This window comes from Ischnura elegans, chromosome X (genome assembly GCF_921293095.1).
Source record: "Ischnura elegans chromosome X, ioIscEleg1.1, whole genome shotgun sequence".
NCBI lineage: Eukaryota > Metazoa > Arthropoda > Insecta > Odonata > Coenagrionidae > Ischnura > Ischnura elegans.
This window is the reverse complement of record NC_060259.1, coordinates 52,821,504-52,893,592: the sequence shown is the minus strand read 5'-3', so window position 1 is coordinate 52,893,592 and position 72,089 is coordinate 52,821,504. Positions and strand designations below refer to the sequence as shown.

Below are 72,089 nucleotides of genomic sequence, written 5' to 3'. Positions count from 1 at the left end.
GTCCTGAGTGGTTACATTTTAAAAATACGTCAGACTCTTGTATTACTTCAAGTTGAGGTTTAAAGACCAGTGTCATTGGAGCATTTCCATATTTTACGCTCAAACGTTCCACTCCTACAGAAAATTTCCCAGAGTCAAAACGGGGTCTCATTTCATGAACCTTTCAGCAATTCAAGAATCAAATTTATTATATTGACTTACTTGCGTATTGCTTACTTTTCAATTCATGCCGGAATACTGTAGTCGTGAGGAAAAGGAGGGAGGGTGGCGAGAAACCCATCGTCGCACAGCGGAACTGGGGCCAGATGGTTTCGGGAGTGAGGAGGGTGAGTATTCAGAATGGTGTCGGATTAGTTTCAATTCTGAGAAATTTTTAGCTAATTATACAATTATTCTAACATTTCTATGCATCTCGCCTTGAAAAGTATGTTATTAAAAGTCCATCACGTGGAAATAAATTTGATATGAAAGAATATTTTCTATAAAAACCGTGTTCTTTGATACGAGAATCAATCTTCATTCTATTTTTTCATTACAGAAAGGTGTTGTTCTGTCATTCCGTATATGCTCCGTTAATACTGCGCCTGTATAAATGAGGTATCATTTTAAACGCCGAATCATTGGCTTCTAGAAAAAAATACAATATCAATGTCAAATTTCACTTTTTGCCCATTAATTTGACTTAAAAGTTTCGATTTTTCCATTCCAATTACTCGCTCGAGGTATATCAACTCTACACATATTTTTATTCTTAGCTTCAAAAAAAGATCTAAAAACCCGTTAAATCCGTAACTAAACCAAAGAAACGTTACTTGTAAAGGCAAAAATATTTAATACAAAATCTAAGGAGCATGAAAAATGTTAAAGAATATTTTTTCTTCTAATATTGTCGTTAGAGAAGTTTTGTAAATTGCGTGCCATTATTCAGTAACAGACGTCGTGATTGTTACTACTGGTACTGTGCCTGTATTGTATTCATATGTTTAGTTATATTTTTGCAAGAAAACAAGCTTAAATAAAGTACTTTACAATACCCCTTCTTCTCTACTTAAAACCCAATTACACGGTTTCCTTAACATACTTATTCCGTGATAGCGTAAAAGTGCGAAATTATCGCACGGGTTACCTAGTTTTGTCTTAATGAAATTTCGAGTGACCAATGTGCCATCATTAGAGGTATTTAAGAGAGTGCATGTAGCACTGGGAAGATAGGTCATCATCATCTCGTCATTTAGGTGGTCACCTTGCCCCAGGGGTAGTATCAGGAGACTATGATTTTCATGTGAGGACAAATGAAAGTAAGATATAATCGGATGATGATAATGGAAAGCCTAATGTCTTAGTTAATCGCGTTCAGTTAGTTCATTAGGAGCTTATGACTTGTTTACCTTCAAAATCTCATGTAGAAAGTTTCTAAAAATACTACAGGATTAGTAAATGCTATAAAATTAATCTAATAACCATAAAATGGAAGCGATAACTTCTCTAAGCGAGTTGTTACTCATTAGCAGTGTAAATTGCACTAACATGGTGGAGCTGTTTCCTAGCATAAGTTCGAAATTCGTCACCTTGTCCCGGTCGTCAACCTGCCTTGAAAGGAATTTGTGAGAATCTCCCATGTAGGAATTTGTTTTCCCTCCGAAAATTTTAGGGGTTAAATAAATTCGAGATGGGAGGAATTAGTTACAAATCTCGTGCGCGTGTGTGTGCTTTCTGTGCTTTTTAAAAATGCTTTCTTTTTCTAGCAATTCATGTAATCATTTCTTTACTATAGAGATATCTGTAATATTAATAGTTGGTTTCAAATAAATTGCTTAAATAGTTTATAGAGTTTTATGGAGGAACTATTCCGCGTTATCCGTCAGTAATGCAATCATGATGGCAGTAAATATAATATATTACGTAATGGTTTTCCATGGGAGTTGTACAATAAGGCTGCAATGTCTAGTTATCCTAGTTTGATGCAATAGGGATAACACATTCTTAAAGCAAGTGCAGTGTTTCGCTTCCCTTACGATTTACCATTACTTATTTACATTCTCGGGGGAAAATTCTTATTTTTAATTACTTTGCCCTCAAAGTAGCTATAGTTCCCTTCATATTTCATAAAATGTTGTATCCTCCTGCTTTTACCGGGCTCAGGGTGAATAGTAATTTTTAACTGTGTGATACCTTTCTATTGAGGTAAATGAAAGAAAAACTTTGTTAGGCTCACTAATATACTTGAAAAAGCACAACTCGTGTTTCACAACATAGTTCACTAACATAGACATTCAAACCTGACGATGTGGGCATGTTATGAAAACCGGGTCGTTTTTTTTATTTTTTAGTGCACTTAACAAAGTTTTTTCTATAAATGTTCTATAATAGATTGATAATTTTTAAGCTTGTACCGCTTTGCGAAAGTTTCGGATGGCTGAAAATAATCTGAAAACAAATCCTGCGCCTTAAGATGCCGAAAAGATTCCTTTATTGACCCTACGGTATCCTATGGGTGGAGAAATTTTTTCGTCGTCGTTTCGTCTTGAAAATTCTTCCCTGGGGCACAAATCATCTTTTTCCGGCCCGCGACCATCGCGCCGTGGATTTTTCCTCCCTTCCCGTAAATGGGCACCATGGCGATGGGGAGGAGCATGTCAGCGTGGCACGGAAAAGTTCTGCCAACTCTGCAGACGGTTCAAGTTTGATCGGGCGCGAGGATTCCCCGTGGTCTGGGCCCCACGGCCGAGGAATCGATTTAAGTTTCGGCGTTGCAGGCGGTCGCGGATGATCCCCACGGTCTTCACTCCCTACCGACTTTTCTGTGATTGTATTTTAAATATCCTAATCTCTTTTGTTTTTGCTCCGTTTCCATTTAAAAAAATAAACTTGATAAAAATCATTGTCCGACATTTGGTGACGTATTTTTGGAGACCTTAACCACTATGCCAACCATCAATAATAGGAAATAACTGTTTAATCAGCTACGATTATTTAATGAGTACCACGCAATTCGGCTTACAGAGCCATATTAAATAATTGTAGAAAAGTGGAACTACCTTTTATTTCAGTATTTCCAACTTCCACGATATCACGCCTGAATTGGTTGAACTTATTGTTTAATCAGCATTCGATCAGAATGATGAAGATAAAATGGGTCGACCGAGTAAGTATTGCGGAAGTGCTGAGAAGGGTGGGATAAAAAAAGAAGGCTTCTAAATACTTGAAGGAGAAGACGGGACAACTTAGTTGGCCACATTTTGAGGCACGATGGCCTGATGAAGACAATCGTTGAAGGACAGGTGGAAGGGAAGAAGGGCAAAGGACGGCTCCGAATGAGTTACACAGGACAGGTTATAAAGGATGTAAAAGAGAAGAAATAAATCGTTAAGAAAAGACAAGCGGATAGGGGAGAGGAATGGAGAGCTGCGTCAAACCAACTTTAGGATCGTTGACTAATGATGATGAATTGGTTAATAACGGATTATAGTTTTAACTATATTTCATTGCCTCTAAAGATTCAGTATTAGCTTACTAGGTCTTGAATTTCGGAAATAATTTATTAAGGGCGATATTTGCCAAATTTTTTCTACTTCAAGTTAGTGTACTTATTTTTACAAAAATGAAACATGAAAATGGCACGAGTTATCTTATGAAATCATTTGTTGACCATAATTGAACGTTTTTAGCTCCCGTCCTCAAAAAGACTATAAACAAGGCATGGCTAGCAAGGCAAGCTTCTTTTTCGATTTCAGCTCTCTATGTTCGGCGGTTACTTGGACGAAGATAAAGACGGACGACTTCGTCAAGTTCGGAAGCTCTCGACGTAAGGTCCTCTCGAGCAAGGTTAGTACCAAGACCTTACCCTGAAAAAAAATTCGTGGGACGCATTTTTTGGAGTCTAAGTGCATTTGGAGGCGTTCATTTGGCCGGTGATTATTCAATGGGGGAATTGGGTTGGTCCACTCACAATAAGGCATGTACTCGCCATTCATTTCATTAAATTCGTTAGATGGAAGGGCAGGATAAGATAGGTAACCGATTTTCCCCCGCGAATATCTCGGCAAATAGGTACGGATATGAAAGCGGAAAAATATGGGTTTCTTCATTTGTTCAAACTCTATCTTAATCGACAACCGAAAAAAAATGGATGAACAAATCGATTGGGACCTTATCCTCCGAAAGTTTCGGTATTTTAAACTCCATAACCACCTTCGCTTGCTAAGGCCTTCACCGGAACGTCACTAAATCCTTTGCCTTTCATGACTTTTTCGAATATGAGTATTATTTGGTACCCAATGTATGCACTTGGAGGCACTAAGATTGGGAAAGATGGCAAAGAATGGAAGTGGGCCACATTATCTCCTAAATCAACCTCTTATCAATCCTTACCATCATTTCCTCCCTTTCTGTTACGGGGAAGTGCGCGGGAAGTCTGTTGGCAGGGAAATCGTAAATTTATCTTTGTGGCAGAAATCCGAGGGAGTTCGAGGAAGTGTGAGGGATGATAATTGGCTATGAAGGAAGGACACCTTCTTCTTCCACTCGTTTTCATTGAAAATTTAAATTCCACAATGGTATATTTCTATCTACCCACAACATTTGACCAAAATGTTATAATGGACTCATTAAATGAATCGGAGAGAAAGAGCATTTAAATGAAGAACTCGAAATGTGATTCCCAATGAGACCGCTTTCAATAGGTTAACGTTCTTCCTCAGAATCACCTTTAGCCAAATTTGAACTTCATGTCTTAAGAATTTCAATAATTCCGGAATCAAATTCGTAATTACCCCTTACCTTCGTATTTTTTACTGTTCAATGCACACTGTTATGATTTGCGTCATGAGGAAATGATAAAGAAGGATAGGCAGTGAGAAATTAAGCGTCGCATTGTGGGTTTAATAGAAAAAAGGTGGACAATATTTAAAAAAAACGTTTTCCGAGGAGTGAAGTTTAACCCTCTTTGTGCCATCTACTTGGAGTGGCCCTGGCGAGAAATGCGATAGGATTTTTAATTAAATATTATATCTTCGAAAAAAATTCCTTTGCCATTTTCCAGTACATCAACATACTGTTTTTTATTTTACTCTTATTATGTTAATTTTTAACAGTATAATTAACTCTGATTTTTATTCAAGTGTTCAGCTTCTGATATGTTGTTAATTAGAACTATTCGCTACCTCAAAGCCGATATATCGGCCCCCGGCATTGCCACACGGCCATGCGGATTCCTGTTTTGTTGGATAAATCCCCCCCAGAGCTCAGAGAAAATTTTAAGTTACATCCGTTTTACATAATTGAATAAATATTGCTTATTGAATAGTGTAATGATTAATAAAATATCCCTCATAAAGCCGTAAAACTCTCCATTTTGAAACATTTTTCTTAAAATTTATCCGGGGAGGGCCCCGCACCTCCCGCTTACCCTGGCGGGTATTCCATACCCCTCAAGCCAAAACTCACTAGCCTTAATTCCTAGCTGCGTCCGTGCTAAGAGTGCAAAACTTTGTATAGACACACATAAGTGCATAGCAGTCAATAAATGGTACACCAATATCCACCTATATTTGCCGATTTATAGAAACAAGTATGCAAGCACAACCAAAACTCCTAAGAAATGGCGGTTTTCAGTTTTCTTAGATAATCATTCAGCTGGTGACGCTATTGAATTAATTTTACGTGATAAAATTGTATCATCTATTAATATTAAGCTTTTTCTCTATTTACAACTCGGCGTAATAAATTTTTTAACGGAATTTGAATGCCATTACCATATGAAATGTAGGACGTGAATTTCGCGAAATATTTAGCATATACTAAATAGCAACATTTAGCATCATATTAAACTAGCGTTTCGTGCATATATCTGTCGAGACTTCAGTACCTACTATTGCTGAAGAGTTTTCGCGTCGGTGATAGCCTGCCCTCCAAGAAGGAGATTAGGGGACCACGGCTTAGTGTCCTATTAGACAAATTGAGTGTGATAATTAAAAATCTCATCTATTTCTCCTAATGTACTCATAAAAAAGGCAAGAGATGGAATGAAGGCCGAAAACACATGGAATATATTTCTTTAAGTTATATTATTGTATAAAAAACCCGATTGTACCTTTTTTATGTATAAATATTGTGTACCGTTTTAATCTTTGTATTTTATATTGTTCATACTTTTTCTTACATAGCCCTGATGATGATTTAAAAATAAATCGAAACGTTGGCTGAAACTTATTTTTAAAATGACCTAAACTCCAAGAAATATTATATCATAATCTCAAAATAATAATTTCAAAAGAATTCGGTAGATCGAAAAGGGACATACGACCAATAAAATCTTCCATTTCAGCCATTCACTCGTGGGTTGAGAACAAATAAAAATAAAATAGAAATGAGAAAAAACACGCTTTTTCCAAAATCAGTATAAAATGCGCTAACAAATGAAAAATATGCTTTTCATCTCTCGGAAAATAAAGTGTGGGTGCTCATTAGGTTTATTAGAAATACGCCTGATTAAGGATTGGCACGCAATAATAATATGTAAACCTTAGCAGCACACACGCTTCGAGTGATGAAAATCTTATTTTTGGACTTTTTAGTGTATTTTATACTGTTTTTATCATTTCATTTTATACTTTTTACGGGTGAATCATGTAATCGATTAATCCACAGCTGTAAAAAAATCTGCCAAAATATTTATAACTAACGCCATATAAGCCCTTTCATATTGAGAAAATTTAAAACTATTTTTACGCATGGAACTTTATTGAATTAATTAGGGCACAATGGAAAAATTTTCAAGCCTATTGAGCATTGTATTGTCAACAGAAGCAAGCAAGTGTGCAGAATTTCAAGCCAAACCGACAATGGGTTAAGAATCGATTTACTAGATTCCCTCGATGAAGCAAACAAACTGAAGCTGCAAGTTAAATAAATCGCGTGATAATAAAACGATTCACTTCTTACTTACTTCAATCTTACAATCATTTCAACCATTTTTTGTAAGTGGAAAGTTTGCGGGAAATGTGCGAGCAAGCGAATCATTAATTTAACTTTTGGCAAGAATCCGTGGGAGTACGTAAAAGTTGAGAGGAGAGTTGATATTCAGCTATTGATGTGCATCGCTTGAAAAATGTCGAAAAAGAATGGAATAGTGTGATTACTGAGATGAATTAGGACTAGATGAAAGCAGAGTGCAACTTTTGAGAACAATTGTTCTGGGAATTGGAGTTGTGTTTCGAATTAGTGAGGTAAGTTAGGTTTGGTTTCGAATCTTTACACTACTGAATGTAAAAAAATGTGAACTAAGTATGTTTCGTGTTTTCAGAAAAAAAAATATTTTTTAGACACTACACTCGCGCCCAGAGAATATATTTTCGGTAATGATTTCACTTTGATGCAATGTAATCCAAGAGGCAGATAAAAGGCATAAATCGTTATGGCATTACTTTTTCCTCGAAAAAAAAACAGGGATAGTTAACACGCTAAATGGATTGAGAAAATTTACACTTATTCAGGGTCGCAGCGGCGCGATGTAAAGGTGTAACGGTGAGTCCAAAACTCACCCGAACCAGCCAATAGACAATTCAAGTTAAAAGTGGCGCACATGTTTTTGTTGCCAGTGACATTTTTGTGAGCAATAAGAGAAAACACCAACGAAATCAGTTTTGAAAAGGAATTATTTGGATCAAATTGTTATTCTGTTAAATGAAATTACCTTTAGGTACTCACTTTTTTCATTATTATTTCTCTTTTTTAAATTATATTAATAGTATTAATGAATGATGGAATTGTTTTATTAATAGTATTCATAAGAAGAATTTTTTCCCTTCTTTTTGGCTTGAAAATTAAGGATTAACAAACACAAGGGGTATTAGGCTAGAAAGACATAGAAGACTCATAGGGGAGTGATAAACCTAGACAGTAATTGATTTTTATGTCAGTTCCCTGCATTTAGTTTTTTAAATTGAATGTATAGTGTATTTTTACTATAGTTTTTAACCATGTATGCTTAAACTATATCCTTGTGTTGTTATTTTGCTTTTCTAATAACAGAAATTCCCTTCTTAATGCTGTTCTACGAACTGCATGATTGAGCTTATGCCTCCAATTTACTGTATTAGTATGCCGACGTAGAGTTATAAAATATTTGCATTGTCGAAAAGACTAGATTATAAAGGCAATTGCATCCAGAGAGGGTGGGTTCATTCCACGTTAAATGAGCCATTGTACCCCCACAGCATCGATTTTGGACCAAATGTTGGTATGCACTGCACTTGGATAGCTAATTGTCTTCTAAGATTAATTTTTCAAATAGGGCATCCGTTGGTTTATCTTGGTAAATTAAAATATATGATTTTCATGATTAAAAACTTACATCTTATTCTTGATCTCATAGGTGAATATTACCTCAAAACTTATTGGTGATAAAGGCAACGAACGTGCGTATACTAATGTGATAATTAAATGGAAGAAATACACATTTGAACTCTTGGCTTGTCTAATAGCGAGCATTAAACAGTTATTTCTCGGAAAACTTGCTCCCATGATTGTGCTCATTTTCGAAATAAATCGTTTTCAACTATATTACCATTTAGCTGCACTACCAGCTGAAATTTAATTGCTTAGTTTTTCCAAATCCCTTGATGTTCAATCAACTTGATATTAGTATTTCGCGCTTATGAAAATTCTAAAATAATCTGCGCTATTGCATATACTGAGATGAAGATAAATGAAACTGAAATAACCAGGAAAGAGGACTTAAAAGAGTATTTAATGGCATTCCCGTGGGACCAATTTTGAATATCGAAGGCATATTAATTGAGACGGCAGTAACATGCTTCAAGATCAATAATCACTTATGGGAAATAGAGATGGACAAGTATAAGAGCATAGTAAAACGTAAATTTACTTACAGAATTTTATTATTGGAGACGTGCAGTGCTACGATCTAATGGGAGAGTAACAAACGAAATTCAAGAGTAACAAACGAAACCAATCCACCGGTATGGGTTTCGAGCGCTGCACTGCCGAGGGCATGCTGACAGCGCAATTTCATCGGACATTTGAAGAGTACGAATAATTACGGACATCCAAGGGAGATGTGGAGCAAAAGCTACCATGGGAGAGAGGAGGATATAGGAAAGGTTATGAATCAGAAATTAAAGCCTAAACTAAAAAAACTAAACGCCTAGAAAAAACGAATATCTCCATCCCTTTATCCTTGAGGACTCGGGTTAAAAAATTATTGTTAAAGCAATGTTTACATTGTATTTACCCATTCAAAAGCGTGGCTGGACAAATGCTCGAATAGATGCACGAAATTACAAAAGAGGCTATTTCCTGGACTTTGGACCTGCCTTTTGTGCATTTGCGCAATTTTGGATGTTTGCGTGTTGAAAATTTTATGTTGAATGTACTCACGTATCTACTCGCGCGGGTAAATGCATCGTTTAAACACGTCTTCAAGGATTGAAAGGTCAATGAAAGGGTAAAGAGACAGGTATCGGTGGTCATCTGGCTACGACATAAACATCTTAGTGTATAGATAGCTTTTATGGCGACGGTAATTTTCCGCTACAGGGTGGAAACATTTTTTTCATCGGCACGCAAAGTTTCCCGCACAGATCTTTCAGCTCACTGATGAATTCTTGAATTTCTCATTGTTGCTTCGCTCACCAATCAAAAAGTGGCATTCCCCATGTGCACTGTGCAGCATGCCGGGGCTAAAAAATTAATTCCACCCTCCAGCAGAAAATCAACCTCTCAAAATTATCTGTGGCTGAAAATTATATTGTCTCTTACATACGTCTTTTGAAGGCTCTTTTATGTAGAGTGAACATGCTTTTCTTTAAGTTATGCCGAGCATTTTGATTTTTCACCCCCACATCTGCGCATAATTCCACATGAAATCTAATAGGCCTTTTTGAGAAATAATTTAATTCTATTTGCTTTGTGTAATAAAGCAATACCTATATTTTTAGCAAACAATATAAAATTTTATGACAGCTAAAGGAACAGCATTCGATGAAAATAGAATGCATTTCATTATCATTCTTTACGTCCTTATGTGGCTAGTATTGCTGTCGGCTGTATGCTGAAGATATCAGCATCGAGGTTTGAGCTACTTTTAATAGCGTCAAATGAATATTTCGCCTTTAGATGTTAAGCACTTGGGTATCTCCTCTCATCCAATTGTGGAGTACGTAAGGCAATTACTTAAAATGAAGACTACTCAAAAATGTTTGGATGAGATATAATTCTTTACCTCGGGGGTAAGGGACACTATGTCAGTTTTCCTTTTCAGGAGAGCAGTTTTAAGATTTTTTAAAAATTTAACCAGTTATTTGACATTCTAAACTAGAATGTCAAATAACTGGTTAATAAAGCAAACTAGCAATAAAGAAAACTAGAAGGATAGGTCAATATACCAATAACATTGAGATATAAAAATGCTGTAAACTTGTTACCTAACCTTCTAGTTAAATTTAAAAAATCTTAAAACTGAAAAATTAGGAAAACGGATCTTGCGTCCTTCACCTCCGAGGCGCAGAATTTTGGAGTCTTCTAGACCCGTCTTGGTAATGTAAGATTTTTAGTAATCCTTCACAATATTACATCAAATCAGAGGTGAAAGAATCTTTCATTTGTGAGAAGAGGGACTCGTTGGCGGGGTAGTAAATCACTACTCGTTTTAAAAAAATGTAAGAGCTCTTCTATTGAATCAATAATATTTGCTTCAAAAGAAACTGATTTATAAAATCAAATTATTAATTTGTCCTTTCTTTATGTTTTTCATTCATGATGAATCGTAAGTATATATAATTGCATTTTTCAGAGAACTCCCCCTTTCTTTTGGATAAGATATCGTTTCCTTCGCTGCGGGAAATGGTCTTTCCGACGAGAAAACAAAGTTCCTGCACTCTCATCCATCCAATTCGGAGGAAAACAGGGCCATTGAATACATCTGGGATCCAATACACTTTGAAATTGCATCCACAGATCTCAGCCAGTGCCGTGTGGAAGACATAGAAATCCTGATCCCTCCCAGACAAACAACGCGCTTTGTGATCATGGCCTTACGGGGAAGAAAAATAAGCTCTAATCTTTAAGCTGTGTTTTTTTCTCCCGCAAATCTCTTTAAATTCCTTGGTGGTTAGCGCACAAGCAGACCATCACAATATCCATAGGAACTTTTTGTTTTTGGCTCGTTATTTGGGAAATGGAATTTGCCCAGCCTGGAAAAATTCTTAATTCAGTGCTTTAGAAAAATTGATTACCTTCAAAAGTTTTATTTGCTTTTATTGTGATCCAATTGTTTTCACTTCAAAAAGAAACATTTTACTCAATATCCGCAAATACTCGTCCTTTATCTACACTAGAATTGTTCCTGTTCATTGTTCCAATCAATGGCACTAAAGGAGGAGGCCCAATTCCATACCAAAGAAGGCTGATTTTTGTTTTCACTGCGGTCGTATTTTAATCGGTTTTCAAACATGTCCGCGGCGTGGTGCTGATTGCACTGCTATCCACTTTTTTCCTATATTTTGCGGTATAATGTTTGCTATTGCTAGGAATAGTTATGAATTTGATAGATCACATCATCATGTGTATAAATTTTGGTTTACACCCCTAATTATACCTTATTTTCTCGTGAAACTCGGTTAACTTCGTCCGTCAGCAATTCATGTGGCGACTATCGTAGACCCATTTAAATGCGCAGCGAGTGGCAACGCCGACTTGAGGATCCTCTATTGTAATATTCGTGGTTTCAATAATGAATGCCAAAACGGAAGTTTTCATTTTTTTCACTAATGTTTCCATGTCTTTAGCCCTAAAATTGAAATATGAATTTGAATATTACCTACTCTAAATTTGTATTCAATAATGCAGCGTTGCAAGTTATTATCATGAAAATTCTCAGAACCTAGCTCTGTTAGCGCTTTTCCAGATAAAAGCTTTCTACCGGGTTGCAGAGTCCCCTTAAACCGATTTTAAATATATTTCTTTTGAGGTTTAACTGATACTTAGCCAAAATTCAAGAAAATTCGAGAGGAATGCGATTCTATAGTGGAATTTATATATAATAGATAATAAAGTTGAGATATTTGGACGGTATGGGTAGTGTGGAACGGCTTAAAACAGTTGGAGAAAACAGAAGTCTTCGGAACACTCTAAAAAGAAAACAGAACGACTTAAACGAACTCTTCATCAGGCTTGATGGTCTGATTAAGGCAATAGCCAAAGGACCAGTGGAGAGCACGATCGGCAAAGGAAGGCCTGAAATGAGTCCTATCAGGCAACTTACGAAGGATGTAAATGAGTAGATATGGGTAAATAAGAAAGCTGAGCTGGAAGCAGAAAGTAATGGAGCTGAATCTGCGTCGAACCGATTCCAGGATTACTGACCTATGAAGATTATGAATACAACTCGGTAATTATGGATCGAGTATTGCGTGTAAATCTCGCCAGGCACAGAGTGTCGTGACAATTAGCCCGACTGGTGGCCAACTGTCCGTTACAATGGGTCTCCGTGACAGGGCACAGCACGCACCAGGCCCACGGATCGATGGGCTGTCTCCCTGGGGTGCGCGCGCATCGTCCCGCCAAAACACATGAGTCCGCGAATCGAGACTCGGGATTCCTGGCAAGAGGGCGATGCCCAGGGCGCCAACTCCACTTTTCAAGCAACACTTTGCACCGAACTCTTTTCGTAAAAAGCAAGTTTACGATACGCAGAAAAATCGTAGTGCTATAATTTTAACGCTATGATAAGTGGCGGATGTAGATGTATCTTTGAGGCAGAGGGGGCATTAGGCTAGGTTAAGCAGTTTGAAGTGATAACACTACATGGTATTTTAAATAAGATTTTATGTCAATTGAAAAAGGAAGTACGATAGTATTGGTAGATTCATTAGCAATACCACGGGAATGCTACGCGGTAGGTGATAGACAGTAAAAACACTGCGACGGTAATTGTTCTTTTTCTTGATTTTCCCATGTGAAGGGGGCGGGCCTCTAGAATCCCCCTAATCCTCGCCCTTAGCTGTGATTCATGAGCGCTCAGACTTAGATACTGTTAATATAGCCGTGTAATTTTGGAATACATGCGTATGTACTGTGGAGTACAAGCGGACTAGGTTTATAGTTAGGATTTTGCACGAAAAATTTATTTTGGCCATTCTCACCCTAGTATTTTATTCTCAAATAAAAATCACTAGTCTCTAGAGAGATTTTTTGCGTTTCGTAATAAAAATCATGTCCACTACAAATTTCAGATCAGTATGATGGGAATAATTTATTCATCCGTAATATTCCGCAAATATTTTTATTAGCCCGACCGGCCACAGCATTTACTGTGACCTCATCTAGGTTAACTCCCTAATTAATGAGACTTTGGAGAACTCTCAAATAAGTGGACCCTTAACAATGGCGCAGTTAGTGCCGAAACCGGTCGAACTATTAAAAATGTGTGTCAATTATTACCAAACCATCATTACGCCCATCCAGGCAAAACTCATAGTAGAGCCTGAAAACGCTGAACCAATATTCTTTGTTATTATTGGAAGCTGCGACGCAGGGGCGATGAAATCTATCCCGATTAACTATGCTAGTTAATCGGAATTTTGTTAACTACGGCTAGTTAATGACTCATTAATTTGGGAGGGCATTTGTCTATGTTGTGTGAGTAGTGTGTTGTTTGCGATAGCAGAAGCTTACAAATTACACACTGAGAACAGGTATCAGAAAACGTGTTTTTTATTTGTATATAGACGTAATTTATAGTTAAACTATTTTAAATGCATATTGCTTCATCTTTTTTTTATTTCTTGCTTTAAATATTTATATTCTTGTTTGCCAGTAGCAGTCTCTTATCATTTTGTATATTCTTGTTGCTTTTTTGTACTAATACTTCAAATACTATAACCATATTCATGAATTGATAACATAAAAATAGAAGAAGGAAAGACATAGGAAAGACTGATAGAAGAGTACTTGATGATTTAGTACGTATATTGCTGGAATTATCGGATCATAATTCCAAATGTCTTTAATTTATGTGTTACTTTTTGCCCCGAACCTGTGCGTAAAATAATTATTTAGTTTGGGCGGAAAAGGCATAGGAAGTTCGGGATTTGTTCAGGAATATTTCTAATTTTTCTGATTAATTTGTTGTGAGCAAAGATTTCGCAGCCGTAGAGGAGTGTTGGCCTGACAAGGAGGGTTAATATATAATTTAATTCTATATTGTGGGAAAGTAGAGATGTTGGATGGGTAGTGAAGATATCACTCGACTTACCGTTAAATATTCGGAGTTGCAATATTTTAAATGCTAATGGAATGTTAATTTATTGCCTGAATAGACTCCTAGAAATTTATTAGAGGTTACACTTCGTATTCGTTGTTCGTTGATGCGTGGTGTCATTTATGCTGCAAATCTTCGTATGCGTGAAAAGTGTATGTGTGTGCTTTTAGAATCATTGATTTGTATTTTTCACTTGTATTTCCAAGCGTGAATCACTTTAAGTTTATGTTGAGTTTATTAATGCTCATGTTTCATCTTTGCGGCCTATGGAAGCAGGCGTTCCGCGAGGATCGAATCTAAGTCCACTCTTCACATTATTCGCAAACTACATCCCATCGACAGAAAACACAGCTTTACACATGCACGCTGATTACTCTGCAATCGTAGCGTCACTATGGAGTGGAGGCACGAACATAAATTCTCGACGGGCGCAACACGCATACAGTAAAACTAAGGTGATTGTCCTTGCCATCATAGAGAGAATCATATAACCATATTAAGAGTACTAACTCCTACGTCGCATAAATCTCAATCATTTGACAAGACCTTTATTACTTAAGAGTTGCTATAGTGAATTTGTGCGGCGATTTATGTCACAACATGACCGTCCCGTCGGGCCTTATGACATAGCAGAGCTTTTTGGTAAAGTCTAAATGCAGGGTAAAACAGGGTTGATTGTTGCCAAGGGATTTAGATTAACATGGATTTATCCTTGTGATAGAACTATCTTTCAGGACGATGACGCAGAACCAGACAGAAGCCCCCACGTCATCAACTACTCTTCACCTTAACCCGCTCAACCATGTCGGTCCAAAGAAAAGCTTTCTACGTCCAGATGTAAATCCAATTTCTTCTACTTCCTCGTCAATCACTGCTGGTCCATCTATACTCATTCAGAATAAGTCTACGAAAACTGCATTTTCACATGATTCACGCAGGCCCAGTAACATCGACGTATTAGAAGCTAGTCCTAAAAAAAACAGCTCCCTGTGTACCATCCCGTATTATGCTAGTCCTAAACGGAAAAAGAAAATTTCACATTTTTATTAGTCACTTGCCATATTTTTATACTCTGATTAGAGTAACGGAGGGGAGTATCATCATTGCTTCGGCCGAAGGTTAAGGGCTATCGTAAGTTTTGAAGGTGGCCGAACGGTCAGTTGGAAATTAGTATGCTCGTCCCCGAATGTGATATGTGATTATCTTGGGGCAGGAAGAAACCCATCTTCTGCTGCTGTGATTACGGCATCACCTTACAAATTGACCCTTCAGCAGTCATTGGCAAAACCTACAAAGGTAACGAAAAAAAGATGGAAAGAAAAACTGATAAACCCCGCAAAATAAAACTCTTAGGGAAGAAGATGACAATTTATCAATACCTAGAGGGGATTTGTTTTGGAGGTTGATGTAGGGATGGTCCCAGTTCAAGAAGATGACTCAATATGTATTTCCTGCGGGGGAACCCCACTCACAAGATGTTCGCGGGGAACTATGAACCCGATATATTTTGTGTGAGGTTTGGAGCCATATCGTGTGTGAAAATGAACTATACATTTTTTCCTTTTGCAAATAAATATATTTAATCATTATAGCCTCTATAAAATGCGTGCTTATAGCCTTCATAAATGTAAGTATAATATTGTGCCTCCTTAATGTAATTTTAAACCTCACATAACGTAAAATAAATAGCTTTTCTTTTCATTTTAGCAATTTTTCTTCATTCTTCAAAGGGAATGTTTTATGTTTCCACATTGCCAGAACCATTTTGGAAATTAGGTAAAAGCTCACTTAGCAAAAAATATAGCTTCAAAATGTGTTAAATCTTATTTTAAAATACATTGAGATGTTTTTTGTATATTTTTACAAGAAACGGGGGAAAATTAAAATCATTTTTACAAAAAAACAAAATAAGCCTCCGCATTTGCACCCTTTGCTCTATTATAAACAACGTGACGTCAATGGTTCGGGTTGATGTAGGAACTAGCTGCCTCAATAGTGAAGTGGATAAAGGGGTGAATCTGTGTACGTTCATGATCAAAGTATTGCACTTATACGATAGCTCGAAGATTATTTTTCAAGCTTCGACGAAAATGAAATTGTGCATTGCATAAAAAAATTAATCACTGATAAAATGCATATATTCCAGTTATCAGAAAAAGTTGCAAGCCTTTTCACAAACACGAGTAGATTCGCAATTCGTCGTCTATGCGCTAAAAATACTTTTGCTATCCTTACCTTGACCTCATTTTTCACAGTTTCACAACCCTGGTCTAATGATTGTGGAAGATTTACCAATAGTGACGATCGCGGGCCAATTTCAATTTTGCTGTCCATACTATTTTATTCTATTATTTTATTATATATTAATATTAATTATTTTATTAATCATATACAGTGGAACTTGGTTATAACGGCATCGGCTGTAACGTCTACTCGGGTTTAACGTCACATTTTATACAGACCAGCCAAAATTGAACATTTTATGTCGTACGAAAACCCGTTTATATCGTCGACAAATATTGCGACGCTCGCATATAGCGTCAAAAATTTTGCGATTCTTAGGTTGCAAAAGTGCTTCACTGCTGCACTGCTTCAACACTCTGCGCGCTTCAAGACGTTAGTTGCACAACGGAGAGAATTTATATTTTTGAAAGGACCGTTCAAAAGAAGATCACAGATTTTTTTCGACAGTAAAGTAAGGTTTTTATTAGGCTATAAAATATTTAATTGTGAATATAATTTTTTTATTAACGTTTTGTATTATACATATTCCAATGTACGAGTAGATTTCAAGAAACAGTGTTGCATATAGCAGAACATTTGCGTATTTACTTTGTCCTTTCACTCAGATTAAAGGCGGCTTTTGTCCCTGCACAAAAACTTTAAGATTCCACGAAATTACTTGTATTCCTAAACCAAAAATTGAAGTTTATAAAAATTTCTTTAATTATTTAGCACCAAAATTGTATGTTAATCTTTGGCAAAAATTACAAGGTTGTAATAGCGAATCTGAATTTGTAAAAAAACTGAGAGACTGGTTGTTTAGTCATAAAAATATTGAATTTTTATTTGAGACAATTAAATAATCTGTTCGTTTAATTGCTTAAACTTATTTTGTTACAAAATTCATTATAATTTCATTTCATGTTAATTTTCCTATTACTGTATTCTAATCGTATTTTGTATTTTTCAAGATTTTATACATGCACATGGACAAATGTTTCTATGAAGGACTCATAGAAGAGCCACTTTTGTTTAAAGGTTATTATAAAATGCACTGCCGAGCATTGCCTTATTTGTATGTAATGGCAACCCCTAATCAAGACTTATCTTAAGGGGTGTCTAATTTCACTGTTAATGTATGCATATGTTGTAATATTTTGGGGCAGTGAAATAAATATCTTTATCTTTATCTTTTTTTATAACGTCACTCGGATATAACGTTTAAAATCTTCTGGTCCCTTTGATGACGTTATAACCAAGTTCCACTGTACATACATATTAATAACAGAGATTAATAGATTAGTATAGCATTTCTGGATCTTCGCCTCAGATGAGCTTGACACGGAGCCATTCACTCGGTACGAATTCCGGAAAAATTTAAGAATTACCTCTTGAATGCAGCTCGCGTCCTTTCAAGTTCAGCACACTCTCATTAGAGTAACGGAAGACAATATCATCATAACTTCAGCCGAAGGCTGGGGCTATCGCCAGTTTTGGAGGCGGTCTAACGGTCAGTTGGAAATTACTTCTCTCGCCCGCGAAGGGGTGGAGCTGGTTTGGTCGTCTGCGTCCGCACTCAACCCCCTAAAAAACGGAGCCGTTACCTCGGCCAGACGTGCAACAGAGAACGCTGAAGTTTGGTGATTCCGAGTCATTCTCTCTGTCTGCTTCAACCACGTATTCCCTTCCGACTTCTTCATTTACCGAGGAGACAAGAATAAGTCGTCTACGCTACATCGGCGATGATAGATAAGTCACAGAAATAAAATGGATGAAAATTGTGGAATTGTGATAAAATGATGTTATTTTTTTGCTAAAAACCAATTTGCTTTCAATGTGTATAAAATTTTCTATGTATCTAAATCGATACGAATAAAAGTATATTTTTCTCCTTGTGTTATCGCACTAAATGAATCAAATGTTGAGGGCGCAGGAATGCAGTTGGCAAGGTCGGATTATCTTTATTCTCTTCAGTAAATATTATTTTTAAGATGACTTAGTGGCAGCCCTTATAATCCAATCAAAATTTCAACTTAATCCGCAACTACTCTGACCAAGTTCAGAATTCAAACCTATAGCAAATTTCCTGATCTAAACCCTCATCATAAATGAATATTCTTTTAATATTTTTTTTCTGATTCACTCACTTAAGGTTTCAGACACTATTATTTTGTAGTGTAATTCATTTCCCAGAACAATTTAAATTCTCTATGCTTCCCAGCAAAAATATTTGAAGATGATGTGGAAGCATGAAACTAAGTGAAAAATTAGACCATCGGAAATAATTGAATTCAGAGGAAATCTGAAGGTGTCTGAAAGTTCTCACAGTTCGAATACGAATGAGTAGCACGTTCGGAGGAAGAAAAATAGCATTTTAACTTTTGGCCTCACCTCAGACCTGCATTGAGTCCATTTATTTAGCTCAATCGACTTTTCATCAGACGTCAAATTTTCTCTGGTGTTGTAGAAGTTTGTGAAGTAATCGAAAGTGTTAATGTAAAGCCATATGTTTTTGAAACAGTTGGTTAAGTATTCAAGCTGAGAGAACGCTGCGCTGTTAATGTATTAATTGAACCAAGTAATATATTGTTGGAGTTCCATTCGTAAATTATACGTTTAAGTTATACCTTCATGTGCAATTCATTAGCAATTCCAAGGTCATTGAGTAAGTTTTTGCTTTACGAAATTTGACTCCCCGATCACGTCCGTAAACAGATACGCTTTTTTGTACACATTACCATTGAAGCAGTTGGTCTTAACATATACCGAGATTACTGATGTCACGCTGTTTATATTACCACCTGAGGACCCCATTCACGACATGGCTTAAAGCTAGTTCCTGCGGGTTCCGAATGCGGAAAATGGCTCCTGAGACATGTTACGCTAGCGGTGCAGGGCGGGCTCCTCATGAATAATTTCTGATGTTTGGATCAATATATTTGCCTAATTAGGCTAGACTGTTTTAATGATGGAGGCAATGGCTGGCGCATTCGATTTTTTTCCGATGATAGATGTGGGGTTGACACAGTACACCAGTTATTTTTCCACTGCCATTCCTCATCCCTCTTGGTCGGGCTCGAACTTTACTTACCTGCCTGAAAACAGTAAATTTTAATTTGATTTAAAAACAGTAAAACTAAGGACTTGCGGCAGCGCAGAGCATGCAATCATTAATTTTTTTATCAACCAAGCAACAATATAATAACTCAAAGTAAACCTTGAGAGAGTGATTTTTACGTTTGGCGTAATTTATGACTCCCCGAACGTATTTTAATTCATGAAATTTAATTTTCTTTCCGTTAACTTCTTTGATATTCCTACTAAGAGCTATCGATATAATTCAAAATACCATTAAATTAGGATGATATTGCTGTAGACGCGGTGGGCGGTTTTGATCACGTTAGAGGTAAACAAGATTTTTGATAGAGATGAGATGATATTTGCCGAGGGTAAAAATCGCGGTATTATTAAAAAAGAAAGCTGTAACTCTTACTTCGTCATATTTATTTTTTCATGCATTGCATATGTTATAAACAGAGGATAGTCGGGGAATGGCAAATACCTGGGGCACTATTTTTGTCACATTTCATCACAAAGTGATCAAAAAATAATGCAAACTCATATATTTTGAAACAGTTTTTGAAGTATTTATGCTGAAAGAATGGTGCGCTTTAAATCATTGAACCATGTAGTATATTATTTGATTTCCATCATTAAGTTATGTGTTTAATTAATACTTTGATACGCAACTTAGTAGCAATTTGAAGGTCATTGAGTCAGTTTTTGCTCTCCTAAAATATTGAGTAGTAAATTATAAATTAACGGATTAAAACCAAAAACAAATGTATGCATAAAAAACGTATATCTATATAATCTATCTATAAACGTATATATATATATATATATATTTGATATTAAGGTTGACTTACGTACTGAATTAAAGAGAAATACATTACATTTATTTTCCACAAATTTAATATTATAGTTTGTTAAGTAGACGTAATTTTTTTGGCGTTACCCTGAAATCGTGCGTTTGTCTTTGACTGATATTTATATACTTCAATTTAGTTAAAAACTTGTCTCCCTCAGTCAATTTTCTTTAGCGCCAGTTCGTTTGTAGATGCTAGGCATATGAAACGACGAAACATCTTTGAAATATTACTAATAACTGACTACAAGAAATGTATGAGGAATACCAAACGCGTCTAGAAATAAGGTAGGATGCCACCGCCATCACCCGAAAAAATGTTCGTATTTGAAAACGCTGCGAGAAAAACTGTTGCTTTTTTAATTACATCCATTTTATTTTCTAATTATAGGTCGAACCACTAATTTTTAGACACGTTATAAAGAATTTAATTTAAATTATAATGTTAGATTTACCAATTATAATATCAGATAATTCCCTATATCTGAGACATTAAAACCGCGTATTTGACATCCGCTTATTTTGCGTAGTCCGAAGCCTCCTGTGAAGTAAAGCGAGCGCACAAAAAACTGCCATCAACGAACGGGATCGTTGATGGTGTTTTATTCTGCTGTTTTGCACTGGAGCCTATGAGCAGCAACAAATGCCCTTCTGTTTCGGCATTGCTTTCTGATATCCATTTACCGGCTCTTTTTTAAGCATTGTTAGAAGTCTAGTGATCGTGATCAAAGAACTCATATCATCATTCCTTTTGGAACCCTCCTCCACTTATTTTGGCAACACTAACGATGGACGCCAAGTAGTAATTTTAGTAAAGTAAATTCATTCCTTTCAACAAAACAAAACAAAATACTGAATTTATTACAATAAGAGAATAATCAAGCTGGGTTGCCTCAAAAGAGAATCTGTGCTAAAGCAACCTTCATAATTCATCGCTTACATTTCTATTTTTCATACAACAGTGATGGTTGGAAGTGAAAGTTTCATAAAAGAGGAACAGTATAAAATTTTTATACATGGAGAGAAAACAAAATCCGATGACATCAAAAGAATCTTATAACTTTATAATTAGCCAGTATCCATAAATGAGCTAAATTTAAAAAACATTTTACAATTTTTTACATTTTTTATTTTCCCGGACAACAAATCATAAACCTTTGGGCTCATTTATACAAATGATCGTTTGAAAATATTTAAATTTGGCTTGATTTATATGACGTTTCCCTTTCTCAAATTAAACGTATACATGCTGCCTGATATAGTTAGAATACTATCACCCATAACATAAATAATTTTAACATCTTAAATACGTAATAATGGTATAATGGAAGTAATCTTAGAATTGAGAGCAAAGGATACGAATGTTCAAACCTGTTTTTTAATGTCATACCTCTTATATTTAATTTGTTATTGTAGGTGCCACCCCAAAACTTTGATCCATAATTTAACCTCGATCGTACCAGATAGACATTATTGCGGCAATTCCGTGATTTATTCCATTAATATCCATATGGATCTCTCTTTACTCTTTCGATTTTGATTACTTCGTAGTAAAGTCATCATTTCTCATTTGGATTCCGATTACTCTAAATATTATTCAAAAGTGAATTCTTCCTTCTTCCCCGCCAGGCAAAAATCCTCATTCCCGCCGATACATGTCTCATGTTCCAGCCTAATGGAAAGTATTACTTTCTATCAGGTCGTATTTTTTTCACAATTTTCGCATATGATCAAGGTCATCGGTTTGCAGGTATGCAAAGCTTCCCTCTAGACGGTTTTTGGAATTTATTTAGGTTTCTGATGTTTTGCCTCTGGTCACCTCATTGCATTTCTCAAATTAGCTAACCCGTATTTTTTAAGCTCATAAACACGGCCGGACACACGCGTTTAAACGAGGCTTCCGAAATGGATGAGCAAACTCGAGGCGTGATAATTCTCGCCGCTAATTAAATGCAGATGAACTTAGCACCCCGTTGAAATAATCACCCAGTGACGCAACGGAAGAGTTTGGGCAGAAATTTATCTCATGATATCTCAGGCTCGGCTATGTAATAGTTATCTACTGCAAATTACTCACTCGAAACATAGCGGGCCAGCATTTCGACAGGGATAAATAAACAACCGAATTTCACTATGGGCCTGTCGCTGGGAGTATAAATGTTTTCCATAGGGAAGACCTTCGTCCCCTTAAGTAGGATTAGTTTTAGGCTGCGCCGTCGAATATCTACCAGCGATAACTTGTTGTGTACTTATATCCCCACGATAACTAAGCGCTCACGATTACATGTGTTGTCATGATCATTTTGACCGACCTCAGAGTCAGCCAGAAGATAGCGCCACTTCTTGGATGAATAAACCCCGATGGTAAAGGCATTCATGCTGCGGTCAAAAGGCTTGATATACCTCCGACGAACGAAACCTTAGGGCTCAGTAACGGTCTGGTGTGTGGCGCGGAAGGTTAGCTCCTCTATCACGGTAGAAGAATGGCTACGAAGACTGCAGATGAGGGTCCCAAGGTAGGTTGCTACTAATTTTTTTATTTATTGTTAGAAATTTAAACCCATATAAAGTAGTTATCCAGTGAGCTAGTTTAGCTGGAGTAGTGGCGCGATGCACTCGTGACGGATTTATGAAGATTGTTTTGATTTCTGTGCTTTTTATATTGATATCCCGGAAGCGAGTGACTGAAGGTCGAATGCCTTGGAGTAGATTAAAGTTCATTTCTCACGACGCGCGCTCCGATGATAGCGGTAGCAATGCACTTCTCTCTACCAACGATAGTGCTGCTTTGAATTCCCTCAAGATTGATGGTGCGAATTCATTGTTAAAATTCAGAGGTGCCCCCGTGGAAGAAACCTCATTCGATACCTAGGACGTGATCTGGCCACGAATATCAATAAATACTAATTAATAACTTTTTTAGCAATTTAATTTGCTTTATGAGTATGAGTGAACTGTGCTTTGTGATTCTTCGTGTCCATTAATGTAGTGAATATTTTTTTTTACGTTATCGCCCGTCAGCTGTTCAGTGCTGCAACCATATAACTGCTTTGGAGTCAATCGTGAATATTGTGACCGTGACCCATTCCAGCTTGTGGTCGAATATTCTCAGCTTTTTCTCGGTGGCTTTGAGTTGGTTAATATATTCGACACCATAAAAAATGCATGTGTAATGTGCATTTCATGAGATATTTTTGCACAAATGGTTCCGTTTGTATTTAATAATTTCTTACCCACCACAAAGGGAAATTTTACGTTTTCTCCTCAAGTAAATTTATAATATTTTGGTGCCTCGATGGTTATTGATAAATATCGTATACGTATCAGGTTAAAAGAAATAACTGAATATACCACAACACACACCTCTCAATCAGGATTTGAAGGACAAAATACCATTTCCTATCGGAATTGTTAATTGAATCCAATTTTTCACACAATCACTGCATTTTCACAAGTGATCTCAACCGCTTAGACCTTACATGCCTACTTGTTATTTCTCTCCGGCGAGCATATTAATCGAAGATGTCTGATTACTTTCGTATCCCGGAATAGCGAAATTGTATTTTCATTCACATAGTACCCCCCAGGGTGACTTAGTATGTTTTGCAGGGGGTGGCCGTTTCCCCTCGTACTCTACGTTAATTCGACATTATTTCTTAAGGTACAACTCGGGCTCATGCTTATTAGTGCCTGCCTGAGACTAACTCTTGCTTAGCATGCACCGTTTCATCGCCTGCACAGTTGTGGAACCGAAAGTGTGAACAATACACCAATAAAAATAGGTAGTGAATCTATGTGAACATCTGGTATGTATTAATATTACTAGGGTTATAAGTAATCATGTAATGAATATAAGATCAAGAATCTAAAAAGTTGGCTGAAATTTCAGAAATAGCTGCTGCGGATTAAAATTATCTAAGAATGCTTTGGCGTAAAAAATATTTGCTAACCAAGCTGTCCCATTTCAGCTGTCAAGGGGTCTCTTAGCTTTACGTACACCTGGAAGGATATTCACACGCCCTCTGGAGTAACACATCATATTTAAATGGTCTTCTATGCGCTGGATAATGAAAATCATCGTTATTTTATTCACTCGTGCTTCATAAATTCATTTGCTCCGTATTTAGCGTCAATTACTTCATTGCCGGCCTCGATAGCGGCGGGGTGAAGTTGTCGGCTGCCAAACCGAAGGTCGCGAGTTTGAGTCCTGTCAGAGGAAGTTCTATCCAGGGCACGGGTGTTTATAATCGTCCATTGTAATGCATTAAAAATTGCTCCCCCTCCTCGGATCCAAAATTCCTTATTGTGCTGTTTTCGGGTTGCTCAAGATATAGGAATAAAATAAATTGGTAAGTAAAATGTGAAATTTTTATGGGATATTTGTGAGTACGCTTTTACTGGCAGGAGTTGAGAGCAATAATTGATGTATTAGCGCATAAAATACGATATACCAATGCAGTAATACTAACAACATTTTAAACGTACGGGGTGTGCTATGGGTTCGATAATCTCGAGGACTATGAATGCGACACTCGTCTAAGCTGTGAGTGTTAAATCTCTAAATAACAGAATTTCGAATAAAAATCACCAGGAAATATTTGTCTGGAGGTTATTTTAAAGAGCGCGAGTGGAATTCCTCCTTGATTCGTAACGGTGTTATAAAACAATTCCTTGAGCCATTTAAATTCCAATTTATCGAAGCCAGACTTGGGTATTATATATGGTTTATTCTCGTTACGTGTATCCGTATATGTAATTAGGAATAAATCTTTGTGATCGCATTTACTTTGATACTTGGAAATTATATTTAAGTTTAGCCGATTCAGGCGTGATATAGTGGAATTTCAACATATTGAAATCATATTTATCATTCATTATAATTATCCTATTTATTTTCAACAAGAAATCAGGATTTTCTCTTATCCTTCTGATTTAGGCTAATAGAGATGGTCTCTCAGAAATGTATGATTTTTGACAACTATTGTTCAGCAATAGTCCTTGGCGGAATATTATGAAGTTCTCCTTGGCTTCCAGCGGAGTGAGAAATTCATCTTATCCGACTTTTCGGAGAATAGTCGTCCTCGGAGAATAACGAGGAACGACGGACCACGAAACGTGAGATACATCTTACCCGTTTGGAAACCCGAGAGAATTCTACTCAGCTTGTTCGCTGAAAAAACATCGGATATTCCTTTCTATTGCAATTAATTCAACCGTTCGATTGTGAGCCTGAATTTACCAAGGACGGAAACTAACCCTATTTTAATCGGTGCGAGCAGGTGATGAAAAATGATCACAGACTTTCCCGACGTAATGTATTGTGGAAGGTTATTCAGGATTTCCCACGAGCCGTCCATCGAAACGTCAGTCGTGATGGAGAACCTGACCCGGTGGAAATCCCTAATAGCCTTCCGCGATTCTCACGCATGAATCACTCGATTATAGTTTTCCCCCTAAGTATTGGCTTCAATGATAGCTTTTCAGCTACCGTGAAAATGATACAAGTCGAGCTATCATTTGCGGTCATCGGCGCCGTCCCTTATTCCATTGTTTTTGCCGCCCGTTTTCGCAGCGTATGACAGCCTTCAACGTTTACAACTCTCCCTCCATTAAAAGCTGAAAGTAGCAAAGCGGGGACAGTCGTCGTAATTATCCCTGAGTTTTAGCATAGTAGTTCACTACACGCTACCTCAGGGGTGTTCAAAAATGCCCGCCAGGCGAGACAGTATGGGCATTAATGATTTATTACTGAGGATTGAAGAATGGTCACTAGGAGCCCAAGGTCGCATAGTTTTGTCGAGCTGTGATAGCAAGGCACGTGCGAATCATCATCAGAAATGGATGGTCGAAAGCTTGAACAGCTGGAAGGGTTTTGAGTATTTGGGCTTTACACTTGAGAAAAAACGGCACAGCTGTAAGGATATCATGAAGAGAACTACGTTGGCCAAGGAGATGTTAAGATTAAGAAAGACATGATGAGAGGATGAATGTTTAAAAAATTAAAGAGAAGACTATAGCATGTTCAAAGCTGTGGCGTGGCGCTTCACGCGCGGAAACAAGGATGCTGAGGACGAGAAAAGACTGGAGTCATTCGAGATGAGGGTGTGAAGGAGAATGGAGGAAGTGAGATGGATGGAGAAGAACGAGGAAATGCTAATCATGGTTCATCTACATCTTCATACTACCCCATAAGCCGCCTAAATAGGCGAAAGGTGTTAGGGCACCAGCCGTTTCACATAAAAAGGAAATGTTCTTAAGAAATTACGGCTACCATTTATTAAAGTCTTTCATCGTGCGGGGAAAAAACGAATTCCCATATCTATCCTTTAGGCAAAATATCTCGCTTAATTTATCGTTTCCGTCAGACCTGGAAATATAGTTGGGTTCTAGTATGATGTTCTCAGTGTCGCTCTTACAGATATCCATTCTCAATGGGGTAGTTTCCTTCATCAAAGAAAACGAAAGGCATTGATTACGATTCGTTACCCACCATTAGTGTATTCATAATATACAAATTATTTGGTTTTAGAAATCCCAGTTTAGACGAATGTTAATGGTTAATTTTAACCTCAAGTGAAAAAGGCCAGATTGGCAGCCATGCGATGCCACTCCACGTGACGTCACAGGGACTCAAATGCCATGCCAGCTCAGAGAATATCTCTTAATAATCACCTGTTAAAATTGCCCATGGTCGAAAAGTTTCCTTCGTTTGATAAGGTATTAATAACCCTTATTTAAGCCGTCTTCAAAATGGGAAGTTGCATTATGATTCGAAGTTGTTTGTTATCAGTTTCTGTGTACTATGATATTTTGATGTTTCAATAATTTAGAATCATAGTTAGAATAATTCACCTCTATGCATGCATTGGTAATCTCAGACGATGTAAAACTCCTGACTACTTGTATAGCATTTGAGTCCCTGTGACGTCACGTGGAGTGGCATCACATGGCTGCCAATCTGGCCTTTTTCACTTGAGGTTAAAATTAAATATCAACATTCGTCTAATCATTATTTCATTATCAATTACCAATACCTGATAGCAGGGTACTATGCTACCTGCTAGCAGCCTGCATCGCAGCGGTGCACATATCGTCGGCCCAAGGTCACCTCATTCTGCGGCAGCGGGAACCAGATTGACGTCACACGGGCTTTTCCCATCGTTCGTACTTAGCTGTCGCGTTTTCGCGCGCTTGAAATTTTTCAATTTTCATTTAATCGCGAAAAATAGATATCATCATTTAAAAATTGAAAAGCGTGAAATTCGTTCTCCTGGAGCAATACTCTTTCGATTTAGGCAATAAAAAATAATAGGAAACGCTATTGCTTAAACAATCTAAGTCCAGCGCGCAGTCTCTAGCGGCTCCGAACGTAATTCGTTCAACACTTCTGTAACGTTTCAATACGCAAGTATCAGCTTTTAACGAATCGCACAGCTTTCCTTTGTATTTTATTAAGTTCACGGATGAAATCTTCCTACACTGGATCCCATATGCTCGCTAAATATTGAAGATGTGGCCGGACGATTGTGAAACAGCACTTCACTTTTACTTTCTCGTCCGAAAATCTTCCCACAATACGCTGGTTGGTGAGGAGAGAAAATTTCTCGCGGAGATACGGAGGAGTCAGAGGGTTTGGATAGAGCGAGAGATAAAGTGATGACGCGATGCTGGAAACTGCGTTGGAAGGATTTTGGGAGGGAAGGGTGGAAAAGAACAGGGCTCATGGATGGAATGAGACTATGATGACTGAAGTGACCAGTCGTTCGTATCCCATGACCACCAAGTTTTTGTATATTTCTTTTATCAAAATCTGTACCTAACTCTGTTTAGAAAAATAGTCACTTGTATGTATTGGCTCCTCATCCCTTCATATTTCTTCTTTTGGCTGCTATTTGTAGCGAGTGCCTTTCTTTGTCCATTTCTTTATATTATCAGTGATTTTTGTGGGTACCAATTTTAATTTGCACGCCTCTGAATATATTATTCGAGTGCCCTTCTCACACCACGATTCTAATGGCCCTCTGTGAGCCATCAACCCACTATAGTGGACACAGCTGTAAACTAACTATCATTCTTTTAACAAATCTCTATTCTTATTTTTTTTATTCAGTCCTTAAACAGCATATGTCAAATTACAAAGGACTCATTTTAACAAAGAAAACGATTAACAAATAGTAAACAAAAATTAGACAACAACGAACAAAATAATATTCAAAGGTATTATAATAATCAATAATGTTGAAATTAATTCATACCAATCTTTACTGCGTGGAGTACATTGTGATTTGATGGTCGAAAAGGGTCACAGTGGGCCGTATTCAGTAATGTATTGTTATCCAAAGGCGTTCTTGTCTTGATCCATTGCTCTTATCGTCATAAGGCATTCTTTCCTAAGTGGAGTCGCAATCGCTCCCTTTATTCATCGTAATCACTAGATGGTTCATGAGCGTAATAGGTGTTTGAGGAGGAACTGTCATATACCCTAGATGATTGAGGAAAGCGATGATAACACCTCTATGAATAGAATGGCCCTATCATCTTCAAATTTTATCTAATAGCAATACAATGAAAAATCCGGAGTGGACACAATGAAGGGAATCCACAGGCAATCGTCACCTTTGAATCGGTCTTCCGCCGATGCCTCGCTTCTCCCTCCCCAAGTGACTCGGCCGAATTGCCGCGCGCCGGGTGCATATCCGTGGTGTGGCCCCGCGCCTCATTGCATGCCGATGAGGGCGAGTTGTGAACTGGAGCCGCAGCGGGAAATTGTGACCAGCTTGGACGGTAGTGGGGTACCCTGGCAGTGTACGACGACCTTACGTTAATGTTCCTCCGTAAAGCAAACACTTTCGAAAGGCAAAAGAGAAGCAGTGAGAGATGATGACGCCATTTTCTTTACGCAACTGTTTTATTAACCCTCTTAGTGCTCCGGCCCTTACATCGAATGCATCATGCATCTCAACCGAAAATTGCCACAAGCCGAAATAACGGATTTTAGGTAATTAATTATTCAAATTAAATATTACAAAGTGGCTAAACTCTCTATAAAGGATCAAAATTAATTATGTAGCTAAGATTTTATTCTAACAGGAGTAAAATTACAAAAGCATGTTAATATGTAAAAAAGACACAACAGAATTTTTTCTTGAAGATGCTACATTTAATTTAAACACCTTTGGCATTTTTCGCAAGGGCCACTCCCAGTAGGCGGCATTAGGAGGGTTAATGAAGATTGCTGCCACCATTGATACCGCAAGATTCGGTAATTTTACGAAAAAAGTACGTCATATGTATACAGTTTCAAGGACACAGGGGCGCAGCCAGGAATAAAGGCTAGGGGGGTTTTAGGCGCAACTAATACTGAGGGACTTGGAGGTATTGCATACCCGCTAGGGTAAGCGGGAGGTGCGGAGGCCTTCCGCCGGAAAAAAATGAGAGAAATGGTTCAAAATGGTGATTTCTACGGCCTTCTGAGGGATATTTTATTAATCCTCACACTATTATCAATATTAATCCAATTAAGTAAAATAGATTTAACTTAAACATTTCTGTGAGCTCTGGGGGGGGGGGGGGGTTTAACCCCCAAAACCCCCCTTCGCTGCGCCACTGCAAGCACAAAGTTTTGAATCCGATGCTATATTTATTTCTCTGCAAGTGGTAGGGAGGGCAGGATATCAACAAAAAATTACGTGACGGTAGTATGTCTAGACCAATGAGCGTCAATATTGGAGAATCCTTCCATGAATGCTCGCGGCTATCACGTGACCAAAACCTCTATCTGGTTAAACTCTTATTGGGTGACGTCATTTACTGATGTTGCTGCAGGGTAAGGCTGTGTGGCGCCCCATCGTGAACTGCTGAGGACGTAAGGACGTAAATATAAGCAGGAGTGCTTAGGATGGCGATGCAGTAAACAAAGCCGAGGCCGCCTTTAAAACCTCCGACTTCAATATTAGTATAGGGGATGAAAAAAGTTAGCTAAGAAAGTACTTTCAGAGGGGTTTTATTACCATCCTGATACTCCCTATTGTTGCTGTGTACCAACAAAAATCTGAGACTAACAGTGTAACTTCCAACTCCATTATTTTTATTGAAAATTTAAAAAAAACATTTAAATGCTCATAAATGGACTTTATTTAAATCATCATACTTAGCGCTCTTCATGAGCACTGTATTTTATGGAAATAAAATTTATAAACTTGCGAACAAATGCAATCGCCGGAACCAGCCAATCAGTGTTATCCGACCCATCTGTGACCTCGGATTTTGACATTCTAATCGAGGTCGCATGCACACAAGCCGGTCACTCCCTCTAGTTCATATTATCTCTAAAGTGCCGTATGACTCGAGGTGAGCCCTCCCCTTTCCCCGCCTCTTTAGCCCACGGGGTGAGTCACCGCGTCGGCGATCAGAATGACGAGGCTCTCCCACCCGAGGCAACACAACTACCAGTCGTTGTCAACCACCCGCGCTGCTCGTTAATCCTAAACAAATTTGCTGGTCTGATTTTCTTGCATGGTACGGTATTCGCTTTCCCTTTCGGGGAAAATCCTCCTACGGATGGTCACCGTCTGGCCTGCGGCCTTTTCTAATCACTCTGCCAGTTCTAACAATGTTTGTTGAATCCTATGACGTAACACCGTACTATGACGTAAATATAAGCAGGAGTGAATTCAATTGATTCGGCTTTTACTTTGTGGAAATCCATGTTGAAATGAAAATAACTGGTAATGTTTGGTAACTTTTCACTGGAAAATTATTTATTGGTACGACGCGTTTCAACGCTGAGGCGTCATTCTCAAGTACCTAGTACTAATACTTGAGAATGACGCCTCAGCGTCGAAACGCGTCGTACCAATAAATAATTTTCCAGTGAAAAGTTACCAAGGTTGCGTATTTTCATTTCATAAGCAGGAGTGCTTAAGACGGCGATGCATTAAACCACGCCGAGGTCGTCTTAAAAAGCTCCGAGTTCAATATTAGTATAGGGGATGAAAAAAGTTAGCTAGGGAAGTACTTTTAGAGGAATTTTACTACCATCCTAATACTCCCTCTTGTGGCTGTGTACCAACAAAAATCTGAGATCAACAGTGCAATTTCCAACTTCATTATTTTTATTGAAAAAAAAAAGTTTAAATGCTTATAAATGAACTTTATTTAAATCGTGATACTTAGCCCCGTATCTCCTCCGTTTTTGAGATAATAATTTACCAAATTGTGGCATTGAACGGTTTGGCCTAAAAATAAAAGTGCTCCGATAGGCTTGAAATTTGGTTTGTTAACGTATAACGCGGTCTAGATTCGAAAAATTACATTTTTGAAAAATCGATTTTGTGAAACCCAGTTGCCCCTATTACTTTAAAAGATAGAAAATTTAATGTCAATCCAGTGGGGGTTGCCAACTTCCATAATTTCTGGAAATTTTGAAAATTTAGTTATTTTTAAGGCGGCTCTTGAATTAAAGTTTTAATTTCGCTAGCTTGACCAAAAATTAAAAAAAAAATAAACTAGTTTACCCCTGTCAGGCCTCAGATGCATTATCGCCGAGATGTATACCAATACCACTAAGGTCTCGCGGAGAATGATTTACCGCCCCCATAATCAACGATCTAAATCCGTCCCACGACGACAAAAAACACGATGCAGTAGGAAAAACATTCTGAAGAAAAGAAATAGGATAGGAAAAGGTGCATTTTCCAAAGAAAATACGGGATGAGTTGGAAAATATCCGTCACTCAATATCTTTACCTTCATGCATTCAAATTCAAGGGCAAATACTTTGAGATACCCGACATCTTTTGGGCAGGAGCAGAAGGAAAATTCCGGGCATTCTAAAAATTTTCTAGGAATTCCGATCCTTGTTTGGTTGCTGTGTGCTACTTCGAATTCTCCATCCGTCGGATGGGATACTATCCAGTGGGACCCTTGGCGCCATTTTTGAAAAGCAGGATGAAGCTGACGCCTGGCTTCTCTCCTCCTCCCTCATCATGCACTTCCATCTTGAATCAAATGACCTGGGATATCCCTCAATAAATGTCGTCGCAAGAGACGAGTACTGCTGATTAAAAATTGCGAAAAATGATGCGAGCTTGTGGACAGTTTACAGTCAAATAAAATTGTCCAGATTATGAATTGGCTATGCATCCTGGAGTAAAATCCCGACTACTGCCTTTGATATAACTTTTCGTGGCTAATTCTTATAATAACCATTTTGATTTGGCTTTGCAAGTTAGATGTTTCTTTAGAGAATTTAAAATGATGGATGCATAAAATTCCTGGCGAAAATCATTTCATTGATTTCAATTGAAATCAATCAAATGATGAATTAATTCAATCCTATATTTCTATATTTCAATGAAATCTATTCTGAATCCAATTAAAATACTCAGATGCCCTCTTTCACCATAATTTTCCTCAGGCTTCTTGAAATTAATTATGAGAGAAGGTGCATTTGAGTGGAGAGGTCCATGAAAGTTATTGTTTGCCTAAGAATGCAGGTCTTTGAATATTTTAAAGTGTAAAAAAAGTATCGCTTAAATTTGGTTTTTGGGGACAGAAGAGTTCAGTGCACTATTATTGATGCCTTGAGGGTAATCAACAGGGTGCATTAAGGTCGATTTTTTGGTGGATTATTCATTAATTTCCATGGTTCCTTGGTGCTATACAATACCTTGAAGTGATAATGCGCCTGAGGTCTGATATGTGTAGACAAGTGACTTTTGAACATTCATCAACTATTTTTAAGCATCATTTTTGATCTGGTAAAATAAAATTTCGAGTAGAGATTCACCTTGAAAATTATAATCTTCAATTTTTCCAGAAATTATGGTTTTTCCAGAAATCCTAAGTTAACAATAATCACCTTATAGTATGTTTCCATGCTATCTTGTCTCTCCAGGTGGCATTAGTAAATGCAATAATTAGCAGTTGATCAATATTTGTGACATGGATTAGGAAATTATGAGAGTGCATTCAGACAGATTTTATACTTCTGGTTGAGCAGGCATTGTTTGGACTTATTCAAATCAATATTATAAACTGTCAATCAATTATGGTTTTTTGAAAAGATTGTATGCCTTTATTAAAGTGTTTCCCCTTTAAAATTGCAATTTTTTATGTAATTTTTTTCCTATTTTGCAGCCCTCTGACAGTTTGGTGGATCCATGGTGTTCTTCAGTGAATCCACAGAAAATCATGTTCGAGGATATAACCTCTGCTGCTTTTAAAGTTAAGCAGGGAATCCTTGTTACACCATGCATGGTAAGTCTGTTTCCCATGAAGTATTTTAAAGAATTTCTCGCATGGTCAGAAACTCATGGAGGCATGGCCAACCATACCTCTATTGGACTCATTGTGTAACTGGCTCAGGGGTGAACTCCTAATACAATGGAGCCGAACAATATTCTGCTCTTTGCTTTTAAGAAAAGAAAAGATTCCCACATGACATGTTTCCCATGTTTTTTTGCACATAAATGTTAAAAATTATGAAAAAAATAGTGCCATGAAATTTTAACCCTGGATAGCTGATGCCAATGGAAACGAGTACACAGGTCGGGCTCGCAGGGTTATAATCCTAAGGGCTGTATCTCTAAGTCCAAGACTTTTCACCCGCTCACCACAGTAGGGGAAGAACAGAGGAAGGAAAAAGGATAGGAGGCACCGCCTCGATCAGAGCTTGACAATGCAGGGGTGCAGACAGGACTTAAGGCTAGGCTAGGGGGGGTTTTAGTCGCAGCTAATACTGGGGGGTCTGGGAGGTATGTCACACAAACTGTCCAACTTGCTTCTGTAAATAGTTCAATGCTTTGTTTGTGAGTCATCTGTTCCCCTAATATTAGTCACAAAATTTACCACGTTAAAATATTTCTATAGAAAAAATTTCTGTGAGCTCTAGAGGGGAGTTTATCACCCAAAACCCCCCTCCCCATGCTGCGCCATTGCAATCACGCCTGCAAGAAAAGGAAATGGATGGAAGGAGTAGGATAGGGAAATCCCAATGCCATCATTAGAGCAGCTAGGGCCACTACTAGTGAAACCATAATTTAATATTTCTACAGAAAGGAAAGATTATTCTATGGAGAAGAAAAACCCTACGATTTTCCGTAGATGATTAGCTGATGCTGGTGGGAACCAAAATTACTAGTGATGTTTAGGTTAAAAACGCACCATATTTAAACTACAGAAACCTTGAGCCAAGCACTCCAATTGGCCGCAAGTTTTCCATGTTACCGGATGCTCTGGACAACTCTTGACTTCAAATACTTTGCCTGCTGGAGATTGCGATTCTTCCAGCACTTGAAGAGTTAGGTACCTTTTCAGAGTACAATCTGAGCTCATATTATTCTATCATAGATTAAGAGTCAAATTTATAATGCATATCAATCCTGCCCAAAATCATGTACTTTGTCTATCAGAGTATAAGAGTAAGTAGGGGGAAAATCTGAGGTTTTCAAATAAAATGGACATGTACAAGAGTTTCTCTTTTGTTATGAATTATGTGCTTGTGCACCTGTGTTTTGGATCGCTTAGAAATGATTTTATGTAATAATCTCATGATACTGCTGTTTACAGAAATCCCATTTATCAGAGATTACGGGTATGGAAATATTTTTAAAGAAAGATTTTCTGCAGTACACTGGAAGGTGAGTTACCATTTCTCCAATCAATTCATGGTTGACGTAAATTATTTTAGAATCTCAGAATCTAAATCATTTCATTTATTTCAGCTTTAAGGAAAGAGGAGCTCGTTATGCTTTGCTAATGTTACCAGAAGAGAAAAAGAAGGTTGGTGTGATATCAGCGAGTTTGGGAAACCATGCCCTAGCCCTTTGTTACCATGGCAATAGGCTGGGCATACCTGTCACTGTTGTCATGCCTATTGTAGCCCCAATCATGAAAATCCAAGCCTGTCGTCAGTATGGAGCTAATGTTGTAGTTAAAGGAAGTGATATGGGAGAGGCTAAGACAATTGCCATGTCACTTGGAAAGGAAAAAGGACTCACTTACATTAACGGGTATGCTTCATTGCTATTCAAAGCCAATTCTGAATTTATGGTTATATATTATACTTGAATCCACGCTTGCATATGTTGCATTTGCAGTTATGACCATCCACACATCATGGCAGGTCAAGGTACACTGGGCCTTGAAATTGTTGAGCAAGTGCAAAACCTTGATGCAGTGATTGTCCCTGTTGGTGGTGGAGGCCTGATTGCAGGTGTAGCACTGGCTGTCAAAACATTATATCCCGATGTGAAAGTAGTTGTGAGTATTTATAATTTCATAGCTCTTGCTTGAGAAACATACATGTATGTGTGTATAAAATGCTCCTGTAGTAAATGGCAAGTTTTGAAGATACTCAGTTTGTAAAATTATCTGCTTATAGTTGCCTTAAGAAAATGTTTTGAGGTGTGCCATTGATCAGGATCATTTGATGGGGGGGGGGGGGGGGGCAAACAACTAATGTCAGTCAGAAAAATCAGCCATTCTTTGCCACTAATATCAGGTATAGCAAGGCAATGGGCATAAAAATGTTTTCAGGGGGTTGGTGTATGTTTACAACCAGTGGTTGCTTCCCAATCTTCCCAATCTACTGTTGAATATCCCTTGATGCATTTTGCATTGGGCTTGTTCAACAATTTTCTTTTATTGTTGACTGTAATAGAGACCCATATCTCTCCATTTTCCAATCCAACACCTACTCCTTGAGCTATTCACCATAAAAATCAAAGACCTTAACCCTTTCACTTAAAGTTGATGATTTTGCAAACTCATGTGTAACTTGTCACTACGCCTTGGCTTCTCCTTGGTATTGTGCATGGGCTTCATGTAGTCTATCGTTGTTTCTAGACATTCCTTTCATTAGTGCAGTGTTCTTCCTGATCAATAAAATGAACCAAAACTCCATTGATGTCTCCCATTTGTGAAAAGTAGGTGGTAACTTCATGTTTTTTAATAGATATGCTTAGCGATATTTTAAATCTTAAAGATCGTATGAGATATAATTCTTGGTTTTTGTAACATTGTTAGTGAAGGGGGTTGGGGTAATCCAGTAATTAACCTCACTTCAATAAATTACACGAAGGTAAATTCGACCACATTTATTACAATGGTAAGCAATACAGATACTCTATGTCTCTCACGTGTGGAAGTCCTTCTCCGTTGCCTTTCCATCAGCATCTCTCTCTCGCTGTGCCTTCCTGGCGCTAGGTTCTGCATACCCTGGTGGCAGCGGCAGGGACCTCAGGGTCCCAGGGCAACGACCTCAGCCAAGTGGCTGGCCTTGGTGACGGCACTCGAAACTAAGAGCTCCACCACAATTAGCATGAACCCATAGCCTGTTTAGTTCTTTGCTATTATACATGCATATTATTAGGAGTTGAGGTATTTGCTCAGAGGGTTGCAAGAGACAGAAGCAGAGGGCACTGAAAGAGACTCCTTGAAATAATCCTTTTCAAAAGAATGTTTTCCTAAAGTTCTGTGCACTGCTGGTGATTATTGAATTGAAATTGACTATTGTTTTTCTTTTTAAATTATAAAAGGTATTTTTTAATTTAAATTTGTAAATTTTTACTTTAATTTTTGGTGAATTTTTTTGAGTACATGTAAGAAGAAGATATGAAACCATCCTTATCCCCAGACTCTTTTTGCTTTCCTTGAAAAGTCTTAAAACTACCCCTGAATGCATCATTACATAGCTGTATACATATGATGAGAAAATGTGTACATACGATGAATCCAATTCATTGGTACATTTTGTATTGTATGTTAGTAATGATAACCATTTTTTTCAAGGGTGTTGAATCTGACAAATGTCCCAGTTTCTCAAATGCAATGAAGGCTGGTAAACCTATCATGACACCTATTGATTCAACACTTGCTGATGGTCTTGCAGTACCCATGGTTGGCTACAATGCATTTGTAACTGCTGCACCACTTATAGACAAGATGGTAAGTGTTTTGCCTGCTTCCTCCTTTACTCCCACATGCATCTAAATTGTTTCATGAAAAGGGTGAAACAAACTATCCCAAAACATTTGTGGCATTTATATTTATGATACACCTAGCTATGGTAGAGTTACTGATTGCAGTTTGGAAGTTACATGCAACTGAAGGTTACACTAGTATTTTCTTGGTGCTTATTATAAAGAGGAAATAGAGAATCATAACTTGAAACCAGTTGATATGCTATGCTTGCACATCAATTCCCCATCTTCTCCATTTATGCAGTGAAAGAATACAAAGAAGGCTTTTTTCCCATCAAATGACATGGGGGTCAGTTAACTGTTAAGATAATGCAAGGGAATGGAAAGTGACTGGATTATGAGCTGGTCCTCAGATCTGAAGAAATATGGACTTGTACACACCAGTCATACATTTACTAACACAGCACCACCATAATTTTTCCCTTTTTGACTTGTGTAGGTAATTTTTTCATTTCGTCCATGATATTGGCTAAAAAAAATTTGGTTAAGCAAATGCATGTTTAGGGTTGCCCATTGTCTAAAAGAAGATCTTGAGGGACAACATATTTAGTCGTCTAATTGATGAAAAATGTGCATATCCGTAGCTGGCAAGTTGATGTTTTAATACCAATGTCCACCACAACGCATGTCTTTTTAACCAGTAAATACAATCATTTTGAATGAGAAAAATGAACAACAGTTTTGTTGCTTTTTGCCAGCATCTTTGGACTTCAGGTAAAAAATCTGAAAGAAGAAATCATTGTTAAGTGGCTGTTTTAACAATAAATACTAGAAGTTGATGGTTTGTGGCGTAACTTTGTGGAATTTACTCATGATGAATGAAAATTGAACTTCGTTTTTCCACACATATATTTATTTAATCACGACCACTGTTTCGACGCACTGCGTCATCTGCGTCTGCTAAAGGAGCACGTAGCTTATTTTAAACATAACAATGCTAACTCCAACTTCGCTAAACACCTGATAGACAAAGGCCACACCAGCGATTTTCCTTGGAAATCTTGCATTGTGAAAGTAAAGGCCCCAGGCTGGATGCTCTGGAGCAAGTTGAAATTTTAAAATGTGTAAGATCCAATTGTGATGTTGTTAATGACCTTCTGTATACTTCCTGCTCCCCGCTCCTCAACCTCTCCCTCTTCCATCAACCTCATACCTTGACACATTAGTGGTTTCCCTTTCCCCTTCTCCTTTCCCTTCAACCGTCACCCACCCCCACCCTCGCCTATGCTCACAAACATGGAAAATTTTGTACTCGGTTGATGTCCTATTGTATTCTTCCCTCTCTCCCTTACCTCTCACTCCTTTACCCACCTTTCACTGCAGTCAGTCAGGTTGGGTGCATCGACCCTTACTTCCCCATCCTCTCACATCCCCTCGGCTTTTACAACCAAGGGAAGACCTAACCCCTCGCCCTCCTCCCTCCCAACCTCCCCCTACCTCTTGATTCCCCCCCACTACTTCTGGTTTACATGGTCAGGTATTTAAGACGATCTCTCAATGTACTCCTTGTTATTTCTGAGTAGAACTTAATTTAGAGATATGCCATTTTGATGTCACGGCTGCCTTCCTAATTGGTGAGCTGAAGGAAACAATTTACATGAAACAGCCTGAGGGTTTTGTCAAACCAGGGGCTGAGAACAAAGTGTGTCTCCTAAAAAGAGCAATCTATGGGCTTAAACAGGCTTCAAAATCATGGTATGATAAGTGTAAAAGGGTCTTGCGTTACCTGAAGGCAACAATTGACTATGGTATTGTGTACAAAAGGAGTGGAAAGTCAATTGAAGGGTTTGTGGATGCTGACTGGGCTAGTGAAAAAGAAGACAGAGTTTCTTGTTCTGGTTATGTGATAAAGTTTGCTAATGGTGCAGTGGCCTGGGCTAGCAGAAAACAAGACTGTGTTGCCACATCAACTGCTGAAGCAGAGTATGTTAGCCTTGAGTTGTGTGCAAAAAAGGCTATTGTACTCCACAATATTGTAGAACATCTGTGCAAGGTGTTTAAAAGGGCTGTTCTGAATAGCAGTGAGCTTAGTGCTATCAATGAGTTGTGTGGAAAGTTTGTATTATTTAATGATAATCAATCTGCTGTGAAAAATGCCAACTCTCCTGATATCAAAGAGCGATCCAAACACATAGACATTAAGTACCACTTTATTAAAAAGTTAGTTGAGGATGGCAAAGTGATCATGAGATATTGTCCAACCAATGAGATGGTGGCTGATGTATTGACCAAAGGACTGGTGAAGGTCAAACATCAGAAGTGTATTGAGGGTATGAATATGGTAAATGTATATCTCGATTAAGTGAGGGTGTTATTTCTGAGTGTAATCGAGATTGAATAAGTTGTTTGAATTTTGGCGCACTTGCTAACATTGTACCGTTATGCTGTAATAAATGAGCGTCGTCTTCCGGTGATGGTTTCCTAAGTTGGTGTGTTCTTTTTTTCCTCCACGATAGTCCAAATTAATCCACTGCCGATTTAATAATCTCAACACTCCTTGCCTGAGGATGACACAGTGCGTCGAAACCGCGGTTGTGATTAAATAAATATACATGTGGAAAAACTATGTTTAATTTTCATTCATAATAAATACTAGCATCAGCAGGGCTTAGAAAGCCTTAAGTTTTTATTTAAATCATTACTGTAATAATTGATACAAAATATTAAATCACTTATAGGTGGTTATTAAAGAAGAATGGATTGCAATTGCCATACTTCGTCTAGTGGAACTTGAGAAGTGTGTTGTTGAAGGAGCTGGAGCAGCAGGATTGGCTGCAATATTGGCTGGAAAATTGGATGAGTTCAAAGGAAAAAGGTAAAATTAATTTTTGTACTATAATGACAAAATACATAAAATTCGCATGTGAGTGCTTTTAATAATTGTGATGCTGAATCATGATTAAGAAGTGGGATGATTAATTTTTTAAGACTTATTCCCGGCTGAATCATATGAATTCTAGTGGTGGATATTACAGTCGCATTGTGCATACACGTCTGAGTGCCCTCCCTGATACATACAAGATTACTATTGGAAATTTTAATGAGATATGAAAATAAGGGATCATCTTGAAGGTTCATTAACTTTGTGTGGATTATGGAATATATTTTAATGCCCATATAACGCACAAATTTCACTAAGATTTGTGGCCTAGAAATAAATGCATGGGTCTTTGGCTAGCCAAACCAAATTGCTACCTTAATATTAAATTCTCATGTCAATTTATTGGACACTAGGTATTGCTATGCGAGTATGCAGGTGCAAAAATTCAGACAAACAATTCTTTATCTGCTCAGATTCACAAAGTGGAGTGCAGACCATTTGCAGTTTCTCTCCTTCACATCCAAATTACCCATATAACAACTATCTATCATCATTATCAATCTAGTGGTAAAAGGCATCCAACAAAGATTCTTTTGGATCCCTGGGCACATTGGTATATCTCGGGGAATGAAGAGGCTGACTTGGAAGCAAAAGTTGCTCTGAAAATAAGGAGGCCTCTTGCTATAAAACTCCTTTGTTACGATTTAACTTCATTCCTCAAAAACTCAGTCCTCAAATCATGGTGTGAAGCTTGGCGGGATATATCTGGAAACAATCTACAAAATTTCACCTGAGCTTGGACATTATTATAAGATCATTTTTGTACTGCATTTGCTTCAGAGGCTTTTATTTTATATTTTAGTGGTAACCATCACTAATCTGCAACACCATTTCGACATCATTGTCAATAGATGCTTCAGGGTGGTAATTCCATTGCTTTTGATATCTCCCAACAATTTGCATGTAAACCTGGTGGAATATTTCTCTTCAATCATCACAACATCCTCCTAGGTTGTCAGGGTCAATTCTAATGGGGTACTCAACAACTCTTAAGTAGGGCTCCAAAAGAACAAAAATATGTCTGTAAAACTGCGGCTGTAAGAGTATCATTTTTTGAAAATATGTGTAAAATGAAATTTGAAGTTTAAAAAACAATTGATTTGAAATATTCCCCAGAGAGAGCAATACTGTCCACTCATTGACTGTGGGCATAGAAATGACTATCCGTGAGATAATTCATGCCATCAACTATAATTTTGGCACAAAGACATGGATAGTGCAGCATGCACCCCCTAGAAAAAGGGGTTAGAGGCAGCCGTGGTTAGAAGGATAAAAGTGTGTACAGGCTTCTAGTTTTTATATCAGATTGCAGGTATATAATCATCCTTTTCAGCAGAGATGTTATTGCATCTCTGAAATATTAATTAAGTACTAATATTGTAATAATTTTTGAGATGCAGGTTCCAACAATTGCTCTACAAATTCTTTTGAGAAATTAGATCTATTTATCTAATGGTCATGCATCACTTCTATGATCTAAGCATCTTAAATTTTGTTAATATCAAGAATATGTGAAAAAAAATGTTTTTAGATTGTAGTGTGCATAGATAATGTGAATCTGTGAATTTTCCTGAAAATTGCTGATCCCTGAAATGTAGGTTTTAAGATTTTTGCGGCATTGATCACACAATCTCTGCATTTTCTTCATTTTCTCACCAAATCCCTGTGCTTTTGTTGACGAATTTTGCTGGCATCCCTGTCAATATCTTCAGGTCAAGCACCTTCAACCTGAATCTGCTGACAGTAATGTCAGCAAAACTATCATCAACATAATCCAGCAGAGATGGTCAGAAACCAAAGAAAATGGAGAGATCAGCCAGCATCCCTGAAAATTCGATAATTGGATGTAACTGCTTCTTATGGTATCTGTCATTTTTATTTACACGTATGCATGCTTAAATCACCTTTTTTCTCCCAGGGTGGTGCTCCCTCTCTGTGGTGGTAACATTGATACAACCATTTTGGGAAGATGTTTGGATCGAGGTTTAGCTGTTGATGGACGACTTCTTAAATTCAAAGTAACTGTCAGTGATCGACCTGGAGGTATAACAGAGCTGTGTCGTCTCATGTCCACTCTAGGAGTATCTATAAAAGACATAATGCATGAACGTGCTTGGCTGACTTCGGATATTTTTAGTGTTCAGGTAAGAGTACCTACACAAACAAGTCAGTTAGTATTGTTCTACATTTTTATATGTATTGTTACTGTGTGATAGTTTCACTACCACTTTTGGAAATATATTTAACCTAGTATCCATTTTAATGAGTGCCTACAAAATATTAATGCAACATTTATAATTCAAGGTTAAAGTGGTATGTGAGACAAGAGACATGGAACATGCCGCACAATTAAAACAGGCTCTTTTCAAGAACTACAAGTCAGTGGATTTTGGCCAGTTCAAATCTCTCACCTATGGAGTGGAAAGACTTCGAGCAAGAGGTAATATATAATTAAAATTAATCTACAAATTTATCTGTTTATGTGTCTAGATGAAGATTAAATTATGGGCAAATTTGACTTGGAGTTAAATAATGATGGCGCCTGTAAAAAAGGCATACCAGCAGTTGAAACTAGTCCTGATAACCAGTATGCAGTAGGTATCACTCGTCTTTACTTGAAATCTCTTGCATCCACTCACTGCACAGTGGCTAACTTGGTGTCTCTCGTACTGAAGTTCAAAAATAAGCTCTTTCCAGACTGTCATATTATTTCATTTGAATGAGTGTGGTTTCCCATATAATGCCCAGCTGACATACATGTGGAATCACTGCTATACTTAACAGATGAAAAAATAATGTACCCTGGCAAATGAATGATTGTGAAAAATTCGTAATGAAGGCTGTTGCAGAGATAGTAAGTTATATGATGTAAACAAGTCAAGTCTCACTGCATAATGAGGTTGGACTGATTTTTAGTGAACCCCACTGGCTGCTTTATCTGAGGGAATGGTACTTCATATGGGTGTTCAGGGCCGGTTTAAGTGGTAAGCAAAGTGCGTGGCTGCGTAAGGCTCCAAGCAAAAGGGGGCATCTAAGTGCTCAGTCCAATTATTATTTGGTTATGCAAACATTTATACACCAGCAGTTATTTTTGAGGGGGGTTGTTTACTTACACTAAAAAATGTCTAGAAATGGCCCAGTGGGTGTGGGGTTGATACTTCTAATGACACTTATTCTTTTCTTACAAATAACTCATCTTCAATTTTTGCATTCTCAAACATTCGCCTTTCTGAAAGTTCTATGACTGTAGTATGGTATTGGTCTTCCACATTCCATGGCTTTTCCTTGCCAACTTCTCTTCTCCAATCAACATATTTTAAAGCTTTCCAAAGCCTATTAATTAATTATTCTCTAAATTTATCCATTGGATCCTCAAAATTGTTCTCCCTTTCATTTAGTAATGATAAGCCACCTTCATTTTTTCTACTTTGCAAGTGTTTTTCTCGATTTTCTTCAGTTTCTTGGATCCAAGATGGCATGTCATAATAAATGATATATGGTTGGTGAATTTTTTTCATTTTCTGTCCTGGGAGAACTTTGAAGGCCGATTTACATGGGGTGCATAATTGTGCAGGTTAGAACAGCATTAATTTCTCTTTCTGTTGTGCCATTGAACGAATGCAGAAACAATATGAGAACAAAGGGCTATTTTGCCATCTCATGTTCAACCATTCTTGCATGCATTGTTGCAATTCATCGCTTTGCATGGAGCAATTTGTACTGCCCCTTCGCAAGCACGTCAGATTATGGAAGCACATGCCCTGTGTTAAACAGTTTACAGTCCTCAACCTCATCTCTGAATCTCGGTTTCACTAAAATGAAGGTAATTTGAAATTAATTTCTGTTTCCTGACATTTTCTTTGAGTCTTCTTTGGCTGTGAATTTTACAGCTATGCATAAGCTGCCAAAAACTCGTATTCTGTGCAAAATACCGATAGCTCTCTTCTTTAATTTCAGTTTCCTAATCAATATTTTCTGTTTGTTCTTCCATCTTGATCTTCATCAATGAGTGTGTTACAGCTTCATGAGATTATATGATTGTCAATCAACCTAACAGAATTTAATACTCCCCTGATATCTTCCATTTTCCCATTTTTGTAGTCCTTCAGAGGAATAACTCAATCCACTATGGTGTCTACCAGTTCGGCATTGATATTCACCATTATTTTCCTTTGTAAAACTTACCATGCTTACAGTCAGGGGCGGATCCAGAATTTCTTTCTGGGGGGGGCACAAGCAAGGCCGTATCCAGGATTTTGTCGTGGGGGGGCACAGGGATATATCGTGATGCATAACGAAAGCAATGATAATGGGACCGTATTAAAAATCTTGCATATTTTTGAGTATCTGGGGGGGGCACATGCCCCCGTGCCCCCCCCCCCCCCCCCAGGATCCGCCTACGCTTACAGTCCATCCGGCGAGAGTTGTCCGATGGCACTTTAAAAGGAGGGGCGAAGAACCCTGCGCCAACATGATTTGCAACCAATCGCTGTCCCCCAAATGCACCTCACACCCTTGCCTAGTCATCCAAAGTTGTCACATGCATATGGAGCACTGAAACAAGCCTGAACCACCAAAGCAAGCCCTTTCTGCGAATCGCCAAAACAAAAGGATTCTTTCTTTGGATCCTTCACGCTCGTAGTCCCTTCTGGCTGCTTTCTTCACAGAACCGTTTTGTTTACATGTGATGTGGGGGTTTTCCTTTCTTACCCGGCAAACTTGCCCCCTACCCCTTCTAGCTGTCAACGGACAACTCTCGGCGGCCGGACTGTAGGAGAGTATAGTGCGAGTACTGCTAGTCTGCTGACTGAAGAGTCCTGGATTCTATCCCAGGTGAAGCCTTTGGCCATCCCCAAAAATATTCTCTCAGTGTATGCTGGCCAAGGGAAATTAATAAGTCCCCCCTACCCTCACTGTGTGAATTTCTCATGCCTATGGCTTAGTGCAGCGTGGGTCTTGACCTTGATTATCCAAACCAAAGCTCTGATGTGTATTCAGGCACCATTCTGAGAATTGTCCCTACTCCAGCATTATCATTTACATATGCTTTGCACATAATCATGAAGCTCCCACAACAAAAGTCTTCTTCTTTGTAGCACTTCAATGTCCTGATTTGTGGTACATCAAGGTTCATTGATTTCTATTTTTCACATACATGATCTCTTTGCTTCTGATGATGATACAAAGATATCTCTCATTCTGTCTCTCTGCTTTTAAATGTTTCTCACATGTGACTGATGTACTCTCTAACCCAGTTCCTATCCATTGACCTTAATGCACTCTCCCACACCGAAAATTGCCATCATCATTAGTCCTCCTCAATCCTCAGATTGGTTTGAAATAGCTCTTCACTCAGATAATCATGTTCACTCACTTATTAGCCAATTATGTATTTCCATGTTTGCTTATGTCTTTAACTTTACTCTCTTAATAAATCTATCAGCATATCTCTAACATAGTATATTGCAATATTTTTATAATTTGAAATTCAGGAAATGCAAATGTAAAAATGATCTTCAAAGTATTTCATAATTTTTAGACTATTACATTTTTGGTGGTTATTTTCAATGACCAATAGTCATTGATTTCTGTTCTCTGCACCTACTCTAAATCCTTTTGATTCATTTTCCTAAGCACTCATTATATCCTATTAGCCACCCAAAGGGTGTTGCGCCGAGTTCTCAGCATTGTATATTAGGCTATCAAATGCACTACCTATCTAATAAAATTACACATACCCAGGCATTAGTTTTTATCTGTAGTGAAACATCCTCACCTGAGGCATGTATTATCACTTACTTTCTTTTTCAGGTATCTCTTTCACAAACGAATTGGAAAATACTGATTTATCAGTTCCTAAGCCCTGCATTTCCCTGTAAGCACTGTCACATTTTCACAACCTTGGTAGTCATTTTACTTGTAATTTAGGAGGTACAACCTATCTAGAATATGGATCCTTTTTTCACTCAATAAGCTCTTTCAGACAACAAAATGATTAGTTTCGCAGACAATATGCACCTATCCTCATGAAGCAATGAGAGCAAAATGAGAAACTGCCATCTTTCTCTCTCTTAATTGAAAGAGTATAAGTGTGTGAGGAATATGAATATGGGCATAGCCTGGATTAATGTTTCCCCCCCACCCTCCAGGCAAGGGGAAGACACCCACTCATGATCATCAACAATTTCCAAGCAGCAGATTTCTAATTTAATTTTCCAGCAGCGTTAGTTTTTACAGGGGGCATCCCCTGCAATGCCATACCTCCTCTTCTGGTTTTGTACCTGCACCTATTAATTTCAAAGAAGGACACATTGAATAACTTTGTTCATTCTCCTTATCTCATAAATTTATTCTCAATTGTAAATTATTTAGCATTTTTTTACCAATTCTTGTGACTGTGTGTGTATTATATATTCCCTTGCACGTTTCAACCAGTCGTGGTAAAGCTAAGTAAGCACTGTAATTAAGTAACAGAACTAATTATTAATATAAGAATAATAAAAGATACTTAATACAAGAAGTAATAGTATGCAATGATTTATACAGAATGACAAAAAATTTGCCAGGTACCTGTTATTGTTTTAGGAAATTACTATGGTCAAGCCAGCAGCTCACAATTACGGAGTCACCCTCTTCTACACTTTAACCCTTAGATTGCGGGAATGTTTACTCACGTTTTGTACACTGACTGGGGAAAAATGCTTTAAAACCTTTGACCTTTACTCGACTACCTTCTTCAGTTTCCCAAAATTTTAATTGCAACCGAGGTAAAGCCAAAAGGCACTCTCCCTCACTGTAGGGTTCGCTAATGCAGCTCAAGTCTCCCTAACTATCCCAGAAAAACAGAACGTTTAAAAAAATTTCCTCAGTCTAAGGGTTAAGTATGAAATTTCTCCCGTGGCAGAGTTGTTTTGACTTTAGAGGACAAGATAGTATGCGCAGTCAGTAACTAGAAGGGGCCATAGTCCCCCCCTGGGGTATCCATTTTGCACTGGATAAAATAATAATTTTGTTCGGACCCCCACTACTGCTGGGAGCCCCCAGCTCCCCTACCTATCCCCCCCTTGTCCCTATCCTGGGCCACAAGGCAGCATGTTTGTTTGCGGAGGTAGTGCCTGTCCCGGTGCTAATGGCAGGACTTATAATGCTAAGGCATTCACTATATACAGTATTCAAGGAAAATAACATATAGCCAGTGATATACATTTATGGTACATACCCTTACTTGTGACTGCAATCAAAGTCAAATGTTTACTGATTGCTTCTAAGTTAATTAATTTTCTGTAATTTTTAGAAAGAAATTGGTATTGTACTCCAGGGTTTCTTTAGTAAATTCCATAGAAATATGAAATGAGGAAAATGTTTTTTAAAAGGTATTTATAGTTTTACATATCGTAATTTTATTACCTTCTTCACCTAAAAAAAAGTTTTTATTGACCAGATCTCATATTTGTCTCGAGTGGGATAGATTTCCCCGTGGTTTTAGTCAAAATGCACAATCTTGAATTCTCATTCTATATGAAAGCAACAGTCGGCTGCAAGAAAGCATAATAGGATATGACGTGCAGTGGGGTACCGAGGAATATGCTCTGGGGGAGGATGAGGCAGCCTGGCGGGGCAACCCCACCCCCCAGGAAATGGGAGGTCCAGGGTCTCGGGGGTCAAAATGTTTGAAAAATGTCATACCTGGATATATATTTTACATCATTTTGGCACTTTAAGCAGATGTTATTATTATATGTCAAAACTAGAAAATAGATTTAAATATTTATTTTCTCTGAGGCTTTGGAGGGGGGGATCTATCCCCCTCATCCACCCCCCCATAGTTACGCCATTGATGACGAGAAACATAAATGTAACTTCATAAGTTTGGCATTTAGCGCTAATGGTCTAGATTACATAGTTTAGACTGGAAGAAATACTACTTTCGATAAAAAGATCGATCGCATTCAGAAACGCAGTTAAATAAAACATTCTGGGGAAGACAAGATTTTTGTATCTTAAAATTTTTCGACCTTCCACATAAAATTTTCTTGGGCATTAAGCTTAATTTTTTTGTTGAATAAAATGGCTGAATCATATTTAGTCTACATTAAACCAAAATCTGATTGGATTATTGCCACGTCAATTATAAATCGCATAATGGATTACTTCCACCCCCATCGACCACAATGCTTTGTTTTGAATTTTTTATGTTCCATGTTAGCATCTTTAAATAATTTTAACCTTCAGAAACGTACGTTAGCCCCTATAAACAGGTGAAATTATTAAAATACAGTGAATATATTTATGTATTTTTCAAATCATCCCATATTTAATTAATTACCCCTCCACCAGATTTTTCTTAAAGCCGCACTGCCTTTTGACTGCTTTGAATCTTATTATCATCGCGTGATGTTTCATTGGGACGGATTAAGGTCGTTGTTTGGGGGTTTCATTAATTTCCGATGCGCCTTGGTGGTATGCAATATACAAATCTCAACGATAATGCGTCTGAAGTGTGATAAGTGCAGACAAGAGGCTTTAAATATTCATCAATTATTTTTAGGCATTGTTTGTTAAGCTGGTGAAATTATAACTTTCCTTTGAGAACTGCCTGATTTAATCTTAGTTGCCATCTTCTCAACTTTCAGAGAGATTACGGGTGAGGCCTCCGCCTCTGATCATTCCCTGACATGAGTGGCAAAACCGTCAGTGGCGCCGACTCTATGGGGCCTGAGGGGGCCCGAGCCCCCTCGAAAATTGGTTATGGGTGTGACGAAAAAATGTGTCAGGCTTGTCGATTTTCCCCGGAGTGTCCAGATATCGAGATTTGTGTTATCAGGGTTTTAATGCTGTTCATATGACTCTTCTAAAATGCTTAAAAAACTAAAAACTCACTACTTATAAAATTTCCTGGGGAAGATCCCCGGTTTGGGCCCCCCCCCCCCCAATATTTCTTGTAAGTCGGCACCCCTGAAAACCGTTATTGCTCCAAGGCAAATATCCCCACGAGGGTGCTCATGTTGGCATGTTGAGATTTCGAGAAGGGGGTCACGAACATTTATTTCGGGGTGAGAAGGAGTGAAAAAAATAATTGATGAAAGTATCGGTGATAGCGGACGAAGTGAGGCGCTTGAGATTATTTTTTTTAATCCACTAAATGAATAAAAATGTTTGATTGCTTATATGTTCCACATATAGTCTCTTAATTGAGATAATGTAAGATGGTAAGATCACAGGGCGCTCCCCATTCGAAGATGTTTTTCGACTTAACCTTTTACTGTGTAGTTTGAGCATTTGGCTTGTCCCCCCCCCCCCCATTTGGTTGGACACCCCTCCATTAAGACGGGACATTACTTTTCGCTCAGCTAATGGTTTTATTTTGCTCAGCTATTCACCTCAAGTTGCGAAAATAATTTTATGCCCTCAATTTTCAACATTTTTCTCACAATTTCTATTCGAAATATTTGGTACTCCAAGCAAATTTGTCAGCGATTAGAGTAATTTTAAAAAGTAGTCACACCACTGAGCTACAGACGCATACTGAAATCAATCAACTTTGCTGTAAGACTTACCATTGGTAATTTATTTGATGGCTGATATTTTCAAATAAAATTCCGTGAGCAGTACTAAACATCCACTTTAGTGCGAAATAATTGAAGTTGTTAAACGGTACGGCAGCTTCAATGAACCTGATGCTGATACGTGAAACGTACCTATCACATATTTACATATGCCATTGGGAAAAGGCTTCCTCTTCTGCTTGATCGCGCGCGAGAGGAGAATAATGTATTAAAGGAGAATTGTTGACCTTCGTCATGAAAATAACAATTTTACTCAATTAGAATATGATTTTATACCTTAGTTTTGGTTATTTTCCTTTAGTTTCCAGTTCATGCTATATTGCTGAACAAAACTAAAGTCTATTTTGGGCCTTTTAACTCTTTAGCTATTGATTCAGACACCTATACAGAAGAAAAACGAAACACATAAAAAACGTTGATAAGAGTAGTCAATTAAACGAGTTGATCTTCGTTCATTATTCTTGAGTTGGAGTGACGTAATCAAGTTCTACCGTTTTTTTTTCATTAGCTTCTGCATAGATAAATTATGCAGGTATACTTTCTATTCGTCATTGTCACTTAGCTAAATCAGTTTCATCATTACGCATGAATCAGTGATCGTTCGCATGCCTTGAATTTTGATATCTGGTCAGAAATTCCTTTTCTTGACGCATTATGGGATATCTCTCACTGGTAGTCATATTCATTGTTGTATTTGCTAAAAAAATTTAATATTAAATTGAATTTTTTTTTGCAGATAGCTGTAGTGAGGCTCCCAGTACAGACCCAAAAACCAAGAAGTGATGCATCATGAAACACTCAAACTCGTTGCAGCTATAAGCAATTTTTTTAACAATGGCGTTTTTTATATCTCGGAAATCGACCATGAGGAGCTTGACAGTCAACCGTCTCACGCACCGGTGAAATCTCAAAAGTCTTCCAATGAAAACATTCCGCCAGCATTTTACCGAAAATTGAATATGTATTTTAAAGAGTAGATGTGAATAAAATTAATATCCTTTTCCCTTGCATTTCCTTGACAACCAGATTCCATTATAACTCCTTATTTGGGGCATTTTTGTTCTTATTAAAGGAATTTTGAAATGTGGCGGAAATTCTTAACGGCCATACTATCAGCTATATTGCAGTGTCCACTGAATTTATTACCCTGCACATTTCAACGGCTAAGTATCACCGTCATTTACAATGGTTTCTAGTAATTTAATTATAAAAGCTATTTTTTCAACCTCCAGTGGCGCATGTAAAAAGACGAGATTAGATAACCAGGGAAACTTTTACTGCCAAAGCAAATGTACAGTGTGCGATGCATTTATATAGTCATTTAAATATTGAAGCACCATCATGGCGTGTGACGACTTAAAAGTTCTCTACGCGGCCGTCTGTCCGCCAGTGGTCTGAGTTAAGTCGTCACAGCGCCTAAAAGGTGGAGAAAAAGTACAATGTAGGTAACTATCAAACATTCAACCACTCAAAGACTAATTGATGGAGTTACTTCGTGGTTTGCGGACACGCTGAGAGGCGAAGAGAACTTGTTATATTTCCACGACTTGCATTAATATTCCCATAGATATAAATTGCCCTACTATCATTCGCGATTGCTTCATCGTTTTCAAATCATTGGTAATGACACGAACATTATTGAAATCAGAGAAGTTTAGGAATGGTATAGAGTTTTTCTCTGTCACTCAATATGGTATGTTAACGATCCCTCTGCATGACCTCAACTGAAGGTTAGGAAAAATTACACTTTCCACTTCAAGAATGTCCACCCGGAGTCGAACTGGGGACCGAGAGAGTGGGAGCCACGCGTCTTAGCAACGCAACGGTGAGGAGGGGGGAGAAAAGTAACTCTACCCTCCCTCACTACTAAGCTACCGTAATTAATCATTAATGGACAAGCCATAGTCTCATGATTACAGCCATTAAAAAAACAGGAAAACGTGTTACATTTTTACTCGAGTATTACAGAACCAAAGATAAAAGGAAAGCTCTCTTATCTGCGCTGTGACACATATCAAACTTATAGTAGCAATCATCCTCGATTGAAACAGGTGTTATGGCGACCCTACCGCCTCCACGAGACATTTCTGGGTGGATATAGAAGGGATGGCGGGAGAGACCTCGGAGTAAATAGAAACAAAAGAACACTTAAGGTGGCTGTGCACTAACCAAAGTCGAGGCCGACTTTGTAATTCCCAACTTCAATATTATCATTGGATGTGTAACAAGTGAGCTTAGCAAATACTTTTGAATAGATTTTATTAACATTCTATCATCCGTCTACTTTTCAGCGAGTATTAAATCTTATAGTAATAAAATTTCCAATCGAAATTAACAAATTTTATCGTTGGAATCAATTATCAGAGCCGTCAGATATTCCGTGATTTGAGATTTTGCCATTTCAATGTCGGTTGCATGCACATAGGCCAAAATCTCTCTATCATATGTATTATTTCGGTCGAATAAGCCTTCTTCATGACGCCGTTGGTTTTAATGATTATGATGATGATTAACGAATGAGCAACTCGTACACAAGATATCTTCTCCTCCCATTAATTATTGATGAAAATATAAACTCATACAGGAGCATGATTAAAATTGGCTTAGCACTTGAGTATTAAACAACAGAAATGCTTTAAGTTTTGCTCAATTCTGCAATATATTTAGGCGCATTAACTTTGTTTTAATTAATTAATGTCCTATCGAGCTATTTGTTGCATTAAACTATGCATGTTTCGTGAGAGCTCACCTCAACTGAGAACTCACACTTGTGTTTGAGAACGCTTTTTCATGACAGTGATTTGGATTTATGGTGGAGTTCATACCGGAGTAATCTCCTCCCCTGCCGAACATCCATGAAACCTCTAGCAATGACGGCTTTAACAAACGTTCGGCCGTAATCAAATCATGCTACCATGGGACACCTTAAATTTAAGGAACATGCAGGGAAACGAGTGGTGAGCTCGCACCTGCCGCCACACACCCATTGAGGCGACTTGCTGGGGAGTTTGTAGATTTAGATGAGGTCGCTCGCAAGGTATTATATAACAAAATGCATAGATATAGACGGATAGAAGCCCATTAAAGCCATAGCTAGCCTATAAACTCGGAGACGAAAGTCCGATTCATTAGTGATTCAATCGTTGCTGGCTTAACTTTGTGGAATTTTGTCGTGGTAATGAGAGTGAGAACGACTTGTTAATTTTCCATACATAATTCATTTAACCCAGCCGGGTACTGTGTCATTGTCAATATCCAGGGCATAACTACAAATGAACGTTGAACGGAAACTTACTAAGAGGTTAATATTCTCATCATCCCTCGGATCCTTAACTCATTTCCGGCTGATGAAGGTGAATTTTTTTCACCTGTCTCCTCCTTCGAATGCTGCTGGTAATTTTTCTCCAGTTCCTGGAAAGAGATCTTCGAGTGATATAAGGAGTCCAACCCGATACCCCGCTCTACGGCATTCTTTCACGGATTCCTGATTCTCCCCTGCCTATCCGCATTCTCGCGCCCTAACCATTGTGCCCCTCATGATTTCCCTCAGCCGTCCACTGGCCTGAAAGGCGGGCACTCCCTCAAGAGGGCTCGGCGGAAAACGTCACTGCGGTCCTCGGAGTGAATATATCAAGGTGGCTGCGCAGTCACCGAGTATTTTAGTCTGAATCACACGATGATTTTTCCCAGGGCCGGAACTAGGAGTACGGTCAGAGGTGATAACATCAGTTTGCCGCCCCCTCCCCTTATCCCATCTTGCTCCCTCCCTCCCCCACCTATGCCAATAAAATATAATACATCTGTAGGGTATTTTTTTGAGACGCGGTAGTTGAAATTACATACCGTATGTTTGCTTTTAAGAAGTTTTATTAATATTATTGTATAATAATTTATAAATCAATAATTAATGTTGAATGATTTTATTAGAATGATTAAATAACTTTTTAAAAGATACTTTTTAAAATTTTCCGCCCCCTGATATTTGCCGCCCAGTGCACGCGCACTCTCTGCCCCGCTCTAGTTCCGGGCCAGACTTCCGAGCGCTACCTCCAGCGATTGCTCCAATGACCGCTGAAAAATGACCATTTAACGCAGTAATTTGCCATGACGGCTCCAGGGATGGGAATCACACCCCTTTTTCCATCACTCGGGACGTCCCTTTTTCTGTCGCTGTAACCATCGCTGATATCGTCCTTAAGCCAAGGATGGCAAGTGAAACGAAACGAATCTGTTTCGTTTCACTTGCCATCCGGAGGGAAACGAAAATACGAGGCCTAGGTTTAGTTTCGTTCCCGCACGTAATTAAAATCACCAAGGAGTTTAGTTTTGACCCGGGACGAAACTTTACTCCCGGGACCGAAACTAAATTATTCGAAACACCGCTGCTTATAGTTAAGTTTCGATCCCAGAAGTTGAGTGGAGGGGGATATAAGGGAATAGTTTCGACCCATTACGTTTGACATACGTGTAGAGAGGTTAAAACATCGAGCTGGTCAGTTTGTGTTCACCGTTCTCCTGTTTGTGGTAAAAATATGAGTGGCACATGCATCTAATAACGGTAGACCGAACATGTACTTCATTCTACTATACTGCGCACTCGATATGTGGATCGAAACTAAACTGTTCGAAGGTGAAGCACGTTCTCTCTGGTGCGAAAAATCTGCGTTTCGTATCGTCCCAGAGTTTTAATTTAGTTTCGACCCGAAGTAGTTTTGTCTCCGATTTCGTTTCGACACTGAGTTTAGCTCCACGGGTTTAAATCTATTTCGTTTCGTTTCTAGATTTCGTTCCCGGGAACGAAACTATTGAAATTTCGCTGATTTTGACCTTCTTTAGTTTCGAGTGCCATCCCTGCGTTCAGCCAATCAGAAGGCACGGCCGTTAATAGCGACTGTCACGCCACGCTTGTTCTTTAATTGAATTACAGGTGTAAATACGAAAAGTGACGGAATGCGCGTTTGAAAAAGGGACGCTGGGAATGACCGAGTTATACCGAAAATGATGGGTCGAGCGATCACTGTTTTGGTCCCTTAAAACCCATCGCTGGAATTATAATTTTGAGGGACAGGAAATATCATCGTGTGATTCAGGCTTAAGGCAAAAATTGAAACCCCCAGCTACAATAATACCGTGGAAAATTTAAAAAATGTATCAAGCGAAATGATAAACAATATAAAAGTAGTTGTTTCCGGCGTGACTGGTTAGAATTTTCCATAATTGTGAATGAAAAGCTACAGCTTTGAAATTCCACGTAATTTATTAAACCGACCATGGTTCCGACATCTACATCTACCGAAAGCCGCCTAAAAGGCGTGTGGCAGGGGGGTGTTTGGACATCAGCCGTTTACATATTTAAAAAAAATGAAGTGCTCTTACGAAGTTGGGACTAGCGTTTATTAAAATCCTTTATGGTTCGGGGGAAAAGCGGATTCCCATATCTATCCGTTCGGCAAAACATCTTTTAATTTATCGCTTCTATCGGACCTGGAAATATAGTGTGGCTCTAATCTTATGTTCTCTGTGTCGCTCTTAAATATATCTATTCTCAACTGTTCCAGCAATCTAAGCCTAGCACGCAGCCTCCGAGTCTCCGGCGGCTCCCAGCCTAATTCGCTTAGCATCTGGGTAACGCTGTCTGTACGCCCGTAGCAGTTTTTGACGAAACCCGCAGCCTCCCTTTGTATTTTATTAAGTTCGCGAATTAAGTCTTTCTGCACCGGATCCCATACGCTCGCTGCATATTCAAGGTGCGGTCGGACGAGTGCGAAATAGCACCTTTCTTTTACTTTCTCATCCGAAAATCTTCCCACAATACGTTTGACGAATCCTAATTTCTTCAGGGTTATGCCGCAAATATTCCTTATATGTGTTTCCCACGTGAGGTTCGAGGTTATCGTAACTCCCAGGTACTTCTCTTCGTTTGTTGCCTTTATGTTAATACCATCCACTGCGCAAACATGGCTATAGTTGGACGAAGTAGTATTACCTAGGTGTCTTTAACTATTTACGTGGAACGTCAACATCGGATAAAGACACCTAGGTAATTATTCAATTAAAAAAATATTCTTTAATATACCGCAGAATCTCCGGGGTTATTACAGTCAACTGATAATTGTATTTTTGGCGGTAGATTGAAATTTGCTGTTTTTGGTAACGAAATTTTGCAGATTTTACGACCACCCTGAAAAATTAACTCATATTTATGTGAATACCTCTGTATTTAACGAGTTTTTAATTTGAAAATGACATTCATCGAACGAAGTCATTAATTACAATTGTTTACATTAGAAACAGCATATTAAATACGGCGGAACACATTCATGGAACAATTCCATGCATATGATAGCATTTAAAAACAGAACGCTTGTTCTGTAAACCCTTGTTTGTTGCCCTTGTAACTCCGAGTATCGCTCCGACTTTTGCTTCCTTCCGAAGAGATATCCGCCGAAGACCACAACCTCTTATCGCTTCTAAACATGCAAGTCGGTTAACCAGTCGTATATCGGTCACTGTAGTCTGGCCTTCGCGTCCCCACGGCCGCCTATTGGCTGAATAAACTCATGTTTCCTCGCTTATGACAAGACGCATGCACAACACTGCCCAACACTCGTCTTATTTTCCCAGCTATCATTTTACCGATTGCTTCCGATATTATTTTCGGTCATTAAAAAAAATATTTTTGTTGAAAATTTATCTGCAGCTCCAACATTTAATGGAGCTGCGAATTAATTTAATGAAGGGTTTTTAGAGCTGCAATTCAATGGAGTAATTTTTTGCATGAACGTTCAATTTAATGGAGCAGCTCAACATTTAGAACAGGTGTCTTTATAAAAAAAAATTTAAAAAAATAAATTTTAAAAAGGCGGAATTTTTTTTTATAAAAAGGCGGAAAAATTTTCCAATTTCCTCACCTTCGACCTGAAGACGCTGACTGCAATGTCAGCGAAACCGTTGTCACTAAAACACAACGAACGCGGTGAAAACCCGAATAGAATGGAAAGATCGTCTAATCAACGCCGCGAAAATCTTCGAACCTACAAGCTTATATTATATATATGTTCGTCAAGAACGACTGCTTCAAGACGACGACGCAAGAGCGACGCTAAGGGTTCGATTGAAGACAACGGGCCGAAAAAAGAACCCTATTCAGCAGTGACAGGGTGGGGGTAATCAAAAGAACCGCCATAGACACCGTGACGGTATAAGCAGTCATTTGCCATGGGCTGGGAGGCAGCACGACTGCTTAAGAAGTCATCCACATGGAAATGGTTGAACCAAGAGCAGTAATGACATCGGATATCGAGAGTTTTGTCGGGCGGAATAATGTCTTTTCTTGAAGTCTGCCCCCGAATCCCATGACTTAGCAAAATATGTTCATTAGTGTGTCATAAGGTAAGCAGGTGGGAGTAAGGCAGTCTAGTGGGTAGAGTGATTGGCTGCTGATCGACGAGTCTCGGGTTCACATCTCGGGAGAAGCCTTCGGATATCCTTAAGTGATGGATTTGAAGATTTTTCGGGTCTCGGGTGAATCCAATTTGTATTCCTGAATACCTGAGGACGATGGGCGAGTTGCAGATCGAAACGTAGGAAGGAGGTATGGAGGATATTACCCGGTGTACGACTCGGTAATTCTTCACTGCCGTTTTTCGCCGGGAAAAAAAGACATTACATCATCCTTAAGCTAAATCCTCGTGGGGATCGGGTTGGTGTGGTGGCTAGAGTGTTGTCTTCCCACCCGGTGGGCCCGGTTTCAAATCCCGACAGCGGCAGAGAATTTTCAGAGAATACCCGATCCCTGCTTGAATGTTGTGTGGAGGACATTTCAATCAGAACACTTCGTCCGCCGGATGGGACGTTGAGCCGTGGTCCCCGTGGTGCCTTTCGTTAAGAGCAGGCTAATGCCGACGCCGGGTTTCTCTCCACCCTTCCCTCATGGCGCAAATGACCTCAGCTGTCGGTCGCCACCTCCAAATACCATACCATGCCAACCCACATTCTCGAATTGCGAGGCGGCACATGGAAAGTAAGTGAAATTCACACGTCTGTGGCTTAGTTCTGGGTGAGCTTTACCCTCTCCGACCCAAACCAACCTTCGGGTTGAATCACTGAGTGAGAAAGGAAGCAAAAATGGTAGTGAGAAATTTACGGATTGAACAGTCTTCTGCTCCGCAAGTGTTATGGGCATTCTTTCCTCGAAAGTCTCTCATGGAGAAGAAAATCAATGGTGAGGTAAGGTTGATAAGATCGAAGCGAGACACGCAGTTCAAAACTTGACCGTGAATACCTGGAGAGAGTCTCGGGTCAGCATTAAAAGTAGTTGAAAGATGACGTGTTCACCTATGAATCGTGCCGCGAAATTGAAGCGCTAGAGTCCACCACATAATGTTTCTCTTACTCTCCACTGAAGTAAAATAAGGCCAGGCTGAAAGCTAAAATAGTGTTGCAGGATCTTGATTTATTAATGACACTATAAGGTATTTATTCGTGAAACTTTCGTTTTGTTAATTTAAAAAACATTTTTGGCCTATGCCGCCGCGTCAATTTTCGGGTGGCCTAAACGTTTCACGACTGATACTGGTCGCTTTTTCAAGGGAATCTGATTATCAGATTCTGATTATCAGATCCCTTGAAAATACCTTGAAATATGATGAGTTTACCTTGTACTTGTTAGTTAAAAATAAAAATATTTTGGGCTCAATTTTCGGGTGGCCCCAACGTTTCCCGACTGGTGCTGTCCGCTTTTTCAAGAGAATATGATAATCACGTTGGGGCCACCCGTAAATTGACGCGGCGATACAGCCCAAAATATAATATTCGTACTTTTAACTAACAAGCTAAAGGTATGCTCAACGGCGTTTCTGAATCCATGAAATAACCTTAGTTTTATTTAAAGAAGTTTTACTTACGCATGGAGGTAGTCAGCTCCTATTAAACTCTCATCACTCCATTCACCAATTTTGTCCACTGCGCAAATAAACTGCAATCAAAAAACTAAACTAACTGTTAGGTATTTAATAAATGGGTGCTCAGCAATGCCACATTAATGTCAAGTACAACCAAAATTGAAAATATCTATTTACAGAGAAAAAAAAGTCGAAAATCGTTTCAACGAGATTAGAGAGTTACGAGATTAGATTTCCTTTGAAGTTCACGACAGTTATCGTACCGAGAATCTCGAGGAAAGAAATCTTCTTAAATAATTTCGTTCTATGTTACCTTTTTCATATTCATCTATACCGTCGTTGGGGATATGATTCTTTGCGTTTTTCAGAATTACGCAGCCAATTCACATCAAAAGTTTATCAACATTGAATTCTTTTTTATTAATTTTATTATAAATTTGAATAATTCACCAATAATACTGTTATAAAAGGCGACTTTAATGCTTTTTGCTTTGGGTAAGCGGTCGAAAAAATAATGCCTTGATAACGCGTTGTGATTCTCAAGTTCCGAAGTGCCATCATCGATTCATAATCTTGAACTCTCTTACATTAACCCTCTCCCTTATATTAACTTCTTGGTTTCATTATGAAGTTTTATGATATTGAATTTCCTTCCTTACATTACGTCACACGGATAAATATTGAGTTTCGCGCAGATGTAATGAATCAGCGTTTGTTAGCCGCGCTGTCATCGCTCTTGGCCCAAATGCAAGGCAAGCTACCTCCGTGTTATTTCATAGCATTGCTAAGGTCACGCGCATGCTTTAAACGTATCATTAATATACCAATGAATGTATTTTTTTGATGGTTTAAACAAGATTATGTTGGATTAGTATCAGGGTTAAAGGAATCCTTGCGCTTGAAAATCAGGCTATTTTTACACGAGTTTAATACGGATGGTTCTGGATCAAACGAGCAGCCAATGGATTCTGGAATTGATGCACAGGCTGCTTAGTCGCCCTGGATCCTTCGTTGACTTGCGGAAAGTCAATGCCTCATGTGCTTGCGGGTCATCGCGGTTGTTCGACAGAATCGTGAAGTGAATGCCATTTTAGTCAAAATTTTGAAATATGCCGATCTCATTGACTTTTTTCGACGACAATTAAAATGCATCGGGCACTGTGCATCGAATTGATGCAAATTAAGTTTTGAAGTTTGTGTATTCCTCATTTTTTATGGAAAATCTTGCCGATGCGTATTGACAAGAAAGAAAGGTTGATCACAATTACGGTATGAATATCGTTTTCACCAAAAATATCTGAAATAGACTGTAATATGTTATTATTCATGACAGATATGAAAAAGGGAACTAAAATCAAATATTTTTAGTCATTCAAAATTTAATGTAATTTGATACAACTGTAATGAAATAGCATTATATGTTGTATATAATTTGATACAACTGTAATCAAATAGCATTATATGTTGTACCTAAATTCTGTATCAAAATTCTTGAGTTAAATAAAATGACCCCTCATTCTTATCTAATATCCGTAAACATTCCTGGTTCTAATGTATGCTCATTGATTAATATGCATGCAGTGTACCCTAGTTATGTGATCTGTGGAACCAGTATTTCTTAAAATATACACAGAGAAAGATTCAGTTTATAATTTGTTTTTAATTAGGTATAGAATCGGAAAGCTTCCTCAGATTAGGACCACAAGGTAATGAAAGTAATGTTAAAGCTGAGATGTAGAAAACGGTCTAAGTGTACAAAAATTCTAGAGTTTAATCCGCTCGCGCCTGTAAATAGATAATTGAGAATGAAAACTGACATATTATCGACAATATTCTCATATGATGAATGAATTCGAGTTATTTGGGAGAGTGTTAGGCAATTTAAAGTCATGGATATCATAGCGGTCAGCAATCTTATCGATGAACTTATATGTCTTGAATTGCATTCCCGGCCCTAGTTCATGATTACCTCCCGGTAATTCTTGGGACTCTAATCGCCGTTAAAGCAGTGATATTGATATTTTGGCTTTTCGTTGCTTTGCCTCACGCGGTACCAGCCGACGACAGAGTTCAGCTCTAAAGCACAAAGCCACACTTGATCGTCCGAATCATCGATTACCTTAGTCGTTCCAAGCGATAAACGGGCCTAAAGTGCATTTACACATACAAGTTGACTGCTAATACAGTCGAATGTTAAGTAGGACTTAGCGTATCTCAGTTTATTATGAAGTGTCGCTATGCTGTTTGCGAGAGAAATAGAAAGCCGTCGACTTTTATTGCGTAAATTTCTTTTTTTTAAGTATACTTCTACATCTCCTTTGTTCTCAATTGACTTCATTTAATTTCAAGGTAAACTTGACAATGTATTCCTCTGCAAATATTTGATGTATGACGAGAGGTTAGATGCAAGATGGGACTTTCTAGTCTTAATCCTGTCCGATAAAGACGAATCATCATTACTATCATCAATATTATAAGCATTATCGTTATCCCCAAATGCTTCAATCAATACGGTGAAAACAAAATGGTGGTTAGTGTTCCTAAATTGTTTAACAAATTACCTAAAGAAATGCATGGTTTAACCACATATTCGGATGTCAAAAGTAAACTTTTAAATTATCTACTTGAGGACTTTAATTTTTAATTTTAAGACATAAGTTTTTTATCGTTTCTTTCATTGTTTTAGATGTTTTTAACTTCTTGTAAATGAATTATGGAGAACCTGCTGATGAGCCTGTTTTGGCTCAGAAGGTCTCCTAATTGTAAAAATATTTTTTTGTTCTAAAATATTGTAATATCAGGGTTTTTCTCTTTTATCTTTTCTTGCCCAATAAGTCAGAATATGTGTTGGTTATATAGTGAAAAGCGTGTTAAGAATTTGTAAAGGGAATGTTTTTAATGTATAACATATATTTTAATATTTGAGATATGTATTTTTGATGTATTGTAATGTGTTTATAAACAAAAAAATAATTTAAAAAAAAATTATTATTATTATTATTATTTAAAAAAGATTTTTTTCTTTCTCTTGGCCTCAATTTTTAATGTTTCCCAAAACAAAAATCCAGAAACAATGGAATGTGCAACAACTATCTGCACACCACATTTTAAACAATAGGCATACCTTTGACTTCAAAAATACCGATATTTTAGATTCTGAAAGTTATTTTAAAAGTATTATATAAAGAAATGACACATATATTTCAAAAACCAAAAATAGTTGTAATAAAAGATCAGATATCGAAAATTTAAGCAAAATATATATTTATTCAATAAATCAAAATTGATTGGTAACTTTGGCATGTATTAGCTTAGTTACAATCAATAAACAACTTATATTCATAGCAAAGAAAAGGTATTTCAAAATTCTAGCTTCTTCTGTTTAATATAATTACTATTAAATTCATTTTTTTATTTTATTATTGTAAAAAGTATCGCTATAAGCCTTAAAAGCATTGAAGCCTGAATCTGTTGAATTCATTGCTATAAGCTTTCATACCTTTATGTATCATATTAATGCAATCATATTCATTCATAGGACTAAAGAAGGTATAAAAATATACTTAAAAGTTGGCCAAATATTTTTGAATTCATTTCTTAAAGATATAATATGAGGTCCTTTATGTTATAATATCTTTGATACAACACTTAAAGATAATTAACATTTTTATTATTATATTATTGTCAAGTATAGCATACGTAGAGTTAAGTTTCGGAATCACGTTTGCGGCGGCGTGGTCGATGCTGCGTTTGTGGTCGTGGTCACGGCAGTTCAAGGTGATAGAAGGTGTCCTTTATCCTTAGTGCTATCCTTAGTATCCTCAGAATAGTCCTTTATCACCTCGACGGCAGTCGGCTCCGGTCAGCGACGCGGGCAGCGCCGCCCGCTTTGACGAGGCGTTTTGCGCTCCGTGGCACCAGGAGCCACGAAAGTGGGAGGAGGTCGCTCTTTCCATTGTGTCGGCCGGTTGACGCGCACGCCCTTCGGCCCGAATCAGCAATCTTTCGCCTCGGGAATCCGCAGTGAAGCATTCCCGTTAGAAATGACTTAAGAGGCCTGCGAGGCGAGCGGAGAAAATTGAGAGGAAGGCGAGAGAGAGAGCAAAGAGATAAAATCAAAAAAACCACAAGCGTGAGACTCCGGCCTGGAGTCACCAGGAACAACAAACAATGGCTCTCTTGTGTTGACTCTTCTCGCAAGAGAGGGAAGACCGGAATTAGCTGGCACAGTTTTTCGCCTTGCTTCATTTTTTTCTAACGCGCTGCATTTACCACCTCTATTACGAATTCCTCCGCTTTTTTAACCTCTCGTGTAATGATTAGCCGCAATAATTAATCACCAGATGTATTATAATTTGCCGTATGTTATGGAACTGGTAACAGTGTGACGGAAGGCAACAATGAGGACGAATCACTCATGCTAGGCCGGTCTTATTTCGTGAAATATTACTTGTTTAAAACATATCCCATCGCTTGTGCAAAGGAACTCACTTTGTAATGCTCCTCAAAACTTTATTATTCCGTCCCTGGATCTCAACTGCTAGACTGGTCATTATTAAGGTTTCGCACAATAAACATGTGGTTCCATCAACTGTAAGCCACTTGACATATATCCTATCGCCTTGAAATATTCAGGCAGCATGGAACAGACTAGGCTCGGCAACCTTTTGAGATGGAAGAGCCAAGGCAACCAGCGTTGCAATAAGCTGCGAAGCTACATTTTGACAGTGCTTTAATTTCACTACCGGAAATTTATTTATTATGCTAAAATAAGTGACACGTGCATTGAAAAGTGCCTATCTGTGGTCATTTAGTATCCTTCGATATCTTTTCTGGTCAAGTTTGCACAAATTGAATATTTTACATCACAACGGAAGTAAAACGTGATTTGAATGCACTCGTGTGCGGATTGGACAGTGAGAAATGTAATCCACGACTACTTGAGTTAATTTTTTTACCGTGATTTCCGAATGTGTTACTGATGAAATTATTCTATATTATTATCATGCCAGAGGCAAATAAGCAATTCAGAGCAGTATAATGCAGTGGTTGAGGAAGTCCAAAAATGCTATGAATTGTTCTTATTTTTCTGCCAATGTCTCTTAATTGTTTTACGATAATTTGGTATGTAAATAACCTTCAAAAATTTTGAACTCCAAGATCCGGCTTGCTTTATTCAAATACTAAAAATTAAGACAGAGGCTTTAAAAATTTCCCTCCTAAATGACGAAAAAAATTACGCTCCTGATTTGATATCTTAATTTTTATCTGCTATTATTTTTACGGTTTTAACTCCAAATCTCGAATTTGAAATGTTTCTCGAATTTCACCATTACTGCATTCCTCCTGTAACATTGATACCGGATTCAAATATTGGTGATAGAGGAAAGGCGATCGAAATTGATGATCTTCTAGTGGTAGGTAATATCGTACACTATGATAAGCATACGGATCTTACAGCTTGGAGAAATCAATTGTGATGCGAGGTGAAGGCACAACCGATTCAAATTTATTCTACAAGGGAATAGTACTGAGTAATGTTTACTATTTACCATTCCTTTGGAGATAAACAGTATTTTTGATAGCAAATAAATAATGTGCTTTCACTGACGAATGAAACTTGTGATGGTACAACGGTTTGAAGGCAGTAAGTCGTTCAACTATTTCGTAACAGCGTCGAAGTGGTGAGGGTGCATATACTTATGAGGTCTGTATTTCGCGAGACTTATTTATCCAAGTTATGATGTTACTTTTTTCTATTTCCTTCAGTCGCGTTTTTGAGTCCGTCATGCTATGACAGAACAATGCATTAGGAAAAAATAAAAATTGTAACACCAATGAGAGATCAAAAACTTTTCATTGTTACGTGCCTGCATTAGGAAGAATAGAAAATTAACATTAGAGAACTGTGTCAGTGGGCATTTTCTATGATAATGGTTCAATCTAAGAATAGAATCATATAATTTTGGCTCAATCGATATGCTCGGTTATAGAATCGGTTCAATATGCACTTGCTTAGAAATGACAAAGGATTCGAAAAAAGCCGATTGAAAGGAATTGCTTACATAGGAACCTCCATTTTTCATTAATCATTAATGGAAGGGCCATGGCCACAACTTCCTTTCTTGTAACTAGTGCAATTTTATCTATATCCATTTTTCATGAAGCGATATTCATTTTGCAATAAAATAACTTCGTTGAGTGTCCCAAATGATTTAATGGGCTTTTTCAAGTTTTCCATTGCTATTTATTTTGTAATTTGTTGTCAATGGAGTTAGAACAGTCATGAAAGAATTAACCTTTTGCCAAAGTTTCCCAGATTTATTCGCGCATCTTCAAGACTTATGAATATTAATATTTTATTATATACCACTCAAACTCATTGAACACTGAATCAAAATTAATATGGTAATAATGGAAGTAAATACGGAAATTTTCTGCTGTTATTATAAACAATTTTGATGTTGATTAAGTGTGGTATCACTTTTAGTTATGTTTCTTAAAATTTAAATTAAATCAGCCCCGAAGATGCGCAAATTACTACGTAGAATAATGGCGATAAGATAATTATTGCGGCCTTATTCCAACAACAGTAAGTTACATTATTTATTAAATAGTTCAATAAATGTACATTCTAATTGAGATTTAACATTTCATTCTTTAAATCGTGATAAATGATTAGTGATTAATGAAAGAAGTAATTGGCAGATCCAAGCCTAGCACGATTAAGCCGAAGCAAACAATGAACAAATGCCGCTTTGTGCCCCTAAGAAGGTGGAAGACTCCTCCAAAACGTTGGCATTTAAAAAACCTATTGACCTGGCGTGGAGATAGAGAACACTTAATTTATATGATTCACCAGGGAAGTATGAAATCATGCATGAAAAAGTCGTTTCCGGGGACTGCGCAATGATATCTTTATAAAGTCTTTCGTCAATGCACTGTATACGACACTGAGGGATCAGACTATGTGTCACAATGCGGCTGTATATTTTATAACGGTCAAATCCATACCAATTTATCACGATGAAACTAGCCTTCTGTTGAAATCATGAAACTTTGAATTTCCCCAATTTTGGTGGAAATGACGACGTTGTCGTCTTCAAATTCACTCTAAGTAAAATCCTGTGGTGTTTTTTTCAGCCTATAAGCAAGCATGAGTAGTCTCAGTCTAAAGGCATTCAGAGCACTTTATCGATTCTGATGTATTGAGCGAGATGGTCCCATTAATAACGGCGATGGTCTGTCTTCAGAATTTGTTGACTTCCCCTAATTTCCTCGATATACTTGAGTGCATTGTCATTTGCGTAAGAAGTTATTGATTCAAAGATTGCCTTGTATTGATTCTCCGTCTCCCCTTTCAGTATCGATACAACTTCAAAATTGGTTTCCGTGATCTCGTCTCTTTTCATCGTCCTCTGCAGGAATTCTCACCCATATCCATTATCTGTTTTGAAGGAAACGAGCATGAATACATCAAAAAGATTGGCCATGTACTCCAGTAATACTAATCGTCCTTTTACTTTTTTGTATTTTAACTTAAGAAAAATTTATCACATCTATGCTAGCCCTGATACCGATTTCTTATCGATAATGCTAGAGTATGATAAAATTAAACATTTCGACGACTTTGAACTCATAACTTTCTTTGATATTTTCACGAGGAATTACTTTAGTTTGGCAGGACAGTGGTGGATACTTATGAGGGGTGAGGGGGCGCCCCCCCCCCTTGTGGGGCAGCCCGCACTGCCTAACATTGCAGAACCACAATTGTAAATGTTTTTATATCATAAGATGGCATTGTCTTGTTTATGTGTATCATCAGTTTCAATCAAACTTTATTAAAATTTGCATGTAACTTGATTATTTTCATTTCGACAAAAGCAAAAGTAGGGGGATCGGGTTGGAGTGGTGGCTAGAGTGTTGGCTTCCCACCCGGCGGGCTTGGGTTCAATTCCCGGCAGTGGCAGAGAATTTTCGGAGACTGCCCGATCCCTGCTTGAGTGTTGTGTGGAGGACATTTCAAGCGCAGCACTCCGTCCGTCGGATGGGACGTTAAGCCGTGGTCCCCTTGGCGCCTTTCGTTAAGAGCAGGCTAATGCCGACGCCAGGTTTCTCTCCACCCTTCCTTCCATACCCTTCCCTCATGGCGCAAATGACCTCAGCTGTCAGTCGCCTCCTCCAAATACCATACCATGCAAAAGTAGCCCAAAATATCTTTTGCGCCACCCCCCCTTGAGTTTCTTCTGTATCCGCTACAGTGACGGGATAATATATTGGTAAAGCTTTTGATCAATTAATAGGTCTTTATGGAACTAAATTGCGCTCTTTGAAAAATATCGGTATGTGTAATTGCTATCAACATATCAATAGTTAGAAAATGTAATAATAACCCTATTTCAAAACAAATTTCGATTAAATAATCAACCACTTTAATCAATTACCAACTCCTTGGCTTGAAAATAAGTTGCAATAACAGTATTCAAATAGAAATAAATAAGGGAACATAAGGAATGAAAAATTAAATCGCCAAAATATAATGGGCCGACTGAGAATTAACAATAGCATTTCACAAATTTGTGGCAAAACTTGGAATCATCGATGACTTTACTTTAATGAAAATTTATTATTATGAAATTCAGTGGCTGACCGTACAATTTCTTTCAATGACCTTCAGTATCAGAAAATCACTTTCCAAAAAAAAACACCGTGAAATAGAAATTTACCGATGATATGAAAAGTCTAGGAAGTGATATTTTCTTACTTTTTGTTACTCTGATAAATAATCAGCTTTAATATATTTTTCATGAGTAGATAACTTACGGCACAAAGGTCGATGTGGTGAATTGTTTCAACGTGTACCATTGAATGAATAGCATTTTTCCACTTTCTTTTAGCATTTTAATGTGACAACTATTTTCGATTCATTGCACCATTTAGTAGTTGTATATCGAAACTAGTCATCTCATTATATTGCTTAAACAAAATGGAAATTTTCAATTCATTCAACTGTACATTACTGAGAGGAGCTACTAGCAGCCGGCATGAAGTGGCCTAGGCACTTATGACCGTTTGATTCGTCGTGTTACTGAGCAGTGCAGTATTTTCTGAAAGATAAGGTTTCATAATTTTCTCGGATAGTTGTCTTTCGGTTATGATGGGCTTATTCTAGTTTTCCTTTGTTATTTGTTTTGTAATTTTTTGTTCAAGGAATTAGAACAGTCATTTGATAATTATCCTATTACCCACGTTTATTTGCGCAACTTCTTGGCTCAGGAATTTTTAGCTTTTGTAAAAAGAAACGATTCAAACTAATAGAAATTTGTTGCTGTTTTCATAAAAAATTTGAATGTTGATAAGAAGTGTGGTATCAGTTTCAGTTATATTTCTTAAAAGTTAAAACAAACCAGCCCTGAAGATGCGCAATTGAACGTCAATCTGTGCACCAGATTAAGCTTTCTTTAACATCCCATTCTGATGAAAGTAGTTCTACGCATCTTTAAAACTCCTCGCCCAACACTTGAATAGTATGAAGTTCTGACGCAACTTCCTTCGCAGATTGAATAGAAGATCTATTTTCTTCGAATTTCGGTGTCTCCGCCGCGCCGTAATGTTTTTATGGTTTGAAGGTATTTCGCCCTAAGCCTGCAGGAGAGCTCGGAAAATTTTCGCCCAGAATATATGGAGCAATGGGGCGGAAACGCTGAAAATCGGAAGTATTATCTCACTTGGGAATACATCAAATTACACGGAGTGTCACGAATCACTCTCATGTTCCAGCGAGGATAACCATTAAACGACTAAAAATGAATAGAATAAGTCAGTATAGCTTGAACTGGGCTTTTCACAATTATCTCTTGGACAATTCAAAGTTAAATCACCATCTAACACTTATTACAACTTACATGGGGCTCAATAATTCGCTCAGGTCCCCCTTAAAGTAAAATTATTGCGTTAGAGAAAGGTGATTTGAATTATCACGTCGACAAAAATTCTAAAAATACCGTGATTCACATTTGATATCATTATTTCTCAGTTAGCAACAACCAACTCCGTTCTGATACGCAAATGCTGAGTCCGTCATTTCAGAGAATTAGATATTTATTTTCGATACATGATTTTTCTCACACGTACACTGTCCATTTCATCACACTACTCATGCCTTCCGATTATATCATCGGAAAAGAAAGGAATAGGTATGTTCTCAAAAAGTAGTTCTCTTCGCTTAGCTCACCATCTCATGTCGTTACAATGAGAAACCTTTTTATATTAGAAGTTCGTGTTTAAAAATTAAATATAATTTAATATTTCAACAGTTATTCGTGAAATTATTTCTCCTATTTTTAATCATCAATTCTATTATCATGCATTTATCACGGAAATGAAATTGAGGTTTTTCACCTCCCACCGTATTTATGGGCTAATTAATACTCACTAAACTGATTTAAAATCATTGGAGTCGTCTATTAAAGATAATATTCGAAAGCATGAGTTAGTGAGTATCCCCTGGTCTTTCAAGTGGCCATAAAGACGTCTCAACGACCTCTACATACACTTACGTAATAGGACCAACGGTGGAAATTTCTGGATGACGTTTCCTACCGTTTTCAGAGACCAGGTTTGATCTGATGGTACTAAAATGGAACGCACGTTATATAACCAACTGGAAATGTGAGCGGGGAGTGGACGGCCCAAGCTAGTGATGGGCATTTTCGTTCATGTTTTTTTTTCTTCCGCCTGACCCGTTCCTTTCGGTCTGGTTCACCCTATTGAACGAGATGAAGGATTTCGATCCTTTCGTTCTTTTTCTCGATTCACGTCCGCTGTGCATTGGATTTTTCCACTATGCGATTACTATTAGGAAAAATAAATCAGTATTCACAGCCTCTTAGAAATTATACTAGGAAATTTCCGATACCATTTTTAGAAAATTCTGCTACAGTATTACTGACATTTTTAAATCCTATTGATGTTACCACCTGGTTATGACTTTTATATTTCTCGTGCTACTTACATGCTAAGAAAACATGAGATTTTCTCAAAGAAAAATGGAATGTCTATTGACGGATATACATTGGTGATGAAAATTATAGCATACTTTCTACCTAAGTGAAAATATCATCAGCCCGATCTCGATTTTGTTTGATTTACGTAAGATCAAAGTTGATACATTTTCTTCTCCATCGTTATAACGTACGTTTGGGTAATAATATTTACACTTTACGGCATAAATGACATCTAAATACTACAGTCTATCATATGATTTTTGAGGAAACAGAACTGCAAGTTAAATCAATTTTTGCTATACCCTCATCAAATGCTAACTCAATATTTTTGTTCATTCGGCCAGATTCGTATTCCGTCAGGATAAGTGAAGTGATTTTTGCCTTGTGCGTAGGTGTTCAAGATTGATGAAAGCTTTTCGGACAACAAAATAAATGGTAGCTATTGTTATAATGGGGAGATAATTTGGGAGCAAAGCTTTTGGCACATCGCGCGGAGGGCCTGTGTTCAAATTCTCGCCGTGGAGAAATATTCAGATTTCATTATCTACACACTTGGGCGTTTAGTTTGGACGGATTAGTTAGAGCACAGTGTTGTCGTGATCGCCACGATCAAGGAGGGAGACTCGAGTGGCTGCGTCTCCCGGAATCGGGTTTAGGGCACCAAAGAATTGAAATTCACGCGAATCAATCACAGAGAGTTTAATGACTTAGGTTGGTTATGAGTTTTACAATTATCTGCGACGGGCAGCACACCCCGTCGCTCTCGTGTCTTCCCACAGACTGCCTCGAATTCCCGCGCTCGTGTCGTCAGGGCACAGGTCAACGTCTCCAAGACCAGGGGAAGGGTGGCTTCACTCCACCCACCCCGGGAAATGAGCAACCCATCCCCGTCAGCAAGACAATAACCTTATGTCCAGAAAATCCAGACGTTTATGACTGGTCGAGGAGACGCTGGCCCCAAAGGCCTCGACGACCGACGACCCAAATTTATGAACCCTTGCCCTCGACAATCCGGTGACGAGACGACAGCACCGCGCTCAAAGGATCGTCACGCTACCCTGGGATAAGACACAATGCACACCGGATACATCCGACCCTTAGTCGTACACACTACAAAAAAACAAACACAATATGACACACATTCATTACAGTGTATTAAATTCATGAAACAATTTGCAATTGAATTAATAAACTGTATTAGAATATTTCCAACGGACCACTTAGAATTTACAACGTATCGCTCAATTCGCCGAGTGGCCTTATTGCCTGTGACCGATAGAGACTTCAGCACATCTCCAATAGGTGTCACGAACTTAAGAGGGAGCATCACTCCCTATCTTTCGGTCGAATGAGGTATTTTGTTTTGGCCCCCCAATACTTGTTTAAATATCATGTTATTATCTTAATATTTTCTGAGTATACAGAAAAGACCTTGGTCAGCATTTGCCTGTATTTCAAATACGTATCAAAAGTTTACATCTGAAAGAAATCGAGGTAAAATTTTAACATTTGAGAGGCAGCGAGGAAATTTCAAGATGACGAAATTATTTTGAAATTCGCCATGAGAAAATACCGATCCGGTGGGAGTGATGCGTCCTCTTAACAATCTCACGCAGTGGTTCAACCCTACATCTACATGCTGCCCTGCAAGCTACCTACAGAGGTAAACGATTTTAATTTCTCCTGGTGAATTATATTGATGCATTTTCTCGGGTTTGCCACAAGGTCAACTCAGTCTCAGTTCAGGTTAACGTCGGCCTATACGACTGAGTTAACCTGGAGTTAACCCGAAAAGAATTCGTCAATAACTACAGAGGTGTTTGGCAGAGGGTGAATCATCACTAACACGCACCAAAGGATTAAAATTTACTTCCACTAACATGAACTACGCAATACACACGCTACATAAAACACATAAGCTAATCTAATGGGATTAATTTATATCCTACTCATGAAGGCAATCTGTTCATGAAGTTTAAACACGCAAAACATGCAGTTAGGAATACTAGGAACATTTACAAACATACGTTAGTTAGTAAGCTACACTACCAGTTAACAAGCCTATTTCAAGTCTAAACACTGCCGTTATTGTCTCTTTTCGATCGAGGAAAAACGGCATTCTAAATCTACCTGTTCTACCGTCTATCCCTCTTATTTTTAAATAAATTAAAATTTTAATGATATGACCTACCGTAGTATGTTGGCGTTCGTAAGATATAGTTAACTTCGTCGGCAAATTAACTGCTCATGAAGTTACGTATAGTCTAGTGTTCAGTATACACTCTGACAGTGATTCCCATCCGAGTTGTCGTCTTC

The 72,089-nt window shown here is 38.0% G+C and overlaps 1 protein-coding gene across 3 annotated transcripts; it reads left to right on the top strand.

The window, feature by feature from the left end:
* Nucleotides 1–22,785: 22,785 nt before the first annotated feature.
* On the top strand, nucleotides 22,786–50,866 carry LOC124171216 (L-threonine ammonia-lyase). Of its 3 annotated transcripts, XM_046550356.1 has the most exons (11): nucleotides 22,786–22,948; nucleotides 33,573–33,692; nucleotides 35,004–35,074; nucleotides 35,159–35,446; nucleotides 35,534–35,696; nucleotides 37,227–37,382; nucleotides 40,096–40,232; nucleotides 42,217–42,442; nucleotides 42,603–42,738; nucleotides 46,110–46,173; nucleotides 50,601–50,770. In XM_046550356.1, exons 1-11 carry the CDS (start codon nucleotides 22,916–22,918, stop codon nucleotides 50,602–50,604), a joined length of 1,398 nt encoding a protein of 465 aa, XP_046406312.1. In that variant the 5' UTR covers nucleotides 22,786–22,915; the 3' UTR covers nucleotides 50,605–50,770. The 3 variants fall into 3 exon arrangements, with proteins under 3 accessions (XP_046406312.1, XP_046406314.1, XP_046406313.1); XM_046550358.1 differs by lacking the exons at nucleotides 46,110–46,173; nucleotides 50,601–50,770 and adding an exon at nucleotides 43,756–43,822 and having other exon boundaries at nucleotides 22,787–22,948; XM_046550357.1 differs by lacking the exon at nucleotides 46,110–46,173 and having other exon boundaries at nucleotides 22,791–22,948; nucleotides 50,601–50,866.
* The last annotated feature ends 21,223 nt before the right edge of the window (nucleotides 50,867–72,089 follow it).

Bases quoted from the DNA above. Each gene is read 5' to 3' on its own strand.
- LOC124171216 (XM_046550356.1), top strand. From the start codon at position 22,916: ATGGCTACGAAGACTGCAGATGAGGGTCCCAAG. The intron at 35,697-37,226 runs GTGAGTATTTAT...ATTTTTTTCAAG, and splicing joins ATCCCGATGTGAAAGTAGTT to GGTGTTGAATCTGACAAATG. The intron at 37,383-40,095 runs GTAAGTGTTTTG...AATCACTTATAG, and splicing joins CACCACTTATAGACAAGATG to GTGGTTATTAAAGAAGAATG.